Source organism: Manacus candei, unplaced genomic scaffold (genome assembly GCF_025592945.1).
Source record: "Manacus candei isolate 608988 ecotype Guabito, Panama unplaced genomic scaffold, ASM2559294v1 h1tg000014l, whole genome shotgun sequence".
Classification (NCBI taxonomy): Eukaryota; Metazoa; Chordata; class Aves; order Passeriformes; family Pipridae; genus Manacus; species Manacus candei.
The window spans coordinates 9,162,471-9,234,559 of NW_026138062.1; the positions used below are offsets into that span (position 1 = coordinate 9,162,471).

The 72,089-nt window shown below is 38.7% G+C and overlaps 1 protein-coding gene and 1 long non-coding RNA gene across 5 annotated transcripts; one reads left to right on the plus strand and one right to left on the minus strand.

Moving 5' to 3' along the window:
* The first annotated feature begins 12,538 nt into the window (after positions 1–12,538).
* LOC127467598 (dolichyl-phosphate beta-glucosyltransferase) lies at positions 12,539–37,775 on the plus strand. Of its 3 annotated transcripts, XM_051779739.1 has the most exons (11): positions 12,539–12,715; positions 12,969–13,065; positions 18,167–18,338; positions 19,170–19,216; positions 19,889–19,957; positions 21,171–21,263; positions 22,766–22,879; positions 24,159–24,218; positions 27,106–27,257; positions 35,212–35,297; positions 36,499–37,775. In XM_051779739.1, exons 3-11 carry the CDS (start codon positions 18,200–18,202, stop codon positions 36,609–36,611), a joined length of 873 nt encoding a protein of 290 aa, XP_051635699.1. In that variant the 5' UTR covers positions 12,539–12,715; positions 12,969–13,065; positions 18,167–18,199; the 3' UTR covers positions 36,612–37,775. The 3 variants fall into 3 exon arrangements, with proteins under 3 accessions (XP_051635699.1, XP_051635698.1, XP_051635697.1); XM_051779738.1 differs by lacking the exons at positions 12,539–12,715; positions 12,969–13,065 and adding an exon at positions 16,344–16,467; XM_051779737.1 differs by lacking the exons at positions 12,539–12,715; positions 12,969–13,065 and adding an exon at positions 16,967–17,106.
* Positions 13,892–16,852, minus strand: LOC127467603 (uncharacterized). Of its 2 annotated transcripts, none has more exons than XR_007903204.1 (3): positions 16,793–16,852; positions 14,636–14,740; positions 13,892–14,210 (listed from the first exon to the last, which is right to left on the minus strand). It is a non-coding gene; the product is annotated as an uncharacterized LOC127467603 (long non-coding RNA). The 2 variants fall into 2 exon arrangements; XR_007903205.1 differs by lacking the exon at positions 16,793–16,852 and adding an exon at positions 16,472–16,782.
* Positions 37,776–72,089: the final 34,314 nt, after the last annotated feature.

Consider the following 72,089-nt stretch of genomic DNA (forward strand, 5'->3'; position numbering starts at 1 on the left):
GCAACATAGACTCATTAAAAACAGTGAAAATTTACACAGGCTGAGGATCTGTCCCTTATATATTTAATCTAGTTTCCCAAATAATTTTTCTAATTGTTCTCTATATGTAGCTTTACAACTATCTGGCAGTTACAGTGGGATGGTTATCAAATATTTAATTAAATTGTGAAGTCACAGCCATATTTTATTTCAAACTATTCCCTAATGTTTTAAATCAATTTGTTCAATACTGAAATTTTAAACACAAAGAGGCCAGCTTCTTGTCATATATTAGCATCGTTCCATAAAAGTCAGTGAATTATGTCATTTTCAAGTCAACTCCTGTCTTGAATAAAGATAACAAATAAATTATTTCCTGCATTTTTACCTGATTCTTTCTAAATGTTTCTATTCTTTCCAGATGAATTCACAGGCAAAATCTGTCTTTTGTGAGAGTTTTCAAAATCTCTTTTTTTTTAAATGGTGATACTTTGTGTATTTTTTTTCACCAGGGTAAAAAGTTAGAGATATTTATGCTCATTTAATTGGGCTTGAGAATAGAATTGAAGAGTCTAAATCTTTTAAGCAAAACTCTGGAGTCAAAACTGTTCTAATACTAAAGAATAGCAAACTAATCAAAGCTTCTTTCAACACGTTACTTCATAACCAGAAGTTTTTGTGTTTTCAGATACAGAATTGGTCAAAGTGTTCAAGATGGTGCTTCAATGTTACCACAGACCTTCATTATGTGCACTGAGTGCTTTTGTCTCTGTAGTGGGCTCTCATTTATCAATAATGACATAAAAGTAAGTTTGACCTAAAGGATATCTGAATTTTCTTTTTTTCTACTGGAAGAAAAACTTAGATAAAAATCGGGTCTCTAAGAATAGTTAGAAAGTCTCTAAGAAACTAATTAATTGCAAAGAAACATAAATGGTAATTAATAGTTAAACTCTCAGTACACAGTCTGGCATTCTTGGATCAAGTTTAAACAGATTATATTTAGACTTAGTGATGATGAAGTTCAATAAAATGACAGATTAAAGTCGATGGAAATAAAATTAAGTGATGCACTGCTATGGATTGAGATATGAGCTAAGCCCTCACTCACTGCCACAGACCAGGATGGGGAAGATAAAAACAATTTAATAAATTAAAGAGAAAGAAGAAAAAGAAGAAATATATATAAAAAAAGGAATCAAAAAAAGAAACTAATGCAAATGTAGTAGTTCACCACCAGCAAATTCCTGAGCAATTGTAACTATGGGAAAACTGTAGCCCAGATTTTACTGCTGAGCATATGGTACGGAATATCCCTTTGGTTGGCTGGGGTCAGTCCTGACTGTGTCCCCTCCCACCCTGTTGTGCAACCCAAGTCTACTTTCCTTTGGTGGAAGGGAGAGCAGCATGAGAAACAGAAAAGTCCTTGATGTTGTATGAACACTGTTCAGCAAGTTCTAAAACATTACTGTCCCATCAACACTGTTTTTGTTGAGGGCAAAACAGACTCAACTTGGGGAAAATAGTTTAATTTATTTCAAATTAATTCAGAGCAGGATAATGAGAAATGAAACTAAATCTTAGAACACCTTTCTACCCTTTCCTTCCTCCTGGGTTCAATTTCACTCTCAGTTTTCTCTGTCTCCTTCCCCCCAGTGGTACAGTGGGGCAGACAATGGGGGTTGTGGTCAGTTTGTCACTCATCTGTTCTGCTCCTTCCATCTCCGGGAGAGGACTGATTCCTCATGCTCTTCCCCTGCTCCAGCATCGGCTTCCTCCCGTGGAACACAGTCCTCCATTAACTTCTCCACTGGGAATCCTTCCCATGAGCTACAGTTCTTCATGAACTGCTCCATTGCGGGTACTTTTCAAGGGGTCACTAGTCCTGCCAGAAGTTTGCTCCAGTGCAGACATTCCACAGCCCCTTTTGGGCATCCACCTGCTCTTGGGTGAGGTGGGCTGTAGGTGGCTCTCTGCTCAACTGTGCACCTCCCCAGGCTGCAGGACAGGCTGCCTCACTGTGGTCTTTTCCACAAGCTACTGGGGAATGTCTGCTCTGGTGCCTGGAGCACCACCTCCCCCTCCTCCTTCCCTGATCTGGGTGTCTGCAGAGCTGTTTCTCCCACATATTTTCACTCCTCTCTTTGGCTGCAGTTGCATGTTTTTTCCCCCTTCTTAAATCTGTGACCCCAGAGGCACTACCACCCTCTCTAATTCACTAGCCTTGGCAGGTCCATTTGGGAGCTGTCTGGCATTGGCTCTGTTGGACATAGGGGAGGCTTCTGGCACCTCTGTGGCCCCTTCCCCACTACCAAAACCTTGCCACACAAACCCAGATACAATACTGAGTTCAAAAGAAACTGGTAGTTTAGAGTTCAATACATAAATGCAATTTCTTCTTTAGGTATTTTTCAGACATGACATTTTTGGATGCTGGGAGAGTATTCAGGAGGATTTCCTAATGACTTTATTCTAGTTACATTGGCCTAGGTATATGCTTTTTTATATTAATAAAAGTGACTTAATAAACTCAATAAAATATCAGAAATGCATTCAGTTACATAGTTTCCAAGAAAGCTAGTTTTCAGACAAGGTCAAATTCAAGTTAACTGGTTAAGTAGAAATGGTTTGCACTTCTGTAGAATTTTTAGGTGATTTCTTTCCCTCACAGGGAACCGCTCAAGTCCTGTTTGGCAGCCAATAGTGAGTCTGCAGTACTTTTGAAAACTTTTTTATGACACAGAGGTGGTAAAGCCCGTGCAGCTGCTTGCCATTCAAACAGCTCCTTCCCCTCAGCACAGCACTGCTAAATAAACACAGTATGACAGCACTTGTAGCACACACAGAAATTTTATTTCTACTACCGAAGAGAACTAGGTATGAAAAAAAGTGGTTTTTTAAAGTTTTTTCTAGAAAACAAAACAATATTTAATTATGTTTGATATATCCTGTATAGGATATCAATAACTCTTCTCACAAAAATACTTTGCAAGCAAACAAAAAAAACAGGAAAGAAGGAATGAGAATGATATGATTCAAATGTGTTTTGATCAATTTCTTTTTTATTGCCATTAATTTAGCATCTTTCAGCAAGACTACATATTTTATTTGGAGATAACATCCATCATGCACAAAAGGTGAAAAAGAGTGAAAAGCCTGGAAGAATATATCCTTTTTTGTTTTTCCCCAGATGAAAGCATGAACTCAGACCACACCACTCAGCACTTTTAATATTTAAAACAGGTCTTGGCAATTAGTCTTACTGTTTTAAAGAACGAAAATGAAAACAGGGCTTTCAGTTGCTGGGGGGGGGGGTTGGTTTTTTTTTTTTCACTATTTCTTTAAGTTTTAATTTAAACATGAAAGCAATAGTTACCAACTACCCAGGACAAAAGAGATAAAGATTATGTAATGGTGGTTTTATTATTTAAGAGAAGGCTGGCAGAACAACAATAGCAACTCATTATATGCCTTCCACTATTAGGTTTCTCTTCAATTTAATAACCAGTTTCAAAATTTCTGTGTAAGTCTGCATGATATGATTTTAAAGAAATATGCTTTCTTTCTATATAATTCACTGCTACTTTCCTTAAAAAGCTGTTGTGTATTTCAAATACATCTCTGGTACTTTTGAGTACTTCAGAAGATCTTATTGTTAATGGAATGGATTACTTACACACACCTAACCATACTTCACAATATACTTTCAAATGAAGCAATATGGCATTCAGAGGCTAGAATACCTGTTTGTAAATAAAACACATCTCCTTAATTTGCAGAGTTCATAAGATGCTAATATAGAATTGTGGAATGATTCTGGTTGGAAGGGACCTTAAAGATCACCTAGCGCCAACCCCTCTGCCATGGGCAGGGAACCTTCCACTACACCAGATTACTCAGAGCCACATCCAGCCTGGTCTTGAACACCTCCAGGGATGGATGGGGCATTCACAACTTTTCTGGGAAACCTGTTCCAGTGCCTCATCACCCTCACAGGAAAGGATTTCTTCCTAATTTCTAATCTAAACCTACTCTCCTTCATCTTAAGGCCATTACCCCTTGTCCTATTACTGCAAGCCCTTCTCCAGACTTTTTGTAGGCCCTTTATGTACTGGAAGGCTGCTCTAAGGTCTCCATGAAGCCTTCTCTTCTCCAGGATGAGCAGCTCCAACTCTCTCAGCCTGTCTTCATAGGAGAGGTGCTCCAGCTTGTGATCAGCTTAGTGGCTCTCCTCTGGACTCAATCCAAGAGGTCCACACTTTCTTGTGTTGGGGACCCCAGAGCTGGATGCAGTACTCCAGGGAGGGTCACTGCCTCTTTTGAGGCAGTCCAGGATGGGGTTGGCCTTCTGAGCTGCACACACACATTGCTGAGTCTTGTTGAGCTTTTGGTCCCAAAACCCTCCCAAGCCTTTCTTCCCACGGCTAACCTCAGTCTATTCTCTACCCAGCCTCCATGTGCTTGGGATGCCCCAATCCAGGTGCAGGACCATGCACTTGGCCTTCTTGAACTTGCACAGGCCCATGTCTCCAGTATATCAAGGCTCCTCTGGATGCCATTCCTTCCCTCCAGTGTGTTGACTGCATCAAGAGCTTGGTGTTGTCAGCAAACTCACTGAGGGTGCACATAATTCCATCGTCCATGTTTCTGACAAAAGTGTTAAAAAGTGCTGGTCCCAATACCAACCCTTGAGGAATGCCATTTGTCACTGCTTTCCACTTGGATATTGAGCAATTGACCAGAACACTTTGAGTGCAACCATCCAGCCAACTCTTTATCCACCAGGTGGATAAATTATGAAATGCACCTCTCCCTGCTGGAATGACCTTTTACCCAGACAGAGCTGATTTCTGCACAATTGCTGAGTTGGCTTTCCTTGTGACCCATACATTCTACATTGTTTGTGTCCATAACAGTGTGGCCAGTAGGACCAGGGAAGTGATTCTTCCCCTGTACTCAGCACTGGTGAGGCCACACCTCGAGTACTGTGTCCAGTTCTGGGTCCCTCAGTTCAGGAAGGATATTGAGGTCCTGGAGCAGGTCCAGAGAAGAGCAACAAGGCTGGTGAAGGGACTCGAACACAAGTCCTGTGAGGAGAGGCTGAGGGAGCTGGGGTTGTTTAGCCTGGAGAAGACAAGGCTCAGGAGAGACCTCATCACTCTCCACAACTACGTGAAAAGAGGTTGTAGCCAGGTGGGGCTTGGTCTCTTCTTCCAGGTAACTATCAGTAAGACAAGAGGGCATGGTCTTAAGCTCTGTCAGGGGAGATTCAGGTTGGATATTAGGAAGAAATTCTTTACAGAGAGGGTGGTCAGACATTGGAATGAGCTGCCCAGGGAAGTGGTGGATTCTCCACCCTTGGAAGATTTTAAGATGAGACTGGATGTGGCACTTAGTGCCATGGTCTAATAACCACGGTGGTAGTGGATCAAGGGTTGGACTTGATGATCTCGGAGGTCCTTTCCAACCCGGCTGATTCTATGATTCTATGACTCTATGATTATCAACGATACATTCTTCTCTCCAAACTGTTTTAACCTCCCCCTAGTTCTGAGACAACACCTGTACAATAGTACCACCTTTTATCTTATCTCAATTTTCTTGCTGTAGTGGCTTAACTTACAGTCCAAATTTGAGGTCATAATCAGTGGTCATTGGCTGTTGCAGATGCCACCTGCTCCATAACTTTTGGTGATCTTTGTTTGACAGGTGACATGTGTACGAGCAGTTACTTCTTTACACAGTTTGCCACAGTTATTATTGTCTAATCATCTCAAGTCTGAGGAGAAGAAAACAAGGTTCAGGAAAGAAGAATGTATCTGTGCTAAAAATAAGCAGTAGCTGGGCTCAGGGGGTGGGGAGGGAGAAGAGTTTTGGGGATGTGATGGTGAAATCTCTCCACACCTGAAGGAGCAAACCACTCCCCCTTCTCTGGGAAGACCAAGTACACACAGGATATTCATGTGAGATGCAGCTGAGAAGGGGTCACCAAAGACCCGCAAAGCGCCTTCCCCCACCCCACTCATTCCTAAGGCCTTCTGCCACTGAAGGACTGCATGCGATCCAAGTGAGGCAACAAACCTGTTACAAGAGACTGCAAAGTTTCCCCCTCCCAAGGGGAAGTGCCAGGTATCTTCTCAACATATATTAATCCATTGGACTCTATGTTTTTTGGGAAACCCTCACCATTAGGAAGACCAGAAGAACCAGACCGAAGGGATGCTGCCAGGTTACATGGAGTGGTGATACTTCTTCTATATGAATCTCTCTCTGTCACTTTCTTTCTTCTACCTCCCCAGCCCCCTTTTCCCTAATTCTTTCTTTCTCTCTCTCTGTCTCACATTTACCATAAAATAAAACTCATAATATTGACTTTGGCATTTGGTCTCCTTTGTACCTTAATTCACGCAGAGGTATTTCTAATAATTTTAATGACCGGATCATAAAAGTTGTCTTGAGGTTTTTTTGTAAGGAAGGAAGGAATGTAGTAGCTTGAAGTGCCTCCCTCATCACTGAGAAAGCTGGGGCAAGCATTAAGCATCAATATGAAGTTAAGTACATTTCGGGTATAAATATGGGGTCTGTAACCCCATAAACAGAGTTACTTTATTCTCTGAAATAACTCTTGTCTCTAGAAATAAAAAGACCCTATGAATCTGCCTTCTACACACACTTCTATGCTTGCCAGAGAAAGTAAAGTAGCAGAGGGTAATGAGGGGAGGCAGCAGAGAAAAGCATTAGCACTAATGTGTAACCTTGCAAGATGCAAGGAGGAAGAAAACAAAATTATTCTGTCAACACTATTCTGCAGGACCCACGGCTTTGTGAGCAGCCTTGTGGACACTCTCCCAGCACCTGCCTGCAAGGTGAACATGGTTTGTGAACATGGTAAAAACACCAAGGCAGATAGAACCCCACATATTTTAGGAATGACCTTCATCTGTACCTGCAGGCTTGCTGACTGGACAAGCACTGAATCTGCTCTCAAGGGCAGTCAAACACAGCACAGTCCGATAAAATGTCTCTCACAGTATTTCTACAGCTGAGTGAGTTTACAAAGCATGTCCTTGCTCAGGGCCATATCTACTTGAATAATAGATCTACAGGAGATCTACAGAATCTACAAGGAATAATTTACAGTATCTTAGAGAAGAGTTCAAGTGATTAGACAGGCTGGTCTCTAATGAAAGGATTAACGTGCCATCTTTCAGAGTATTTAATACTGGAACATTTTATCATAGCTTCCTACTACACCTTGACAACAGTAAAGTAGATTGAAATCCTAGTTACAAATTTTCCAGGAAAAGAAAGGCTTGAAGCTTTGATCAAGAACTGAAAAAGTACAGACAGATGGGAATATTGCATTACTTCCAAAATCTGAATAACATACTATTTTTCACTGCTTGTGAAACTTTGAAAGAAGATCTTCCACTTCCTATTCTCTGTTGTACTTACTGGAGCCATTCTAGGCCTTAACGTATTTTGTAAAGCTTTGAGCAAATATTGTGGTTTCAAATGGAAAGAGTGTGACTAGAGGAATAACTGGTGCTAGATCACAGATTGGCAGAAAGATATTAAAAGACACAAAAGTTAAAACTTGCAAGAAAAAAGGTATAAAGAATAACACTGATTTTGAGTTTGGGTAATGAAAAAAGATCCTTAATGGGAAATAGGCTGCAGAGAAACAAAGTTAATTCCAAGGTTATTTTCTTTGTGTTCTAATACCATAAATTACTTTTTTTTTTTTAATAGGACCTTATTTTTTTTTAATCAGTCCTTTTCATCCTAGGTTAATTTGCAATGTGTACTCATTTAATTTTAAATTAGCAACAAACAAATTCTATTGATTTATATTTGGAAGGTCATGTGAGTAATATTCTGTAGAAGGACAAGTAAGAGCCATGAAACCATGAAGCTGCTGCACCTCTGAAGGATAAAGATTTGGAAATCACTTTGAAACGCAGTGTAATTGGCAAGATGCAAGTACGTTGAGTCCGTGTGCAGGGGTTTGACCCCCACAAAAGTCTAATCTCCAAGCTCCCCCCACAATTTGCCTCAACACTGAAGAGAAATTTTCAGACAGGTACACCTCAGTATGGGGGAAGGGAATTATATACAATTTATTACTATACATAATAAATACTCTTACCATAGAAACTAAAAAGCAATTATATACACAATATTAACACAATTCCTGCTACCCTTGACCCCTCTCACATCAGTTCAGGAGAAGTCTTTAGGGTAATAGTGAAAAAGTCTATTTCTCATTAGGGTATCAGGGAAGGGGATTCTTGTGCACCCCCACCAGCCCTCAGCTCCATGCCAAGGTCTCATCCTGAGCTGCAAGGGAAATAACTTGTGTCATCAGGATCTTCATCACAAAAGGTCCAGGGAGTCTGGTCTGAGTCCTTCCTCCCTGGTTTCGTGAAAGTTTCCTCCCAGAAAAACCTGCTGGTTTGGCTGTCTCACTCTTCCTTAGCTGCTGCAGCTTTCAATTTTGGTAGCCCACGTCCAAACCCAATGTATGGCACCTCCGAGCCCGCTTGGCCCGTCTCCCGCTTCTGCCTGGAGTTCTTCTTCTCCCGGCAACCAAGCCTCCTGGCCCATCTCTTGGCTCAGTTCCAATGCCTCGCCTGCCTTGAATCCACACCACCCAGGCAGTGGGGGAAGAAAAAGAAAGCCCCCTTGCCTTGGTGACAGGGTACTCAGTCCAGTTATAAACTGTCCCAAGCCCTGTAGTCTAGCTGGGGTGGGGGGGAAAGAGGGCCCAGCTGGGGGCCTCTTCCCTCTCACCTCATGGTTGTGAGTTTCTCTCCCACACAACACACACACACTCCTACATGCTGCCTCCAGCCCTGGCCGAGCCAGGGGTGGGGGGGCACAGGGTCCCCCCAGGTTATGGGGGGTCCTTGTCCACCCCTCCATCTTCACTCTCACACACACGATCTCACACAACTGCCAACAACTTCCGGCTGTTGTGAATATCTAATTTCACAGGAGCGGAAAAGAACAGCTATGGTTAGTCTCTCAGCAGGAAACTCTCCAGGGACCAAGTATCCTAGCTCCCTCGGAGGGGGGGGAGGGCTTAAACCATGACACCACGTCATACAGAACTCCTGTCTATTCTTTTATAGCCCATAGAGTGCTATTCCACGAGTGTTGATGGCAATACACAGTCACATCATTTTCACTCAGTCACAGAATAGAATAATTTTAGTATTTGTAGGAGCTATTTAGAACTTATGCTGATAATTTCTTCTGAAAATCCATGATTACACAGCAGTTTAGAGGCAAAGACATCATTCGATGTGATGATGCATGGCACAATCTGGCTTGTAGTATTATAACATAATCTGATGTTTGTAGCATCTCCTGGATATTAATTCAGGACATCCTTCAAAAATCCCCTCACTTTCTTGAAATCTCTTTGAAGTGTCATCTCCAACCTTTATATCTACCTGGGACCTGCAACAGAGCTTCATAACCTCCAGTCTCAGCCATTGCCTCTTTCAGGCTAAACACAATAGCAAAGTGATAGGATCTTATGCCATTGAAATTGTGTCTCTTTGTGATGGCATCAGTTAATTTAAACTGCCTTTAGCCATGATACATATGAGTACCTATGAGCCCATCCACAACTAAAAAGCTAACCCAGAGATTTAAAAAAAAAAATCTGATTTCAATCTACACATCAAAAAGCAATTGAAAATAATATCCTGATGGAGGACAGAGAGAAAGGGAAGATCTGCCAAATACAGCTATTTGGAGAAACATGATGAAAGAGAATTTTAATAAAAAATGTTGCTTCACAGAGAGTACAGTATCTTGATGAACTACTTTCCCAGAAGTCATTAGGAAACTGAAAGCAGTGTTCAGAAAATCTCTGACTGGGTGTAGCGTGCTGCCGTGCATCCCAATGCTTCTGCAATACACAGATTCAAGACAGAAAACCCTGCCACAGGTCCTGCACTGCCTACTACAGAAAACTACAGACTGCACAGCTTGTGGCTCTCTGGGCTTCTTCATAGTGAGACCATAGAAACCATGTTCCTACTATAATTTTAGGTTACGTGCTGCAGAGTCATGACTGTCAGTCTGGAAGCATAAGGATCCAGAGAGGTTATGAAGTACTAGTCCAAGAGGACATATCATTAAGAAAATGTTATTAGCATAATCATCAAAACATTTTACAAGATATACTCTTCCTAGAATGAGGTGGAGTCTGAGGTAAAACTTTGATTAATAAAACTGCCTCCATTTATTCTGTCTCTCACACCATCTTTTAATGTCAGTTTTCAAAGCTGTGAACTAAAGCAGGCCATCACATTTGGATGTGCATGGCTTGTCTCCACCTTACAGCGAATGGAAGTAGAAGTTCAGCTATTTGCTGTCCATTCTATAAGGTCAATTTGGATAGAAGGAGCATTTTAAAAATTAATGGCACAATGTAATTTCTCTGTTTAATTGGTATTAAAATACTCAGGCCTTACTCAGGCTGATATTCAGACTATAGGGAGGGAGGAGTGCTTGTTTTGTTGCTTCTTAGATGATTCCTAATGCAACAGTTTGTTGTTATTGAATTCATTTAACAGATTTGTCATGGTGAATATTAAGCACTTGAATTTACTTGGGAGCAATATGTTACAAGATGTATAAAAGCTACAATAAATCATTCATATGTATGAAGCTACTGAAATCAGCAAAGTTAAATTGATAGGAACAGCTTTGTTCTTATTTATTGTAAGCATAATGGGTTCAGAATACAAAAACAATTGCTCAAAATATTCTAAGTGTTTGTATCTGGCAGCTGGCCCTGGATGCTTGGTTTCCCCCACTGCTGGCACTTGGGAAATGAGTATTTGGGGTCCACAGCCCTTCTGCTGCTGCAGCTGTTTAGATGTTGGAAGTATCCAAGATGAAGAAGAAAGGGTTCCTCGAATGGAAACAAAGACTGCAAGACAGCTTAACCGAGGCTCATGAAGAAGAAAATATGCTGTGAATGGACTCAGTACAATATTACTTGAACAGAGACTGTTTTGGCTGAAAGAGTCAACTAAGAGTTGGCATCACAGTCACCAAGCTAGACCATGGCAACAAGAATATGTTAATGTGTAGGTCCCTTAAAGGGAGTGAGGATGTTGCCGGGCAGAGAGAGGTAGCCTGTCTAATCCAAGTGAAACATGACAGAATTTAGACACACAAGAACTTTCTGCAGATCGCCACTCTTGTGGCAAGCCAGTGCTCCACAATGTTTTTCTGAGCATCAGATGAAGCTGAGATGAAATGAGATTTAATTTATGGCCTGTATTTTACCATGTTCAACTCTTTAATCCCATTAAAATACAGAAAGTTACAGATTTAGACAGAAATTAAAAATTATAATTAACACTTTCGAAACAAAGCCCAGCTAACAGCCTGTTGAGTGAGGAGATTGTCCTGCTCTGCTCTGCACTGGTGCAGCCTCACTTAGAGTCCTGCATGCAGTCTTGGGTGCTACAACATTAAGAAAGACATTAAGCTTTTAGAGAGCATCTAAAGGAGGGACAAGAAGATGGTAAAGGGCCTTGAGAGGAAGCCGTATGAGGAGCAGCTGAGGTCACTTGGTCTATTCAGCCTGGAGGAGACTTAGAGGAGACCTCATTGCAGTCTACAAGTTCCTCGTAAGGGGAAATGAAGGGACTTCTCTCAGGTGACTAGCAGCAGGACCGAAAGAAATGGCATGAAGTTGTGTCTTAGGAGGTTTAGGTTGGATTTTATGGTAAGGTTCTTCACCCAGAGGGTGGCCAAGCACTGGAACAGGCTCCCCAGGGAAATGGTCAAGACACCAAGCTGACAGAGTTCAATAAGTGCCTGGACAATGTTCTCAGACACATGGTGTGGTTTTTGGGGTTGTCCTGTGCAGGGCCAGGAACTTGACTTGATGATCCCAGTGGGTTCCTTCCAGTTCAGGATACTCTGAGTCCTCTCTGCTCTCAAGAGAAACCAATTTTCCCAACGTGCTGCTGGCCGGGAGTCATACACCAAAAACCTTCAAATATCTTTACAGCACCCTTGAGACACATGGAGACCCATCCTGACGTTCACAACGGCATTAAATCTTTGCCTTGAAGAACTCTCCTGGCTCTTTTTTTACCACTGAACCCTCCAGACATCCACCTCACCAAACAACGCCGCCAATCTCTCCCCGTCCACCGCCCTGCCCGCCCGCTCTCCATGGCGCCGCTCCCGCCCCTTCCGGAGCGGCTGGGAAGCGGCGGGGTGGATGGTGGGGCGGGCAGCGGGGCCGCTGTGCCGGGGGCTCCGCGGGACAGGCCGACAGGTAGCGGCGCTCGGCGGGGCGCGGGGGTCCCCCGGGCATGGCCCTCCCCCGACCGCGCCGGGGAGGGGGCGGTGGGAGGGGGCGGGACGGGGCCTGTCCTGCGCCCTCGGCTTGTGCCGGCCCGGCCCTTCCTGGCCGGCCGCTGCCCTCGGTGGCTCCGGCGGTCACTCTCCGCCCCGGCAGACGCTTGCTGTGAGTCCGTGTTGAACTAACATCGCAGAACAGTGCTGGAAGACACCGCTAGTGGAGGTGTTGGCTGGGAATAACACCTGCTCGAAAGCAAAACAGAAGAACTGATGGGGTGTGCTAAACGCTCTGACTGATTGTCATTAAATGTTTTAGCCTTCTGTGCGTCTGAGGATGTGATATTTGGGATGTCTCGGCAGGCTGCTGCAATAGAGAAGAGTACTTGGCTATGTAAGATCACTTATATGCTTATTACTTTACTATTTAATATAACTGGTGTAAAATGATTATGAAGAGTAGTAGTAGTCATTAGAATGAGAACCTCTGCACTAGCAGTGAATGCAACTCTTTTGTTTCTACTTTTGGAGGAAAGGATACTATGCAGATGAGTTTTAAGTACAATTGGCTGCCAAAAATGTTGCATTTAAATAAATACCCATTTAGTTTCTTAGTGATATTTTTTCTTCTTGATTTTTTTTTTCAGTATCCCAAGTGTGATCATAAAATATGATTCTTTGCCTGCTGCACCAAACTCCTGAGTACTTCTTTTGCCATTTGGTCACGTGGTTTCAACTACAGTGGTAAGTTATGATTCGGATAATATATTTTCAGATTCTTTTGCTCCTCATCAGCATCCTGGCTGATGAGGAGAATACCATCACATTTCACATTGAAAAGCGTTTCGCATTTTCTTTAAAAAAATTATTTTGTATGTCACTTCTGAGCTCTGACATTCCTTTTTCCAGGGATGTGTTCCTTCATAGCCTGTGAATGCTTCTAAACACTTAGACACTGGCCAGTGCATCATAGGAATTGTTATATAAAGCTAATGGTGGGATTTCAGTCACAACTGATGGTAGACAGTTGGGTGCATATAAATCCTGCTTCCACGTAGTATTCTGTTGACTGATGCTAATATTGATTTGGATTGTTACCTAATGTTAAGTAGTCAGTGAACTGAATATCTGAAATCATGCAGTTATCCACTAGACTTAAATAGAAAGCACGAGTGTTAGACATTTTCATAAAAACACCTAGACACTTGAAAATTTACATATTCTGTAGTGATGGATTCTAACAAGTAATAGCACTTAAAGTAGGTGTTTTTTTCAGGAACAGGTAAGAAATTTTGTGTTAGGTACATTGTACATTAATGGTGAAAAGCCTGAGTAGTTTTGTTGTATGTTTCTTTGTTGTTACTTTGTTGTTGTGTAATATTTTTCTTCCTTGAATTCTATTATAATGAAATATGAAATATTCACTATCAGTGAAATAACTGATGCTACCTTGAAGTGGATGTGGCTCATGTGCCTTCTGTTCCTTGACATTCAAGTAAAGGTATTTGCTTTCATGAACAGCTGATAGGGATGGTTTAAACTGAGGAAATAACACAAATGTGTCTATGTTTCTAAGCTTTACTGAATATTAGAGCTTGTTACAATACATTCCTAGGGGCTTTATCCACCTGCCCCTGAAATTAATGCATTGCTTCCCCGGACTTCCTTTGTAAAGGTAGTATTGGTAATTGTTTATTTAGTATAAAAGGTTTGTGAACACTGTAACAAATACAATTTTTACAAATCCATTTTTGAAAAGATCTCTCATTTTGTTCACTTGGGCACTGTACTTTTTATTACTTTGTCAATCAGCTTCTTTACTTCTTTGTGTCTTGTAATTGCTCTGGTGATATAGTCCTGAAGCTTGGCTTCTGTAAGAGGACTTCCACCTAAAAATTAAAGGAAACAATTTGATTTTCTACTTATACTTCAGTTATGTATCTCTAAATGTGATTTCTGAATAAGAGTATTAATACAGTAATTTTTATGACTAACACCTTTCACCTGGGGAACATGCAGCTTTCCCAGCTCCAGCCTCAGGCAAAGATAATGGAAACAAACTAGAGCTGTAACAGGAAACATGCTGAAAATCTGTCCTCTGCTGTATGAGGTCAAGCTGTGACTTATTCTTGAATTTCAGTCATGCCACCATCTTAAAAACTAATTTCAAGAGAAAGTAATTTAATGAGTATTTGAGCAGATGCTCTGTTACTATAAAGCACCCCAATCTTACAAAACAAAGGAGGTACACAGTCTTTTCTTGATCTAAACGTTATCATCTCCATAGGTTTCTTTGTAATAAATTTGGAAGTACCTGGTTTATGGACAGAACAGAGTCTGCCTTCTTCATCAGACAATGGTTACTGTTCCAGTTGCTAAATCAGCATCTTCAGCAGTTGGATCAACAATGAGTAATGTGCTTGTGAAAGGAAAAGGCATGCAGACATGTTTGTATGCTCCATTACCATTACTGCAAAATACAGGTAACATTAATTTTTACTGTAGTCTTACAAAATACTTGTAGATGGATTTAGTACCCAGGCTTACCTGTTTTCTTACCAAAGTGCACCAATTTTAAAAAAATTAAAAAGTCAAAAAATACAGGAGATTCCACATAATCAAGTGTTTATGTCTATTGAAAATGCAGCTTTATGCCTGAAGTTTCCTAGATTTGTGACATCCATGTATTGCAGGAAAATGCCACTAAACTGCCATTTGAAGGATGCAGTCACTTATTTTGTAGTTACACAAAAACTGGCACAGGATGTAGGCTGCACTAATCTCTACCAGACACCTTAACGCAAAACTCATTTCCAATGGTAAGTTCACCAAAGTAGTTCTCAGTTTCTTGTCAGAGAACTCTAATATCACCCAGTCTGGGAATAGTTGAAAAAATGGATTTATGGGGTGTTTGACATCCAGTATAAACTGTTATACATCACAATGCATATCTCTGAGAGATTAAATACTGTTATTTTTGAACCATTTAAGTTAAAAATAGAGCAAAATCAATGGGAAATCTATAGGATCTAAACTATAAGCCAACTTTGCTCAACAAGAAAAACTAGAACTTAAAGCTGAATTTTAAAACCTCGGATTGCCATTTAATAGCAATAGTAACAAAAACATAAGTCCTTAGCTACTCTGTTCAAAAATGCTGCTTTTTAAAGTCTAACCCCATGCACTGTGACACATCAGCTCTTTGTGTGATGTAGGGACACATGAAGAGGTCAATGTATCAATTGAACCTGCAGAGGAAAAGTACCGTTCAATAAAATCTATTTTTCATTCAAAGAGCATTAATTAACACCTACCTTCACAAAGTGTTAACTTTCCATTATTTTATACTAAACAGAGCCTAAGCAATGTCTCAAATCCAGAGTGGGATGGAATCTCTGTATTAAACAGTTAATCACACAGAATGGCTGAGGCTGGGACAGCTGAAGCTCTTCCGGTTCAACACCCCTAACTCAAGGAGGACCACCTAGAGCTGGTTGCCCAGAACTGTACCCAGATGGCTTTTGATTATCTCCAAGGAAGGAAACTTCACAACTTCTCTGGCCAACCTGTGCCAGTGCTCCATCACTCTCACAGTAAAAAAGTGTTTCATCATGTTCAGAGGGAACCTCCTGTGTTTCAGCTTGTGCCCATTGACTCATGTTCTGTCAATGGTTATTAATGAATAGAACCTGGCTTTGTCTTTCCCACACCCTCCCTTCAGGAATTTCTATACACTGCCTGGCATTGGACACAATACTCCAGGTGTGGAAGGTGTCCCTGCCCACGGCAGTGGGGTTGGAATGAGACAACCTGTGAAGACCCCCTCTGACCCAATTCATTTTATTATTCTAAAACGATAGACGTTACAAATGAGAAGCCAGTGAATTCCCTAGTTTTAACCTCCTTGTAATGCTATCAGCTGTGTGTGGATATCAGGAAAAGGTTCTTCACCCTTTGGCGGTTGGGGGCTGGAAAAGGCTCCCCACGGAAGTTGTCACAGCACCAAGCCTGACAGAGTCCAAGAAGGTTTGGACAAGGCTCTCAGGCACGTGGTGTGACTCTTGGGTGTCCTGCGCAGGGCCAGGACTTGGACTCTGTGATCCCTGTGGATCCAACTCGCGATACTCTGCGATTCTGTAACACCAGGTACCTTCAGGCCACACCGAGCTCCGCGCTTTGCCGAGCCTTTTCCCGGGTGGACAACCCGTGCTCGCTCAGTACCCCCCCGCACACATCGGGGCTCCGCAGCCTCCTCAGTACCGACCCCATCCCGGAGGCCGCGCCGAGCCCGCTCCCCCCGCGCGCGCGGTGGCGCGGGGAGCCCGGGCGGCCCCGCGGGGCCCGGGCGGCGCTGCCGCAATCGAGCGGAACGCCCGGAGCGGGAGGAGCGGGACCGCAGCCGCCAGGCCCGATCGAGCGGAACGCCCGGAGCGGGAGGAGCGGGACCGCAGCCTCCAGGCCCGGCACCTACTTGCAGGCGGCCGCCATGGCGGCACCGCCGCCGCCCCGGCTGTAGCGCCCCCTGGCGGCGGGCCCGCCCGGCGGGCTCTGCGGGCGGACCGGCGCTGGCGGCGGCGGTCGGGGCGGCGGCGCTGGCGGGGCCCGGCCGCGAGGGGGCGCCAGCGCCTCCCGGCGAGGCGGCCGCTTCCGCCTCGCTGCCGCCGCGCGACCGGGTCCCGCGCGCCGCCGCGCGCGATGGCGCTGCCGTTGCCGCCGTCCCTGCCCCTGTCCCTGCCCGCGGCCGCGGCGGCGCTGGCGGCCCTCGCCGCCCTCCTCCTCGTCCTGGTGAGAGCCGCGCAGCGCGGGCACGGCGGGCCCGGGGGCCTCCGTGGCGGGGGCGGTGCGCGGGGCCGCCTCCGCGGTGCAGAGCCGGGGCGCTGTCCGCGGATCATGTCCGTGCCGGGGGTCCCGGGGGGGCTGCGGCGGGCCCAGGCAGGGCTGGACCAGGTTGGGGGCAGCGCGGGTGGCACCGGGAGCCGTCCGGGCAGCAGCCGGCGGGGCTGCGCCGGTGCGGGGGTTGGGGCGAGCAAGGCGTCCGGGGACCTGCGGAGGGGGTAAAGACGCCTTGGGAAGTGTCCTGGTAACGCCCGTTCGCGGTAACCATTTGGGATGTCGCTGTGTCTCTGCGTGGCTGAAATACCCGGCAAGTTGCAGAAGTTGTACACCCTAGAAGGCGGAATTCTGCTGCCTGTCCGCAGTGCCACGTATGCCTCCCGCCCGGGGAGATGGTGGAGCCACCGTCCCTGGAGGTGTTTAAGGAAAGACTGGACGTGGCACTCAGTGCCGTGGTCTAATTAACATCATGGTGTTCGGTCTCGATGTTGGACTCGATGATCTCAGAGGTCTTTTCCAACCTAATTGATTCTGTGATTCTGTTCGTGGTGTCACCAAATTAAGTGCTCCAAACCTCAAGTTCTATGGCTTCATTTTCGCCATTCATAAGGCCTTCAGAGCCTCTGTTTTGCAAGCACCTGTGGCTGGCTGGTCACGAGTCATGCCATTGATTTCAGTGGGGCAGGGTGGGATCAGAGGCAGCACCAGCATGTGTGCTCTGGATTACTTGGGAACAGGCAGTGGGGGCTTGGACCACGACTTTGGAGGCATCTGCATGCTTTGCAGTCGAAAATAGCAACAAGCCAGTGATGCTGACAGTGGTCAGACTAGGAGTAACCAAATGGCATGAGACGATTTTGGTCCTCTGTGATTCAGTCAGTGGATGAAGTTCCACACCATTGACCCACCGCATTATGGAAAAACAGTTGGTTGCCCTTTGTAGCACATTCAGCAGCTCGGTCAACTTCTAAGAGAATGCTCAACAATTTTTTTTATTTCTTTTTCATCACAGATTTGTGCAATTGCTCATGTAACTGCCAAAAAAATGCCAACCCTTCACCGACACGAAGAAGAGAAATTCTTCGTAAACGCTGAAGGCAGGAAAGAACCTCTACCAAGTGTACATGATCCCCCTACAAGGGAACTCTCTGTTGTTGTGCCTTCATACAATGAGGAAGACCGGTGTAAGATTTTTCTTGTTTTGAGGAAAAGAAGAAAATCTATCTGTTGTTACTGTAATAATGCAGAGGTCAGTTATGTTTGGGGTAGATTCTGGCAGGCCAGATTATGGATCAGATTTTGGACACAGTTTCCAGAAAACAGTCCAAGTACATTGAATTTCAAAATTAAGGCATTGTGTAACTTGATTTCTGCTGCTAAAAATAGCATGGGTCACTTATAAGAATCCTCTCTATTTTAGTGAACCCCAGAAGAATGGTTGTTTATTGCCTCTGTAAACGCTGCAAGGCAAGAAGTAAAAAAAGACTTTTAAAACTGATTTGAGAGCTTCCCACTCTTTAAACAACAGATGAGCAGAGAAAGGATGATCTCACACGTTTGCGTTTGACTTGGCGATAGATATGAGTCCCTGATACTGAGGAAGGGCTTTCAGATGTGATAGAAATAATCAAACATGGTAGTACAGAAGCTGTCAGCTTGCTTAAATAGATAAAGTCAGTGCTGGTTTTCAGGGTCGATCATGAAGAATGATTTCTTTTTCTTTTAATCTTGTGTAGAGAATTACAAATTTCAAAATGAAAAGTTGGTTCCTCAGAAGAAATGTTTTTATCCTGTCTTTTATCATGTATGTGATTTTCTTCAGTGTTCTTTTTGCATTCAGAAAGGACAGCACTTAGAGTTGCAGCTGCTAAGCTTGTTTGCTGAAGGTAGTGTTGTATGAAAGAGTCGATTTGCTCAGCTTTGCTTTGTGGTTGTTCTCAGCTTGCTTGTGCAATTGCTTTTGGTGCTTTGCCTGTTGTAATCTACTAACCTGACCTCCTCCGCCTTTTCTCTAGTACCTCTTATGATGGATGAAGCTTTGGATTATCTAGAAAAAAGACAGGTATTTTCTTTTTGCATTCAATATTTTTTTGGTGTGCGTATTATGTATAATAAGTTAGTGATATAGTCACTTTGTTATGTTGGTGTACATTAAACAGTAATACTTGGCCGCTTAGAAGTATCACTTAGGTCTCTTAGTTATTTTTAGATCAAGTGCCAAAAAGTATTTTTAAATTAAGTAAACATTTAATATACTGCTATGGGATGAAGAAATCTTCATGTGAATGTTACCCTTCCAAGACAAAGCTAAGGATTAGCCATACATTTAACTTTCTAAACTAAATCCTAGTTTGTTCCAACAAGTTTCTTAAGTATCTGTTCTTCATTTTGGTTTGTTCTCTGGGTAAGAAGCCCATTGTGAAAGTTTGTGGATGTTGTTCTGTTTGGGTTTTCTTAACAGTGATGATGTTCTGAGTGTTCTGTCTTTTACAACTGAATTGATTTTTGATTTCTGGATGGTAGCATGGCAACCCAATGTAATGGTATGTTCATCAAATATGGCAAAATTCTTTAATTATGCCATGTGAACAAATTTACTATATCATGTTAGTGTCCATTGGCAACCATAAATAATTTAAAACCTGCTAGAGTGAAAAGAATAATGATGTTTGAAAGACCTACTGCCTACTTAAGAAATTGGATTAAATGTATTATTTCTGTTTTTATTTTCAAGAAACGAGATCCTTCATTCACTTATGAAGTGATAGTGGTTAATGATGGTAGTAAAGATCAAACTACAAAGGTAAGAAAAATGAAGTGCCTTCCCAAGCATCGGGGGTGTTGTTTTTTTTGCTACATTTGTGGAATATAACAATTTTTCGCATTTATATTTTGGTACTTGAATAGTTGACAAGTGAATTTCATATTTCTGAGTACTTTCTGTCATTCTGTATGCATCACGGATGTCACATATGCATATGAATACACATAATTCTTTTGCAAATTCTGGTTTTCTTGATTGGTGACTGTGACAGCCATTTTCCTGCAGCTGCGATTCTCAGAATTCTAATCCTAACGTCAAGAAATTTCTTATGAAATACTCTATATATGCATAGTGATGATGTGAATATGAACTTTAGAAAGCTAAAAAGTCTTTTAAAATACTGAATTCATACTGTGATTGGCAGAACATCTGACATAGTTCTTCCTCACACCCTTCGTGGTATTGTTTATTTAAAAATCCCTGTGCCAGTAGTAGTATTTACAAAATAGTTTTGTATTCTTCTGGTTTGACTTTGATGTACGTCACTGGAAAGGAAGGCTTACTAACTTGAGGGCTTTTCTTACTATTACTGCTTGGAAGATGTTTGAGGTAGCTACTAAAATCCGTACTGCTTTTTGATTTACTTTCCTTAAGCTCGTCCGTTAAGGATTGCTCGTAAATATTTTTTACTACTGCGCGTTCCTTCTGGCATCTCCTTTAACTGAGCATACAATGGCTGCAGGTCTCTGGACTTACAAGGACTCAAGACAACCTTTAGAAAAAATTAGGAGGAGAAAACTCATGCTTTGTCTTCCTCACAGCATGGAATAAAATCTGCAGATCCTTGCAGTGTGAGTGGGATTTTAGATCAATGTGAATTTTTGTTTAAAACCACAAATAGCAGCAAGACAAGTGATAAATAATATTTCTTTTATTGACTATTGGTATTAATATGAAAGGTCTGTAATGGTATAAGTTAAATTAGGATTGAGTTTTTTAGAGATGGGAGGATGGGGTTTGGAGTATCTTGTTCTTTTGAACATGACTGGTTTCTTCAGTCTTCTTGTTTTGACTTTGAATTGGTTTTTATTTTCCCGAACAGACTCCAGCGAACACTGGCAATGTATTTGTGCCGACTGAAGTGGTTATAGCTCTGTGCTGTTAACTTATTTTCTTTTAAAGGGTGAGCAAATGTAAACTTCTACCTTGATTCCTCGGTTTGTTTTATGCTGGTTTTTTGTGTGTCTATCAGGTTGCAATGCAGTACTGCAAGAAATATGGAAGCGACAAAGTGCGAGTGCTTTCTTTGGTAAAAAATCGAGGGAAAGGAGGAGCAGTCAGGATGGTAATTGATACTTTTATCTCCTTCTCTGTTTGAACTACCAAATATGCAGAAGACAGAGCTGTGCTGATTGACATTTTGAATTCAATGCATTAACAAAATGATCATGAGAAAATTGAGTACAGATTCTATAAATTAAAGCAAAACCTGTTTTTCAAAATAAGCTTATTTGAGATCTTGGAAACAGTATTGTCTTGTATATGAGATTTCAAAGAGAAAAAAATACTTGAATTTCGTATTTATGTTAGTTCCACTTAGGAGTAGGCTTGTGTTTATAAAAGCCAACCAAATAAAAAACACCCAACCAGACTGTTACAGATAAAAGCTAAGGTTTTGTAGACAAAATAGAGCCAAATTTGCAAACTTTGCTTTCCAGGTCATAGATGTGTTTTTTAAAATGGCTAATAAAGAAGCATTCTCATCCAGCAGAGTTTGTGTGTACTGAAGCCCACTGTTATCACCCACACTCGATAGCAGAAACAGCACAATTGATGCTTTCACACAGACATTATCCTGAAATCATCATGTCCTAAAAATAAAATAGCTGTTACACATTTAGAAGGAATATTTTTTCCTAAGATTACTTTTATGAAAAAGGGAGGTATCATCTGTGGGTTATCAGTGACTTGTCTTTTTCTGTGTTTTAAGCTCTGTTGTTAATACGTCAGTTTTATTTTTTTATGAAAAATGAGTAAATATAGGAAAAGGAGAGAACATTATATTAGAACATCTGGAACTTTTGTAAGCTATATACTTATTTCAAGAGAAGGAGAAAATTCTCTGTGTGATACACTCTTGCAATGCAGAGTGTAGAGTGGATTTGTATACAATACTTCCTTGACAGGGTTTTCCAAACTCGCACCTCCTTGGTTGCATACTTTGGTCAAACCCGCTGCTAATTGTTTTCCTGTCTGGACCCCTTCAAAAATTTTGAAATTTGTCTGACAAATTTCAAAATGGCAAAACTGTCTGTGAGACCTGTGCATCACAAATGTTTTGTAGTGATACTGTGACTTAAAACTGAATCTTAAATTAGTTTTGAGAGATAGCTCATGAATTCTCTTGAAACAATGTTGGGAAAAACTAGCACTGCATCCTCCTTTCCATAGCTCAAATGACAAAGAAAAGCCATCCAGTGTAGTGGCAGCTGCTAATCACTGCTTCTTGTGCTCCCCTCTACAGCTGACTGTAGGAACTTGTTGACTTTCAGATTTTGGGTTGTAAAGCTTTTAGTTTGCAACCTTCTCTTCAGGGGGATTGTTAGCCTTTTGTGTTCATGCATTGTCTGTCACTGGACACTGTGCAGTGTGTGAATTCTCTAGATGTTATTATAATATAAATTGGTAAATTGTTAGTAGCAGAATATTAAGACTCACCTGTTGTGTTGAATCTGTAAGATATCAGTGTTCTTCTTACTACATTAGGTTTTTTGAGTCTTTTGCACCTAGCTTGTGACAAATACTGGTTTCAAAAGTGTTGATTTTTATTGACTGTTTTCTTTGCAGGGTGTCTTTAGTTCTCGGGGGAAAAAAATTCTTATGGCTGATGCAGATGGAGCTACAAAATTTGCAGATATTGAAAAAGTAGAAGAAGGTCTAAAAAATCTCCAACCATGGCCTGTGAGTATAAATTCTCATGGCTTTAGTTTAATACACATGCACAGAGATTGACCTTTGTAATTCTCTTCAACTTGAGTTTTTTGAGGTCTAGTTGAAGATGTAGATGTAAGTCTGAAGACCTACGTGTAAACTTAGAAGCATCAAGAATGGGCTGTATGAAGGAGCTTCCACAGAGTTCTTAACTCCTTTGCATCCTCTGCAGTACAGAATGTTTTATTTATCCTTCTTTTAAGTTCTTTGAAGCTGTTCTGTTCTGTATAAATACCATGTGTTACCTACTTAGTTTTCTTTGTTATCTGTTTTGTAGTTCCATTTTGTCTGATGTCATCCTGTATACCTTTAAGGATACATCTTAATTTCACCCTCTTTTAAAGAGGTTTTGTGTTCTCAGGGTCCTTAGTTAAATGACAGTATTTGGAAGAGCTTTTATTGTAAGTAAAAATTCAAAAACCTGTGGAACAAGAACACCTTCCTGCATAGTCATTCTCTTTTGGGAGCTTAATTTGAAAGAACTGAGGTTTATTTTTTGCTTAAACACAGGTGAGTGAGGTACTTGTAGCTAGTTTCCCAAAGGCCAGAAGTGATATGCAGCCTTCCAGCCAGAGCTGCAAGGGATGTGCCTGTGGAAAGGATCATGGTCTGTGACTGCAGAAGCACAACTGCAGGAGCCAACAGGCAGCAGTGTGACTCTGATGGTCTTTGCTGCCAGGGCAGCAGCAGCTGCTGCTTCTCCAGCATCAGTCCCACACTCTCAAATAGTATATTTGAGAGATTTCATGTGAGAAATAGTAGCATGAGAATAATGCTAAACCTTTTGTTTTCATCGCCTTGATTTAATTTGAGGTTATATTTTTGCCTAACACTATGTCATTTTATTTGTTTGAAGATACATCAGTGCAACAAGTACTTTATTCTGTTACCCTTTCATTGCACAATATTTAAAGAAAACATTCAGTTCCTAGGAATGCTGCATGCTTATCTGTGCTGTTAAGCACGTACACTGTATACATACAATAAACAATGTAAGCTAAACCAAACCTGAATAAATTGAAGCAATTTGTACACACCATATGCAAATTGTAATAAACTTTAGATTATCTGTTAACTGTAGAGAAGACTGATTTAGGCTCAGAATTCAGGAGTAAAAGAGGTGCAGCTAGAGGAAGCCTAAAAGTATACTGTTTTGAAGTTTTTTATTATATGGTTCTCAACACAAGATTCCACTGATTCCAAAAATACTAGTTTAAGTAATAACTCTTTATTTTATATTCTTGTACAGAACCAGATGGCTATTTCCTGTGGTTCTAGAGCTCATCTGGAGAAGGACTCGGTAGCAAAGGTTTGTTTCCATTTCCTGCTGTGTACTATTACACAAATACTTCCATTGTTTGTTTCTGCTCTACAGATTTTGCAATTAAGTAATCAATATTTGTAAAAGAATGGAAGCTGAAAATAAGGAAAAGATTGTCATAAGTGTAGGATGTGCTCTGTCATATACATAAGATGTGTTCTAGATTTCAGGCACTTTTTACTGGTTTAAGTTAGTGTTCCAATTTATAGATTTAATTTTTTGAGTTGAGAGCATGTCACGAGCAGAGCTTCTAAACCCTGACAAAGTTTGTAACTAGTAACCAGTACTGGGACTAGAGTGGAGGAAACTGATGAGTTCATTATTACTGATTCCCTTCCAGTGCAAGAGCTTGACCTGCAGATCTTGAAACTTGTTTAAAGTGAGTTAGGGATAATTAGCAGCCGACTGTTTGAAGAGTATCTCAATTCGTGGGAAACTGGTGTAATTTTTCTGTATTACTCATTGTAAAATTTTTGAGTTTTGAACACACAGACCGTACTGTTCTGTGTGTGGCTCTTGTGGAATAAACAGTGATGCATAGGCACACGACCTTATCTTGCATCTGGTTTTCTGATGTCTTGGCAGAGAGTAGTTGGCAAAGTACAGATATGGGACTTGTATTGCAACAGACGCATTGTTGGGCTCATGTTTTCAGCATCATTGGATGTGCTCATCATGTTGAATGTTTTCAAGAGTAAGCTTTGTTTATACTAATCTTTAATACTTGAAATAATTCTAAAATGTATACACAACTACTAAAATAGTTACAAAAGTTCCAAACAGGTTACACTGATAATGTTCAGAAATTTGAGCCCAGAAAAAATGCTTCATTTTATGGTCAGGTTCTGAATGTAGATAAACTTTCTTTACTGCATTTGTATTTCTTTTCATCTTTGAAGGTTTTGCTACATAGGGGAAAGGAATTGGAACAGGACTTTTATCTTTTAATACAAAAGTACAGTTTTTAGGATGTTTTCATCCTTTGTTTCCTGTTTCTCCCCATATTTCTGGCTTCAATAAAGGAATCACCAAGTGGTTACGTAGTACTGATTTGTTTAAAATATGTAGTCCATTTTGTTTTGTCATGCAGCTATCCCTAGTCTGACACAGAAAGACTACTAAAGTGGGAAGAAAATACCTATTGTATAGTGCAATAGGTATAAAAAAGTTGCAGAACAATCTTTTAGATGTTGGGATTTCCCTCTGGACTTAGTGGCATCTAAAACAGTAGAATGAAGCTGTGATAAGCAGCTGTATGGGATTTATTGAGACCAGAATTTCACCTTAAATTCAGTCTGAAGACATCAAGAATTCTGTTCTGCCTCCAGAATTGTTAATGTACTTTAGTTAATCCAACATATTACATGCATAAATAGTCTTAGGAGTGATAATCATAATCCAGGAACTCCTCTTTGTGAAGTCTTTTGTCACTGTCTGACAATCATGCAGCCTCTTAGCGCTTCCCTTCTGACATTAGTGGCAACCTTGTGTTCTTGGCTGCAGAGCCAAAAGAGCCAAAGAAGCCACACCAGATTCACCATTAACCTGGGACTGGAGCACTTTTTGAAAGGCACAAGCTATGGATTTTAATTTAAGTCAAAGGCTGCTACATAATAAGCTGAACATCTTCTCATTTTTCAAATGAGGTTCTAAACTGTTAGGTTTGAAGGCATCTCTTTTCACCCAGAGATGCTTACCAGTTAAATTGATGGCTCCTAAAGATTTTATATGATATTTGGCTTGCAGTCTTAGATACAATCGCTTAAATTGAGCTTAAGGCCAGCAGTGAGTTCAGAAGTGATTTGTAGATCAGAGTTCTGGTTGTTTAGGAACTGTCTTGAATAAAAGACTGAGAGCGACCTCTGCAAATCCAGACTCCAACCTCTGGAGTCCATGGACAAACTTATCCATATGATTATTGCGTCAAGAACAAAAGTGTAACCAAAGAGCAGGCTGGGAGAACATTTACCAGGAACATAAAATATATCTGTGAAAGCAAAAGAACAAAAGAGATGACTGTGTAACATTGCTGAAAATATAAAATGAAATATTATCTTGCACAGTACCCTTTACTGTAGGCTTCATTTTTACTTGTGTACTGCAAAAAGTTGCATTCTTCAGTTGTGTTCTCTTAAGTGCGTTAACATGGTGTGTGCAAACTGTGGCGATCATTCAGTCTTGAATGAAAGAAGTGGATGGCAAATAACAAGAGATGCTCACATTTGGGTTTTTTAATAATAAAAAACTTTTTCAGTTTTTTTGTTGGATTAGCAGCTGGAACCTGTTTAGTTTAAATATGTATTCTTAAGGGTAGCACTTTATGGAGTCCTGCCGGCTTATTGTCCATTGTCTGTCCTGGTAACTTTTGAATTTGTTGCATCTGTGCAGCCAATTTTTAGAAAAACAAGAGGACTAGACAGAGGGAAAAAATAGCTTAAAAGTGTCCAGTGAAGTAGAGCATGTAACATACCATCCTCTTCCTCCTTCACTCTACTTTTCCTTGGGGAATTCCCAAAGAATCATGCAGAAGATGCTGTGACTGACCCACTCATTATTTGAAATCCAGGTGCAGGTTCCTGCTTTACTTAATAAAGCATTATTCCAAGTGAAAAGCTGCTGTGAATTGGGGGAAGAAGAAAAAAGAACTTGGACTTTCCTATCCTAGAGGGCACTTGGCTGGCAAGTCTTTCAGCTGTAGTTTTGTTTCACTGTAACAATTGATAGGTTCTGTTTTTGTTCCAGTGCAAACCAAAAACAGTTTACAAACTTTGAAAGCTGTCACAAAACAGAATTATTGTCCTGTAAGACAGCTCTGTTCAAGCACTTCAGTCATCACTTAAATGAAACCATCTAACTTACTGTGTTTTGTCCACAGCGCTCTTACTTTCGAACTCTCCTTATGTACGGCTTCCACTTCCTTGTTTGGTTTCTCTGTGTCAAAGAGATCAGGGACACACAGTGCGGATTTAAACTTCTAACCAGAGAAGCTGCCTTGCGGACTTTCTCAACTCTTCATATAGAACGCTGGTAAATTGTTCCTTTTTTTTGTTGTTGGGGTTTTTTTTATAATTGAATGTGGTTTTGAAAAAATAATTTTAGTATTGCAGCTACTATGAAACATGTTATGTCTGTGTATAAATCCTAGCTGCTCAGTTTAACCAGTTGTGGTACTGCTTGCATGGCAGCTTAGATTTCTTGTTATGTTCAAATATCCTGGTAATTGCTAGAAATTCTATATTCTTTACAATCCAGTACTGCTTAAGCAGAACATTTTACCTAGAATCAATATCTTATGTTTGTAATTGCTCAAGACTCAAGTGAAAGCAAATGCATATTCTTTACTTATTTTCTTGCTAAAATATTTGATAAGAGGACTACTGATAGATATCATGTCTAAGACAACAGAAGATGATTCATAGTCTTTGAATTACTTTAGAACTTTTGTTGTAATTTAGCTAGAACAGTTCCCTTATGAGAGTGATACAGTCATGATACTGTTATGGGACTAAAGCACTGTTTCCATACAATTACTACAGTTTCTGTAAATTTCCTGCACCCCAACTGTTGCTTAAAAGGATAGTTTAATTATGTATAATCAAATATTTTCAAACTGTTGTCTTCATTCAAGAAGATCTCTCGTGGGCTACTGCTTGCTGGCAGGGAACAGAATTACTGAACAGTGTTCCTGTACAAAAATGTGTGCAATCCTACAGTAGCTAGTCAATTCCAATACATCTAGTTTTAGGCTGAGGTTTGGCAGAGATAGTTGAGCTACACTGCTCCTCCAGAATGAAATTGCAAAGGTAGTGTTTGGGCACACAAGTGTGGAACATAGACCTTCTGTTGTATGGAATCTGTAAATGTGAGCAGTCAATGTTCAGAAAATCACTTTTCTACTGGAGTGGTTTGCTTATCACTCTAAAGGAAACCGTAACTGAGCCAGAAGTATGGTTTGTGCTGCTACCTCCAAACCCAAACTTGATCTGTAAAGTTCTGTAAATTTCACATACAGGGATTTTCTAAATACATGGTTAAACACATATGTGAGGTCCAGAAGTGCACATCCCAAAATTGCCCTATTTAACTTCACTTTAATAAATTAAGCTCTTCAAGAAGAAAACTGAAAGAAATAAATGAGGATAATCAGTTTAAGCTGTAAAAATGCAATCTTAAATTTTATTCTTTTTTAAACTGAAGATTCTGATTGTAATTGCACTTACTGGTTATATAAAGTGTTTTCTACAGAAAAAATCTTAATAAGCTTTCTTCTGCCACTTCAATTCTCTAGCACTGAAGGAATGAAAGAATAAAAATAATTGTGCTATACCCCATTATCTGGGAATAGAGGCAATGAAAAAGGATATTGCTAACTTATTTTATAGTAATTATATTACTGATGTTTAACAAACCAGATCTTCATATCTTAATTCATTGTGCCTTGTATGTACTGCTATAAAATTGGCCTTCTGTTCTAGCTTTGTTATTTACGGTAATGCAAAAACTAATCCTCTGTGCATTTTCTTATTTATCAAAAATGTACTACTTAATGATGAAGTATGTTTGTTTTGTTTGTCAAGGAAAGAATTTGTCAAATTTGTCAAATTCTTCTAGTAAAGAAGCTATTCAGATAATTCCAAGTCACAAATTTGCAACAATAGTTGGTTTGGGTTTTTTTAGTTTGGTTTAATTTTCCACTAAAACAGGAAATATATTGTCTGTTTTTATCTTCATCTGTCTGTCAACAGTTTCTGTGTTTCCCTGCCTTCATTTTCATATTTATTGGCTGATTTTAACCAAATCTGGCAGAACAGTAGAGGTTTCAAGATCAAAAGCTTTGGTGAGTTTTGTGGAAACTTAAACCCTCTTAGAGGAGAGAAACCCACTGCTGAAGAAAAAAAAAACTACAGTAAGGACTCAAAAGTTACTTACCAGCTTCACAGCTAGTCATTTCGCGTGTGTAACTTGTCAGTGCACAAAACAGAGTACTGTCTCTTTCCCGGTTAATATTTATAAGATCTGGAAATAAACTGGGACACGGGGAAGTATAAGTATATGGAAAGAGTGGGTAAATTGAAGGAAATGATAGTCCTAAGTGAAATGTCAGTGTTGTACAAACAAGTGGGATAATTGTAGGTGGAAATTATGTAGGGATATCAAATAGTCATCCCATAGAACTTCCATTAGATTCTTTTTTATGTAATTATGTAAGAACCAGAAATAGCCCAATAATGGAAAGCTTTTATTTTAAACAAATCTGGCCCCTGATACGTTTCCATTGCATAACATGTTTGTAAAAAGGAAAATAAAAAGTGATTAGATAGTGTACCATAATGGTTCTGTATATACCACAAGTGTGCAAACATAAAAGTAAGAAATAGTTGTCGGTATTGTATTTCTGCTGGAACCTGGAACAGCATGGGGTCCCCAGCTGTGTCACAGAGCAGCTCATTGATACTGAGACCATCAGCAAGGGATTGCAGAGAAACCACTGTCTTGATACTGGATAAGAGGCTCTGAAATCTGGGTTTGTTACAGCCTCTGCATCTCTGCACTGGGGCTATTCAACATGTGAAGAAATTGTTTGATTCTCTTTGAGTCTTAAAATCCCACAAATGAAGTGCAGCTCTCTTAGGTATTGAAAGAAGAGTTCAGATCAGGATGGTCAGTGCATAATGGAGGACAGTGCTAGAGAATATTCAACAAACAAGCAGCATTTAATTGAATAAAAACCATCTGGAGCATCCTGGTCCTTGAATCTGTCAAGGACTCCCCATCTGCTGCACTGGAGCAATGTGGTGAGCTTTGAAGGGAATGAACATGAGACTTCTGCAAAAACCAGGTCATCTGTCCTGTCTGCTCAAGTTTTGTCAGGCTTGTACTTTTTGGAGTACTTCTGTGCTAGGTGAATTCTTGTGTGAGCGCATAACAATTATTTAGACTAAAATTCATGCAAAACATGTTTACTCATGATGTTAACATAAAATCACTATAAAATTGGCTATTTAGTAATTCCTACCTGTTTAGACCTTCACCTTTTTATGCTTTCTTCATGCTTTTTCCATTCCAGTGGACATTGATGGGAAAATCATCTCTTTAGTGTTAAAAGTACTAGAAAACAGACCACATTTTTCTTCTTGGTGAATTTTCTTCTGTGATGAATTTGATTTACAGCTGCTTCTGTTTAGGAAATTTTGAAAGCAACTGAAGTATACAAGGAAAAATACACTTTGATCATTATGGCAATAAGGATCCTGTAACACTTTTTAAAAAGAGACCAACATATTTCCTAGTGTATTAAAGTTTAGAAAGCATTTGAAAATTAATAGATACTGCAAACTGTTTATATATTCAATATTAAAAAGTAATGCTTAAATCCTAAACTATCTTTTTTTTGTGAGTGTTCTCATTGTCTTTTTGTTTAACTGTCCTTTGGAGAGCTGGCTGTGTATAAATGAATACAAACCAAACATTCTTGAAATTTACTTTTCTAAATAGCAATGTTTTGGTATTAGTTTGAAATGAGAACAACCTTTTGAGCAGAGAGCATATGCTTTGTGGTTTAGGTTCTGAATCTGATTACACTATTAATCTGTTTTTCAGAAATGAATGGAGCACATTTTTTAATTTAAAACTTAAAATTAAAAGAAATATTATAAAAACATAACAGAGACAGTTGTATTTACTCAGTTCAGGCTACAAAAGAAAGTCTAGTTCTGCATCTACAGTCTTGACCTGAGAAATGTAACTGTGTTAAATTTTGATGCACAGGAGAAATACTAGAAAATTAAATGGTCTCACTGGCAGAATTTTCCTATCCTAAATTTGATCATTGCTTTCTTCTGACAACAACAACAACAAAAAAAATTTCCTTCCAGACAGAAAATGTCCATCCTTAGGAGAACTAGACATAGCAGCGATTACTGTCCTACCTGGAATAATGATAAAAGGAGGGGAAATTCAAAACATAGTTCTAGTCCTAATTTGATCAACAAACTTTTGTGAAGTGGCAATTTATGATATTACCCAAGCCAGCAGATCACTGATTAGATCCAATTGTTGCTATTACTTTTGTCTGTAAAAGTTGCCTTGTGTGCTGAACAAGCCATGCTGTTTCACTTTTAAAACTGGAAAGATCAATATAAAAAATTAGCATTTGTTTCTCCAGTTTGTCGCTTATCTGTAGATGTGAGTCACTATATAAAAATTACAGAAAAATTAGCGTTCATATTGCCACGAGGTTTTTTTCCCTACTTCTTTGGCATTGTAGACTAACACAAGCAGTGGAATGAATTTTTTTCCTGGCTTTGTGCATGGCAAGTAGATTTGTTTATTAATGTATAATCAACACAAAAGCATTTTGCTATTTTGACTTTGTCTCTTTTGTCTTGTAAAAAGTCCTGCTCCTGGCAGACATATGTGGACTTTCAAAAGCCACAGTTTTAACTAGAGCAGTGCTGGCAGACTAACCCACTTGACATCCAGTTTCGTTCTTAGAGCTCTTTGACCACTGGAAGTTTTCTCTACCCAGTAAGAATTTACTGGAAAAACATATCTTGGGTGTACAAAAGTCCTGAATTCCAGTTAAAACTTTATAACTGAAGGTCTGAATTTGTTTTTTGAAACACATAATATAGGACCAGGAAAAAAAAAAAAGAGTCCTAGTGCAATTTTAAAATACAGAATAATTTTTCAGGATAGTTATTTTGTAAGCTCAAGCATTTTAAGGGTTCAGTTTCAAAGGACTAAATTAATTAAACACCTACCAACTTGATGTTCAAATTAATTTTAGCCAGCATCGTCTTAAATGGTAACTTAACCAAAACACAACTACCTGGAGAAATTTTTCTTTATTTTACATTACATATTAGTGTTAACTAACACATAATGGAACCACTGTTAGAAATAGATGGGGAAATTGTTCACACCATGTATTTTTATGTGTCTAAATTTTTTGGATCTAAACTTAGATTGGAGCCTGAATTCATTCAAGCTGGACCCAAACTTAGGTATTCTGAACTGTATGTCCCCCTTCCAAGAGGCACCTACTTTGAGTCTCTGCAGCAGGATGAAGTACATGGTGTGAGTAATACCTTGCTGTTTCAAAGAGTGGTTTTGTCACATGTTAACTAGTCACAAATGGCTTCCTGGCTAATCACACTGACCAACTCATCCACTGATGTGGCTGTGATCTCCTCTAGGAGAGGCTTCATGTAACATATTCACCCTTAAATCTTGGCTGTGGAAGCTTCTCTATGGTTCTTCTATACCATCTGGATCTGGTGGTCAGCAGCGTGTGTGTAATGCTGTATTGAACACACTGTGGTCTGTATTCCCTGATTAACTATTCTGGTATACTGAAAGGTGGTGGGGGAAAGGGAAGAAAGAAGATACTCAGTAATATTCTATTAAAGTCATTCTCCCTTCAGCTTTGATTAGGTGTTTTTTTTTTAATTTCAGGATATGTTCACTGTTATGCAAAGGGCAAGCACATGTAACAATATCAGTGTTCAACCTGATTAATTTCTGTGCTTTTAATCTTTTACTTTGAACACTGTAGTTCACAGAGCTATTTAATGTTGGTTTTTTGTGATGTATATACTGACATTCCAGTAATCAGTTGTCCACAGGAATCGTTGCAAATAACTACTAGTTCACTAGGCTAATACTTTATGTAGTAATACTTTTAGAGGAACTCATATAGTCTAATTCAGCAGACAATTATTCTGTGTCTTCTAAGATTTTTAATCATTTAAGTAGTAAGTGTTACAAAATTAGATTTAGTCTTAATACACGATTCATAAGCATTCCAAGGTGAATACATAGGGTTTTTGGCTTACAAATGTAAAATGTCAGCAAAAAAATTAAATAATATAACTTCAATAAAAGAGACTGTGGTGTAATTAATAAAATAATATTCAACCCCCATTTAAAGAAAGCAGTGAAATGGCAAGGCTGCTTGGAGCAGATTCAGGTCACTGAGGAAGAAAAAACTCTATTCCTGTAACTGTTTTGGTGACAATTAAAAGACCTGTGTCATGATCAAAATCAGATTTAGAAAGTAGCTCTAAACTCTCCATACACAGTAAGTGTAGTCTCTGTAGATAACATCTGTTATCTTTGCATATTTTAATGCTGTCCAGTGATATCAGTAGTTCTCCTGTAATGTGCATGGAGAGCACAAGTTCAGGTCGATGCCTGTTTGCCCGTGATTTCACCAGCAAGCCAGCGTGCCATGGTCTGCACTTCAATGGGAACCTACATGTGTATGTCATACCTAAGGGCATATTTAAAGTTGACTGCTGTTGTTGCATTCATTAATAGTTTTACAGAAATACACTGCTAAAAAGGAAAGAGTGGCTTGAAGTAGAAGGGAATAACTTCTGAACTTGGCTACCAACCTGCTAAAGTATGTCTTTTTGCCTGCTCTTGATCACCTGTCTGTCTCTTTCTACCCTTTCTGTAATGTTAAATGGAATTACCAATGACTTGAATTCAAGCAACCCTTGCAGCATGAATGAATAATGTGGGGGTTTTATTGCATACATTTTCTCCAGTAGCAAAAGATTTTTTTCATTTCAAAAGAAAACTGTCTTGGACTTAGCAATGAGAATTTAAGGAGAATCTAAACTTATGAAGTTACTGAGAGAAAATGTGGACTAATATTGAATTGAACTTGACTGCCTCACAGGCGTGTTTTCAAGACCCCTCTGTAAGCTGGCCTTGAACATCTGCTCCACTGACTTCAAACTGGGAATCTTACCAACAGCTTGGCTAAAATGTTTCCAGTTCCTTAACCTTAGTCTTATGGGGGAAAAAAACAAAACCTCTGTATTTGGATATGTTTTGAATCTAGTAGAAATTACATGTGAAAGGCCATTGACAGGTTTCTTCCAATACAGACTAGTATTTTTAAAAAACTGCTTATTGGGGGGAAATAGGGGCCTGTTTAGCCTAAATTCCAGTTATTAAAACTCATTTAAGGAAGAAGAACATCCCTAGTGGCATTTGAAGACTACAAAAAAAAAGACCTAGCAATCAATAAATCTAAGAAATTTAACAGAAATCACCAGAATCTTCATAATTGTGATTTGCATTCACCCTTGTCAGTAGTAACTACTAGCAGTTTCATATGCTGATTTTTACACGAGCATTACAAACTGCCAAACTACTTGTCTAGCATCAAAAGCTTCAGTGCTTCAGGTCCACAAGGTCCATTTGAGCATGTGGCTTCAAGGATGAAACACACAAACAATCCTCTGCAGAGAACTGAGAGGATTGAGGTATATTTTGGACAAAGCGAGCAGAAAAGGGCAGCTGACTTAGAGCAGGATCACTTCTCCAGTTCATTTTGCTGCACAACCTGCAAAAAATTGTGCCAGCAAAAAACATAAGTGTCTCAAGAGGGTTTCCGTGTTGTGCTTTAAATGGTCACTGGATAAAGTAAAACTTGTTCAGGTTCTGTTATGCACAGTAACTTAGATCATTTCTCGCTTCTGTGCTGCTGCCTTGAGTTTCTTGACTTAGAAAGTACCAGGAGAAACCATCAAATCCATGTAAAGCCACAGCACATTGTTGTCCCCTTGGATGAAACCCTTAGAGATGTGGAGTGATGTTGTACGTTTGACTGCTTGGTTTTCATGGTCTTTAAAAATGTTTAAATCATGATAGTGACCAGAATGAAAAGCAAGCAGTGGTCTGGACACAGCATGACCTTATACTTCAAAAACAGGATGCAGTGAAGCATTGTTGTTACTGTTGTATTGTATACTGGCTGTGTTCTGAGATGTGCAGTCAGGGAAATAAATTTCCCTTCCTTTTGCATCTGACCTCTAGAGCACTGGTATCAACTGCATAACTGAACAATTAGTTCAGTTATGTGCTTGATACCAATTAAATCAGGCAAGGGATTTAATTAACATTGCCACTGTCTTTCTTCTGGAAATAAGTGTGACTGTATTTTCTATTTCCTGTTCTTCTTCAGGGCATTTGATGTGGAACTTCTTTATATAGCCCAGCGCTTGAAAATACCTATAGCAGAAGTTGCCGTCAACTGGACTGAAATAGAAGGTAGGCAAATTCTTTATATTCTTGTAAGATTCCTTACATGTCAATCCAAAATAAAGTAGTCAAGGGTGTGCCCATTTTTTACGCAGTTTTGATAACTCACAGCCTCTTTCCATACAAATTTTGAATTTCATGTCCTTGCCAGCCTTCTTCCATGGCTTTTTACAGGAATAGTAGGTGAAGGGGTAACAAGAGAGAGAAACTCTGCACTCCCACTGGAGGCAAAAGTAGGTAGTTATACTGCAAGGACAAAACACTACTTTGGCATGTCTTCTTGCTCTAATGTGTTAATAAAAATAGAGCCATTGTAAAATGCTGTGCAGGAGGTCTGACCATCATGGCTTATTGATTCAACTTCATTTCACTGTGTCTTGCCTTCCAAATTTCTCAGGTATTAAGGCCTCCTCTAAGGCACCATCTCCCCTTAAGATGTGATGTTCTTTCAGACCCATAGGGAGGTCTCTGACACTGGGTTACTGAAAAGTATAGCTCCATGCATATTTCGTCATAGCAGAGCCAACTTAAGAGGTACTGCTTGCTTCTACTCACTTCCTTCCCATCAAATGCAGTTCCTCCATTTTTTTTACCTTTTCAAGTTTTTATCTTTTCTTAACCTCAATCTCTTCCCCTCAACACAACTCCTGAACAACAAATAGTACAATGAACTGCAGTGATGATGAAGGGTGCAAGTAGAGAACATCCTGAACCAGCTTTGCTAGAAAAGAAATGCTTCCTTTCAGTGCAGTTCCACACGTGCATTGCACCTATCACAAACGTTAGCAAAGATGGAAGAAGGCTTGGTTTCGTGGCGTGGGGTCCTTACTTGCCTGAAGATTGGCACATTCATATTACTGCTGTAAGACAAGGTGGTGATGTTCTTCTCCAAAGTCAATAAAAAGATCATTTGCCTAATTATTGGTGTTCAGGTTCCTATTTATTTGAACAAAACCTTGTTATGGAGAAGACTGTGCATCTTATCACATACATGGAATTACTGTGCTGCTTGCAAACTAGTCTCCCACCTATGGTGTAGTGTAATTATTATAAAGCAATAACTTTCAAAATATAAATTTTTATTAAGATCTAAGTTGTGGGACTGAACATGCTGAGAATGCAGAGTTTCAAGACTGCTTAAGTGTGTGTCTTGCCAATGCTCATTTTTTTCTAACAATGTCCTTCTGATTTTCTTCTTCATTAATCACAGGTTCTAAGTTAGTTCCCTTTTGGAGCTGGCTGCAGATGGGCAGGGATCTTCTTTTTATACGACTACGATATATGACTGGTGCCTGGCAGCTTGAAAGAAGAAAATGTAATTAGGTTATTTACATTTTCCAAATATATTATTATACTTAATGGAACATTAGAACAGTTTCAATCAAGTGAAGTGGTGATGAAAACTGAGGTAATTCTTCATTGCTGCTCTTGTATGTTTCATTTTTGCAGCATATATGTGTTTTGTAAGATTTCCAGCAGGGAATTTGTACATTTTGAAAAGAGAAAGCATTTAAAAAAAGATTTTCTTACCTGGTAATCAGGTTTTTATTTTATTAAATAGTAGCTTTAACATGTCTTATAAATTAATTCAAATAAATATATCTGCTTTTGTCTCATCACACTTCTGGAATTTTCATATACATATTAAAAAGAGGCACTCTATTCTACATTGTGCAGTGTTGTGTTGTGAATGACCACAAACATTTGTTTCTGTGATATCTGGAAATTTTAGGCCATATTGCAGTTTGGAATTATTATTCATGGTTTGCACTAATGCATGTTTAGATTCAATGTTATGGGAAACATTAATGGATTTTACTGAGTTATAACAGTAATGTTCCTAAGGTTGTTCTCAGGACTTTCGGTAGTCTCTTGACATTCCAAATGTTTTTGTCTGAAGCTGAAATAGTTTTCTGAGATCAAACTGCAGATCATGTCCAGACTGTTGAAGGTCCAAGAGCAAGCACATTTAGTTTTAAAATGTTGTCTTTTATAAATGTGTTTTGTTCGTGTGTACTAATTATTCCTGCCTACTCAAGGCTAGGAGTCCTTAACATACACAGGTCTGAAGTGAAGAGGGTATGGAAAGCTAGTTCAGAGCATGCAAAAATGGGACCCACTATACACTGGGGGGGGGGCTGTGCATTAGCAGTGCCAATCTGATGATGTCACTTCAGATGAGATCAGAGAGGGAGGGAGGGGTCTTGAGTCTTTCATAGTAATGTAATACTGTGTTACAGTACAGTAACATAGTTTCATTTGTGCTTTTAAAATAGTTGTGGATTGCCAACAAACAAAGCCAATCTGTCTTTCAGAAACATGTACAAATTTGAACAGATGTAAAGAATGAATGGTATATGGTTGTACTTTCACATGTAAATTCACTGGTGATTTTTCTTATTCTTTTTGTAATATGGACTTCAGTTTTGCTCCTGTTAGGGTTACCTCAGTTTTCTATGAAGTGCTGGAATAAATTCTCAACAAATACATGATCAGTTTGATTTTGCAGGCTTTATTCTCTTGCCTAGTCCAGATACATCTGCGTCACTTCTGCAGAATCAGTAATGGCACTCCTCAGTACCACCTCTATAATAAAGTACCAGCTTCTCAGTTTTTGTAAGGTGTTTCTGTGGTCAAACCTGAACAGTAGTAGCTCTGCTCATAATTGAAGTTGCCAACCAGTTTTCAAAAGCAGATTCCCAAAATTTTCCTTACGTCTTACCTTAGAATTGAGCATGTTTAAAAATTTAATGAAAGAAAGCCTCTTTCAAATTATGAGGCTTAGACCATGTATTATTTTTTGCATGATAAGTAAACGTCTGGTGATGTCTTTAAAGAAATTCTGCTTTTGAAATGTATGCCAAAGGTTGGAAGGAGGGTGCTAAATTTATTATATTTTTTTAAATTAATTTCACAAAATCACAGGATAGGGACCTCTGGAAGGGACCTCTGGAGATCATCTAGTCCAATCCCCCTGCCAGCGCAGGGTTGCCTACAGCATATTACACAGAAATGTATCCGGGTGTTTTTTGAATATCTCCAGAGACTCTCTCTGACCTCCTTGGGCAACCTGTTCAGTGCTCTGCCACACTCAGTGTAAAGAAGTTCTTCCTCATGTTGAGGTAGAACTTCTTGTGTTTATTTTATGGCCATTTGTGCATATTCTATGAACTTTTTTCAAAACTTTGCAGATAAACTCTCCAGTAACTCTTCTCATTGAGCAGTCTCAACTGACTGATGGAAAACTCTAAAAGAATCAAGTACAAGTCAAGAATTTCTGTGCCATGGGAGATTTTCCCCATTACAATTTTAATGTACCTTCCTTTAAAATTTTTGTAACAGAATGGGATCAAAGATCTCAGTTATTGTGATATAGCACATGTGTGAAAACATGAGAAAAAACTAAAAGAAAAAAAATCTGCATATATTCACAGAGTCATAAAACAGCCCAGGTTGGACAGGACCTCAAAGGTATGACTGGTCCAAACTTTCCCAGTAGATACGAGATGAAAAAAACCTAGATGAGACTATCTAAAACTCTGTCCAGTTGTTTGGAAAACCTCAAGACTCTACTATGTTCTTGAGAAGGTTATTCCAGTGACTGTTTTCAGTTGATGTTACTCCTCAATTGCCATTATAATTCACAGATTGCCTACAATTACTAATGCAGCAGCAATCAACCTGTCCATTCGTTTGATTCTATTTTATAGCAACACTTATGTCAGCAGCTACAAACACTTAGCACCAATGTGGTTAGCTGACAGGTAGGATCATAGTACATCCTACAATGCCTTCTTTATGAAGAGAAAAAATATCCCAATGTATATGAAAATCCAATTTTTAATATTTGTTTTTAATCAGTGTACAGAATAGTAGAGAAGATTCTCAGCCAGGCACAAGAAATAGGACACAATGTGGATGATATCATAATCTACTGATCTATAGCAGCTAAATATTGCTGATGCAGTACCTAAATAACAACTTTGTCAGCTATTACAATGGATTATAGTGTCACCAGGTCTTTGTCCCTCCCACTGAGTCATGAGCTTCAGTGAGAACCCCTTGCCTTCTTAACTTCTAAGAGGGCTCTCGGTGTGGCTTGATCAACTTAATCTCAGATTTGGTCAACAGTCTAGATGGTTATAACATAATCAGGTTCAACTAGAAATGTACAGATTTACAGCCTTTGACCTTGAAGAACTCACAAATACAAAGAAACAAAGCACCCATTCAGCTATTTTCATATTTGACTGTATCTTAGTGCTTTTACTCACCCATTAAAATGGAGATGTGGGGTGCATGTGAGTGTGTGGGAGCACAAGTGCAAAGACCTGACTATCTTTCATGGCCATCACAATCAGCCACAAAAACCCAAGGCTAATATTATACCTAAACTATACATTTCCCCTTCAAAACACATTTCTGAAATTTAGCTGCTCAGTGACCAAAAAAGAAAAAAAAAGCAGAAGCAATAGAAATTAACTCAATTATCTGACAGACAAACGTGAACTCTAACTGTAGCTCTATGTATTCTTAGACACTTCCGAATTTGCCTTAAATTTATATCTACTTTTGGACCTACTTTTTGGAAGTTATACTAAAATCCAATCTCCACTGAAGAAAAAATCTTTGTAAAGAGCAGAAGTGGCTCAACTGGCTCACACTAGGATCTTTTTGTTATTTTTGCATGGTATCTGTTAGAATAGGTTTATGATCAAGGGAGATTTCTAAATATAGGAATAATATAAATAGCATATATAAGAAATGGTGGCACCTATGACACAAGACATTTAATCAGTTGATAACCTCAGTGCTGCATTTTCAGTTTCTCACTTCAAGTCAAATCCTACCTATTTTACTGCTTGAAACTCCATAGATGTGGAACTCCATCCTACATATGATATCTACTTATTTGACTCAGAAAAACACATTAAATTCATTCAATTGATACTTTAGGATGCATATTTTATTATTATCTAAATATTTTTATAATTTTATTAATAAAATGTATGACAGTTTCCCATCGGTGTGATGTAGTAAGGTGTACGCTGGAAAACTCTGCTGTTCACTGGATATTTGCTGCCATCTGCCGACAAAACGTGAGAAATGCTTTTCTAGAAACAAAATTCTGACATTTAATATTCAGGTTTTTCCATCCCCGAGAAAACTTGTTTGTTATGATTATATAATGCTTAACTGAAAGGTACAAGTGGCTACAACTATTAACTAGAATAAATTCCTGGGAAATCAGTTGAACATTTAATATTCATTTTGAGTTGGGGTTTTTTTTCTATTGGATTTTTTTTAAAGTTAATGTTGCATAGATTCTTAAGGTTTTTAATTTGATTTGCTTTAATAATTGCAGAGGGATTTTTTTATTTAACATAACAAAATTTCATACAAGGTTTCTGTAACAGAAATTAGGACCCTTTGAAACGTAAACCTTGAATTTGGCTGGATCAACAAATTTTAGTAATACAGATATCTTACAGTTTCCCATAGCAAAGGACAAATCTTGCTGTCTTTGTATAGTTTTCATGGGCAAAGACTACTGACTTTTTTTTTTTCTCCTATGGTTCTTATCTTTGGAGAGCTGGTCTCAACTAATTTATTGATAGCCTAATTCTCATCAAGAATTGGTTAGTTGTTGTGCCCTTTATCTCAAATTCTCTTTTAAAAGATATTATCATCTATAAGGTCCTAGAAATTATTTCCTTTTAAAGAATGAGATGGAAATTTATGTAATTTATTTATCCATGATGCTTAAAGTAAGCCACAGAAGTTCATAAGAAAATCACACGATCAGGGGGCTGATGTGGATCAAAGCTGAGCAGAGGATCTACAGACAAACATTACAGAGGGACGTAACTGTAGGTAAATGATTGACTACAGCATCAATGTGCTTCCATTCAAACATGTTTACATAATTATACAAAGCTTTTCTTTTTCCTGGGCTGTTCTGAAAAGCTCATAACTTTGCAGAAGTATGTCACTGTAGAGCATCCTAGCATGGGCAGCATTAAAGAATATAGCTTCTTAATAGTTTTGGTCAATTTTGTTTGCAAATGACTAGTAAGGCATTCAATTTTGTGTAAAAAAGAAAAAAAATCCAAACAGCATGAGGCAAATATTTAATGAAAACATATATCAAAGAAACTTTTAGTTATTCACTGTCATTGTTACAGAATTTCATAGATTGTTTTATATTTTCTTCAATATAATTTTCACAAATAGTCATTATTTGTGAAGACAAGTTTTTAGGTCATATTGATTGAAATTCTTAATTTTGTGTTGAGCCTTTCACAGTAATAAAATAAATGATTTTTACAAATACAATAAATCATACAGGTCACAATTATCGTAGATGTTATTTTATTCTTTTTTTCTTCTTCTATTTTTCAATGAGGCAATGACAATCATAGAATCACAAGGTGTCTTGTTTTGGAAAGTACCTTTAAAATTCATCTACTTCCAAGCCCCCACTGTAGGCAGGGACACCTTCCACTAGACCAGGTTGCTCAAAGCCACATCCAACCTGGTCTTGAACACCTCCAGGGATGGGCAGCCACAGCTTCTCTGGGAAATCTCTTGCAATGCCTCACCATCCTCATTGTAAAAAAATTCTTCCTTATGTTCCCCTTATAGTCTCTTTTAATGATTGAAAGGGTGGAGATGGAAGCAAGAGTGTGCTTTTTGTATGTCAGTGCACAAGTTTTTATGAGTTTAGATTGAAGAACAGAATCAAAATTTTGAGAGGGTAATGAGTTTTGATGATTGTGATATGGTTTTTAATTCTCACAGTGATGAATAAGCTGATGAAAATAAAGAATAATTCCTCTGAAGTCAGTAAACTTATTTTTCATAAAGTTCATACTTAATAATTCAGTTGGGTGAGGATATCTCAGAAATACATAATGCTAATTATAATGTCAAGATTTATTTTTAAAGTTTAAATTATGTTTTGGTGTGCAGTTGGTTTCTTGCAATTAATTCAGCTGCAGTGTGTGCTTTGTTTTCTGTCATCTGCATTACAATAGTAGGGACTTCCTTGCCTCTGTGGGCAACCAGCCAGAAAGACAGAGTAACTCCAGTGTCTCCCTGTGCTTTCACTGCCACTTCAATGGACTGTTGCTGTCAGCAGTAAAAATACAATACATTGAGGCTCTTTCTTCTGTAGAAATCCTAAGATAGAATTAAGGCATACTTAAATATTTTACAAGAGGCTGAGACCATCTGTTAAGATCCAGCTGCATGGCTCTTGGTCTAGTAGAGTGGAAAGGCATCTTGTGACTATCTATTTGGGTGGTTTCTTCAGCTGTCTTTCCCATTGTTAATCTTTCAGTAATCACATTCCGTGTCACTGAGCGGCCAGAGCAATTTCCGCTCTCAGGTCAAACCTCAGGGGTTATGCTTTTAATTTATTTAATTAATTACCAACTTGCTGAGTTCAAGTCCTGTTGAGCTTTACCCAGGGGGAAGGAAAAGAGGAGATATATTAGAATGGAGAAAGCATTTCTGTTTTACGGGGCAAATGGAGTAGGCGGATACCATACAGCTGAGTAAAGAGCAACAGAAAGGTCAGGAGATACTGAAAGTCAATCAGTTAATCTTTCCAGGATATTTTGTGATGAATGTTTTCTGCCACTGCCAAAGGGCAGACTGTCTATTGACTAAGCTGCAAAAGAAGTATTTGGCAGTATCCATCAGTCTTGGATATACAATTCATGAGACTTATCCCACATCTTTGTTTTACGTGTCAGAAGCACTGAGAAAGGTGGTATGAAAGACCTGTCCACATTCAGGTCAATAGAGTTGATATCCTGTTGGGCATTTATCTTCTCATGAATTAGCTGAGGGAATTAATAACTGCAGCTTCCAAGTCATCTTCTGACTTTTGATCCAGTTTTCACTTTAAAAAATCCCAGCAATTGTTGTTGTATACTTTTATTGGAGTCTGTTGGATATGAAGACAGGCTGAGAGAGTAGAGTTTTTTCAGCGTGGAGAAGGCGGCTCTGGGGAAACCTGATTGTGACCTTTTAATATACAGAGGAGGCAGTTTGAAACTGAAAGAGAGTAGATTTAGATTGGACATACGGAAGACATTATTTAGGATAAGAGTGGTGAGACACTGCAACGGGTTGTCCAGAGAGGTGGTAGATGCCCCATCCCTGAAAGTGTCCAAGGCCAAGTTAGATGGGGTCCCAAACAACCTTGTCTAGTGCAAGACATCTCTGTCCATGAACTAATTGATCTTTAAGGCCCCTTTCAAATCAAACTATTCCATGATTCTACCACATAGAAAATAAGTGAATTGTGTCACCTTCAAGTCCATTTCTGTCTTGAATAAAGAGAACAAATAAATTATTTCCTGCATTTCTTCCTACAGTCCCTGATTCTTTGTAAATGTTTCTATTCTTTCCAGATGAATTCACAGGCAAAATCTGTCTTTTGTGAGAATTTTCAAAATCTCTTTTTTTTAAATGGTGATACTTTGTTGATTTTTTTTTTCACCAGGGTAAAAAGTTAGAGACATTTATGTTTATTTAATTGGGCTTGAGAATAGAATTGAAGAGTCTATATCTTTTAAGCAAAACTCTGGAGTCAAAACTGTTCTAATACTAAAGAATAGCAAACTAATCAAAACTTCTATCAACACGTTACTTCATAACCAGAAGTTTTTGTGTATTCAGGCACAGAATTGGTCAAAGTGTTAAAGACAGTGCTTCAGTGTTACCACAGACCTTCATTATGTGCACTGAGTGCTTTTGTCTCTGTAGTGGGCTCTCATTTATCAATAATGACATAAAAGTAGATTTGACCTGAAAAAGGATACCTGAAATTTTATTTTTTTTCTACTGGAAGAAAAGCTTAGATAAAAATCAGGTCTTTGAGAATAGTTAGAAAGCCTCTTAGAAACTAATTAATTGCAAAGAAGCATAAATGGTAATTAATAGTTAAACTCTCAGTACACAGTCTGGCATTCTTGGATCAGGTTTAGACAGATTATATTTAGACTTAGTGATGACGAAGTTCAATAAAATGACAGATTAAAGTCAATGGAAATAAAATTAAGTGATGCACTGCTATGGATTGAGATATGAGCTAAGCCCTCACTCACTGCCACACACCAGGATGGGGAAGATAAAAAAAATTGAATAAATAAAAGAGAAAGAAGAAATACAAAAAAAAAAAGGAATCAAAAAAAGAAACTAATGCAAATGCAGTAGTTCACCACCAGCAAACTCATGTCTAGTTACTTCCTGAACAATTGTAACTATGGGAAAACTGTAGCCCAGATTTTACTGCTGAGTAGATGGTATGGAATATCCCTTTGGTTGGCTGGGGTCAGTCCTGACTGTGTCCCCTCCCACCCTGTTGTGCAACCCAAGTCTACTTTCCTTTGGTGGGAGGGAGAGCAGCATGAGAAACAGAAAAGTCCTTGATGTTGTATGAACACTGTTCAGCAAGTTCTAAAACACTACTGCCCCATCAACACTGTTTTTGTCGAGGGCAAAACAGCCTCAACTTGGGGAAAACAGTTTAATTTATTTCAAATTAATTCAGAGCAGGATAATAAGAAATGAAACTAAATCTTAGAACACCTTTCTACCCTTTCCTTCCTCCTGGGTTCATTTTCACTCTCAGTTTTCTCTGTCTCCTTCCCCCCAGTGGCACAGTGGGGCAGACAATGGGGGTTGTGGTCAGTTTGTCATCTGTTCTGCTCCTTCCATCTCCGGGAGAGGACTGATTCCTCATGCTCTTCCCCTGCTCCAGCATCGGCTTCCTCCCGTGGAACACAGTCCTCCATTAACTTCTCCACTGGGAATCCTTCCCATGAGCTACAGTTCTTCATGAACTGCTCCATTGCGGGTACTTTCCAAGGGGTCACCAGTCCTGCCAGAAGTTTGCTCCAGTGCAGACATTCCACAGCCCTTTTTGGGCATCCACCTGCTCTTGGGTGAGGTGGGTTGTAGGTGGCTCTCTGCTCAACTGTGCACCTCCCCAGGCTGCAGGACAGGCTACCTCACTGTGATCTTCTCCACAGGCTACTGGGGAATGTCTGCTCTGGTGCCTGGAGCACCACCTCCCCCTCCTCCTTCCCTGATCTGGGTGTCTGCAGAGCTGTTTCTCCCATGTATTCTCACTCCTCTCTTTGGCTGCAGTTGCATGTTTCTTCCTCCTTCTTAAATCTGTGACCCCAGAGGCATTACCACCCTCTCTAATTCACTAGCCTTGGCCAGTGGCAGGTCCATTTGGGAGCTGTCTGGCATTGGCTCTGTTGGACATAGGGGAGGCTTCTGGCACCTCTGTGGTCCCTTCCCCACTACCAAAACCTTACCACACAAACCCAAATACAATACTGAGTTCAAAAGAAACTGGTAGTTTAGAGTTCAATACATAAATGAAATTTCTTCTTTAGGTATTTTTAAGACATGACATTTTTGGATGCTGGGAGAGTATTCAGGAGGATTTCCTGATGACTTTATTCTAGTTACATTGGCCTAGGTATATGCCTTCTTATATTAATAAAAGTGACTTAATAAACTCAATAAAATATCAAAAATGCATTCAGTTACATAGTTTCCAAGAAAGCTAGTTTTCAGACAAGGTCAAATTCAAATTAACTGGCTGAGTGGAAATGGAAATGGCTTGCACTTCTGTAGAATTTATAGGTGATTTCTTTCCCTCACAGGGAACCGCTCAAGTCCTGTTTGGCAGCCGATAGTGAATTTGCAATATTTTTGAAAACTTTTTTATGACACAGAGGTGATAAAGCCTGTTCAGCTGCTTGCCATTCAAGCAGCTCCTTTCCCTCAGAAAGGGAGCATCCTGAAACAGACTTTCAACATTATGTGTTAATAAAAAGTTGAGTTTGAAGGGCTGAAACAAGTTTTGTATATCCTAGATCTCACAGACAGAAAGTAGACTCTTGACTTCTCCCCCTCCCCATTTTACCAACATGAAAGGAATACTTGAAAAAGGTCACTGACACAAAATGCTTTCTTCCTGCTTGCTAATATATTTACAAACTTCTAATCCCACAGTAGTGATAATCCTAAGAACAGGTAATGCTATTGAAGCTGTAGGTTTTAAATTTAGCATGTATTTTTGACAGCACTGCCACTTCATTAAGTGAAAGTAGATACTAAGGACTTATTTCTTTGTCTTCTTGGGAAAGCTGATGATTTTCAGAATAATATCCCCTAAAATTCTTTGTTTATGAACCTATCTAGTCAGACATCTTATTTCATGGCAAAGCATTATTATTCCTTCACTAAGAAGTAGTTCCACATGTTCTGATTAACTCTGGAAGTTCAACTCTCCAGTTTTGCACCTAAGTTTAACATCACTGCTAAATGAACACTGTACAACAGTTCTTGCAGCACACACAGAAATTTTATTTCTACTTCTGAAGGAAAGTAGGTATGAAAAAAATGGTTGTTTAAAGTCTTTTACTAGAAAACAAAACAATGTTTAATTATCTTTTATATATCCTGTATAGGATATCAATAACTCTTCTCACAAAAATACTTTGCAAGCAAACAAAATAGGAAGGAAAGAATGCGAAAGAGTTATATGATTCAAGTGTGTTTTGATCAATTTCTGTTTTATTGCCATTAATTTAGCATCTTTCAGGAAGACTACATATTTTATTTGGAGATAACATCCATCATGCAGAAAAAGGTGAAAAGGAGTGAAAAGCCTGGAAGAATATAACCTTTTTTTTTCCCCAGATGAAAGCATGAACTCAGACCACACCACTCAGCACTTTTAATATTTAAAACAGGTCTTGGCAATTAGTCTTACTGTTTTAAAGAATGAAAATGAAAACAGGACTTTCAGTTGCTTGGGGGGGGTTGGGTTTTTTGTCATTATTTCTTTAAGTTTTAATTTAAACATGAAAGCAATAGTTACCAATTACCCAGGACAAAAGAGATAAAGATTATGTAATGGTGGTTTTATTATTTAAGAGAAGGCTGGTAGAACAACAATAGCAACTCATTATATGCCTTTCACTATTAAGTTTCTCTTTTCTTCAATTTAATAACCAGTTTCAAAATTTCTGTGTAAGTGTGCATGATTTAATTTTAAAGAAATATGCTTTCTTTCTATATAATTCACTGCTACTTTCCTTTAAATGCTGCTGTGTATTTCAAATACATCGCTTGCACTTTTGAGTATGTGCTGGTTTAAAAGTTAACCAGCAGGGGGAATGAACCCAACTCAAAGGAGAGATTATAAATCAGAATAACAATTTATTAAAATAATACAGTAAGTACAATAATACAAACGAACAAGAGGTCTCAACCCACAAAACCCCAAATGTATAACCCAGTGCCCTGGGGCCTGAACAAAGTGGTGTTCCTTGGGCCCTGTTTGAGTCCAAAGTAAAGGGAGAGGGGAAGAACCTGCTGGTGGGAGAGCTGCTGCAGTCTGGCCAGAACTGGTGATCGCAGTCCAGTGGTGGTCTAAGTCTGGTTGAGAGCGATGAGATGCAGCCGTCCTCTGGATCCCACGAGTGGGTTGAAAAATGTTCCAAAACTCCAAGATTATATATCCTCCAGTTCAGGCAGGAATGTTCAGTGCTCCCCTCAGGGCGGGGAGTTCCACAAAGGGTGTGAGGACAGAAACATCCTCCTATCTCACAGGCCTCTTAACACCTAGTTTATAGCCTGAGGAGTCAGGCTCTATGGGCAGAGGGTGCGAATAGTCTATTGACAACAATAGTCTAGTTTCTAGGAAATGACATGGAAGGCTATAGAATACAGTTTTGGGTTACACCCACCATGATGAACTGATCTCAACTGTCCTAACTAGGACAGAGTACTTCAGAAGATCTTATTGTTAATGGAATGGATTACTTATACACATCTAACCATACTTCACAATATACTTTCAAATGAAGCAATATGGCATTCAGAGGCTAGAATACCTATTTGTAAATAAAGCACATCTCCTGTAATTTGCAGAGTTCATAAGATGCTAATATAGAATTGTGGAATGATTATGGTTGGAAGGGACCTTAAAGATCACCTAGCGCCAACTCCTCTGCTATGGGCAGGGAACCCTCTACTACACCAGGTTACTCAGAGCCACATCCAGCCTGGTCTTGAACACCTCCAGGGATGGGGCATTCACAGTTTTTCTGGGAAACCTGTTTCAGTGCCTCATCACCCTCACAGGAAAGGATTTCTTCCTAATTTCTAATCTAAACCTACTCTCCTTCATCTTAAGGCCATTACCCCTTGTCCTATTACTACAAGCCCTTCTCCAGTCTTTTTGTAGGCCCTTTATGTACTGGAAGGCTGCTCTAAGGTCTCCATGAAGCCTTCTCTTCTCCAGGATGAGCAGCTCCAACTCTCTCAGCCTGTCTTCATAGGAGAGGTGCTCCAGCTTGTGATCAGCTTAGTGGCTCTCCTCTGGACTCAATCCAAGAGGTCCACACTTTCTTGTGTTGGGGACCCCAGAGCTGAATGCAGTACTCCAGGGAGGGTCACTGTCTCTTTTGAGGCAGTCCAGGATGGGGTTGGCCTTCTGAGCTGCACACGCACATTGCTGAGTCTTGTTGAGCTTTTGGTCCCAAAACTCTCCCAAGCCTTTCTTCCCACGGCTAGCCTCAGTCTATTCTCTACCCAACCTCCATGTGCTTGGGATGCCCCAATCCAGGTGCAGGACTTGGCCTTCTTGAACTTGCACAGGCCCATGTCTCCAGTATGTTAAGGCTCCTCTGGATGCCATTCCTTCCCTCCAGTGTGTTGACCGCATCAAGAGCTTGGTGTTGTCAGCAAACTCACTGAGGGTGCACATAATTCCATCGTCCATGTTTCTGACAAAAGTGTTAAAAAGTGCTGGTCCCAATACCAACCCTTGAGGAATGCCATTTGTCACTGCTTTTCACTTGGATATTGAGCAATTGATCACAACTCTTTGAGTGCAACCATCCAGCCAACTCTTTATCCACCAGGTGGATAAATTATGAAATGCACCTCTCCCTGCTGGAATGACCTTTTACCCAGACAGAGCTGATTTCTGCACAATTGCTGAGTTGGCTTTCCTTGTGGCCCATTCATTCTGCATTCTTTGTGTCCATTATCAGTAATACATCTTCTCCACAAGCTGTGTTAACCTCCCACTAGGTCTGAGATAACACCTGTATAATAGTACCACCTTTTATCTTATCTCAAGTTCTTGCTGTGGTGGCTTAACTTACAGTCCAAGTTTGAGGTCATAATCGGAGGGGGGGCTTCAGTGGTCATTGACTGTTGCAGATGCCACCTGCCCCATAACTTGGGATGATCTTTGTTTGACAGGTGACATGTGTACGAGCAGTTGCTTCTTTACACAGTTTGCCCTAGTGGGAATTTTTGTCTGGACGTGCTAACTCCACCAGACCTGGAGTTAGTGCCACCCTGTGCTTGTCTCATGGCATTCTGTACTTTTCTCATGGCAAAGTCCCTCTGTGACCCTAACAATGTTTGAGACACGCTCTTTAAATCCTTACAGGGGTCAAATTAGGGAAGACTACAACGGACTTTTTCTTTTTCTTCCTGTTTTCTTCTTTTCTTTCTTTCTTTCTTTCTTAGAAATAAATAATTGTTAAACTCAAACTTTTAACAGATGAACTTGAAGATACATCATTGGGTCAGTTGAAATGTTCATTTGCTCAAACCTTTATGCTGTAGTGAGTGTGCTGAATCCTCATTAAATGATAACATTGCAATGTATTATTATTAGAATAATAGTAATTAGAATTAAAATGTTATTAGAATTATTATAATTTATTGAAATAAATAGCTATGAAATTGATACGATTTTGAGATTAAGTGTTTTTGGGAAAGAAAATGAAAATTTGTCTAACTTACTCAGGATAAATTAATGATCTATGAACATCTGGCCAGATTTCCTCTCCTTTTTCCTAGCATACATAATTTCGAATAGCTGTGCTCCCCAAGGGTTTTCTGAAGGTAGTTTCACACCTGCTTTTCTAATTCTATGAAAGATTGTTTTAATCTATGAGCCCATATCTATTATTTTTAAATACCAAAGAAAATATGAGTCACCTTATTGTTTCATGAATACAAAATTATCTGGTAGTCATAATATCTAATAGTCTAAATTATCTATTATCCATACAAATGAGAGATTGAAAGTCCTACTTCAAAGCTTTCTGAAGCAAATGGAAAAGCTTGTTTCAACTTTCTGAGTGTACTGCAGTTACTAAATACCTAAATGAAATACTAAGTGAGCAAATAAGCATTTCCTAGTCAATCCTTAATTTGAGAGGTGGTAGTAGGTAGCTGTGCAATAAGGCATCATTCAGAACCTAAATAATTTCGGCTAACCAAGGCATTCATTACATTTCTAATAAGCACAGATTTAAAAATTGTATGTTTGCATTCTAAAGTACTTTTTGAAAATGCATTTTTTTGCTTTACCTCTGTATTAGTAATTAGTACAGCAAACACCTATTTTTTCATTGTATCTTAATGTTTACAAAAAGTATGTACTGAAGAATCAGGAAAAGATAAATTGGTTTTGTGCCACAATATAGTTTACAAGCATAAACATCTGTCTGCAGGAACTTAATACATATAGAAAAACAGTGAAATAGCTATTAATGTGTGCATCACATACATAGGTAGTATTAATCTGTTTCCTCTCATCTGCCTCTTTTTTCTTTTATTTTATTTTTTTGTTGTGATGGACTGAAATGACAGTAATGTCTTAAATGTTGTCAAAATCATAGAAAAACTTTTTGTCAAACCCCAAGGAAGCAACAGTCTGTTTGTGGCCACCAAAGCACCCCCCACCTCCCAGTGCCTCTAACTGGAGTTTGGACTGTGGCTGAGGGCTTGAGATAAGATTATTGTCTAATCATCTCAAGTCTGAGGAGAAGTAAACAAGGTTCAGGAAAGAAGAATGTATCCATGCTAAGATTCAGCCCTAGCTGGGCTCAGGGGGTCATGGGGGAGAAGAGTTTTGGGGATGTGATGGTGAAATCTCTCCACACCAAACTGAAGGAGCAAACCACCCCCCTTCTGGGAAGACCAAGTGCACACAGGATATTCATGTGAGATGCAGTTGAGAAGGGACCATAAGCCACTAAAGACCCGCAAAGCATCTTCCCCCCACACTCATTCCTGAGGCCTTTTGCCACTGAAGGACTGCACGTGATCCAAGTGAGACAACAAACCTGTTACAAGAGACTGCAAAGTTTCCCCCTCCCAAGGGGAAGTGCCAGGCATCTTCTCAACATATATTAATCCATTGGACTCTATGTTTTTTTGGGAAACCCTCACCATTAGGAAGACCAGAAGAACCAGACCGAAGGGATGCTGCCAGGTTACATGGAGTGGTGATACTTCTTCTATATGAATCTCTCTCTGTCACTTTCTTTCTTCTACCTCCCCAACCCCCTTTTCCCTAAATCTTTCTTTCTCTCTTTCTCTGTCTCACATTTACCATAAAATAAAACTCATAATATTGACTTTGGCATTTGGTCTCATTTGTACCTTAATTCAGGCAGAGGTATTTCTAATGATTTTAATGACCAGATCATAAAAGTTGTCTTGAGGTTTTTTTGTAAGGAAGGAAGGAATGTAGTAGCTTGAAGTGCCTCCCTCATCACTGAGAAAGCTGGGGCAAGCATTAAGCATCAATATGAAGTTAAGTACATTTCGGGTATAAATATGGGGTCTGTAACCCCATAAACAGAGTTACTTTATTCTCTGAAATAACTCTTGTCTCTAGAAATAAAAAGACCCTATGAATCTGCCTTCTACACACACTTCTATGCTTGCCAGAGAAAGTAAAGTAATAGAGGGTAATGAGGGGAGGCAGCAGAGAAAAGCATTAGCACTAATGTGTAACCTTGCAAGATGCAAGGAGGAAGAAAACAAAATTATTCTGTCAATACTATTCGTAAGGACCCACGGCTTTGTGAGCAGCCTTGTGGACACTCTCCCAGCACCTGCCTGCAAGGTGAACATGGTTTGTGAACATGGTAAAAACACCAAGGCAGATAGAACCCCACATATTTTAGGAATGACCTTCATCTGTACCTGCAGGCTTGCTGACTGGACAAGCACTGAATCTGCTCTCAAGGGCAGTCAAACACAGCACAGTCCGATAAAATGTCTCTCACAGTATTTCTACAGCTGAGTGAGTTTACAAAGCATGTCCTTGCTCAGGGCCATATCTACTTGAATAATAGATCTACAGGAGATCTACAGAATCTACAAGGAATAATTTACAGTATCTTAGAGAAGAGTTCAAGTGATTAGACAGGCTGGTCTCTAATGAAAGGATTAACGTGCCATCTTTCAGAGTATTTAATACTGGAACATTTTATCATAGCTTCCTACTACACCTTGACAATAATAAAGTAGATTGAAATCCTTATTACAAATTTTCCAAGAAAAGAAAGGCTCGAAGCTTTGACTGAGAACTGAAAAAAGTACAGACAGATGTGAATATTGTATTACTTCCAAAATCTGAATAACATACTATTTTTTGCTGCTTGTGAAACTTTGAAAGAAGATCTTCCACTTCCTTTTCTCTGTTGTACTTACTGGAGCCATTCTAGGCCTTAACATATTTTGTAAATCTTTGAGCAAATATTGTGGTTTCAAATGGAAAGAGTGTGACTAGAGGAATAATTGGTGCTAAATCACAGATTGGCAGAAAGACACCAAAGTTAAAACTTGCAAGAAAAAAGGTATAAAGAATAACACTGATTTTGAGTTTGGGTAATGAAAAAAGATCCTTAATGGGAAATAGGCTGCAGAGAAATAAAGTTAACTCTAAGGTTGTTTTCTCTGTGTTCCAATACCATCAATTATTTGAACATCTTCTTTGCTTAAAAGTAATTGCCTTTTTTTTTTTTAATAGGACCTAATTTTTAATGGGGAAAATTTGTTGGTTTTTTTTTTTTTTTAATCAGTCCTTTTCATCCTAGGTTAATTTGCAATGTGTACTCATTTAATTTTAAATTAGCAACAAACAAATTCTATTGATTTATATTTGGAAGGTCATGTGAGTAATGTTCTGCAGAAGGAGAAGTAACAGCCATGAAACCATGAAGCTGCTGCATCTCTGGAAGATAAAAATTTGGAAATCACTTTGAAACGCAGTGTCATTGGAAAGATGCGAGTACGTTGATTCCATGTCATACAGAACTCCTGTCTATTCTTTTATAGTCCATAGAGTGCTATTCCATGAGTGTTGATGGCAATACACAGTCACATCGTTCTCACTCAGTCACAGAATAGAATAATTTTAGTATTTATAAGAGCTATTTAGAACTTATGCTGATAACGTCTTCTGAAAATTCATGATTACACAGCAGTTTAGAGGCAAAGACACCAGGGACTATTACTTGATGTGATCATGCATGGCTGTGAGGGAGTCGTTCTGGGCCCTTCCTTGGTTACAAACTGGTCACAAGGGAAGGCCTAGACCAAACAACCACAATGGCACAATCTGGTTTGTAGAATTATAAATGTAATCTGATGTTTCCAGCATCTCCTGGATATAAATTCAGGGCATCCTTCAAAAACTCCCTCACTTTCTTGAAATCTCTTTGAAGTGTCATCTCCTACCTACCTTTACATCTACCTGGGACCTGTAACAGAGCTTCATAACCTCCAGTCTCAGCCATTGCCTCTTTCAGGCTAAACACAATAGCAAAGTGATAGGATCTTATGCCATTGAAATTGTGTCTCTTTGTGATGGCATCAGTTAATTTAAATAGCCATGATACATATGAGTACCTATGAGCCCATCCATAACTAAAAAGCTAACCCAGAGATTTTAAAAAAAACAAATCTGATTTCAATCTACACATCAAAAAGCAATTGAAAATAATATCCTGATGGAGGACAGAGAGAAAGGGAAGATCTGCCAAATACAGCTATTTGGGGAAACATGATGAAAGAGAATTTTAATAAAAAATGTTGCTTCACAGAGAGTACAGTATCTTGATGAACTACTTTCCCAGAAGTCATTAGGAAACTGAAAGCAGTGTTCAGAAAATCTCTGACTGGGTGCAGTGTGCTGCCGTGCATCCTGATGCTTCTGCAATACACAGATTCAAGACAGAAAACACTGCCACAGGTCCTGGACTGCCTACCACAGAAAACTACAGACTGCACAGCTTGTGGCTCTCTGGGCTTCTTCATAGTGAGACCACAGAAACCATGTTCCTACTATAATTTTAGGTTACGTGCTGCAGAGTCATGACTGTCAGTCTGGAAGCATAAGGATCTAGAGAAGTTATGAAGTACTAGTCCAAGAGGACATATCATTAAGAAAATGTTATTAGCATAATCATCAAAACATTTTAGAAGATATACTCTTCCTAGAATGAGGTGGAGTCTGAGGTAAAACTTTGATTAATAAAACTGCCTCCATTTATTCTGTCTCTCACACCATCTTTTAATGTCAGTTTTCAAAGCTGTGAACTAAAGCAACCCATCACGTTTGGATGTGCACGGCTTGTCTCCACCTTACAGCAAATGGAAGTAGAAGTTCAGCTATTTGTTGTCCATTCTATAAGGTCAATTTGGATAAAAGCAGCATTTTAAAAATTAATGGTACAATGTAATTTCTCTGTTTAATTGGTATTAAAATACTCAGGCCTTACTCAGGTTGATATTCAGACTATAGGGAGGGAGGAGTGTTTGTTTTGTTGCTTCTTAGATGATTCCTAATGCAACGGTTTGTTGTTATTGAATTCATTTAACAAATTTGTCATGGTGAATATTAAGCACTTGAATTTACTTGGGAGCAATATGTTACAAGATGTATAAAAGCTACAAAATGTATAAAATTATTCATATGTATGGGGCTAATGAAATCAACAAAGTTAAATTGATAGGAACAGTTTTGTTCCTATTTATTGTAAGCATAATGGGTTCAGAATAGAAAAAGAATTGCTCAAAATATTCTAAGTGTTTGTATCTGGCAGCTGGCTCTGGATGCTTGGTTTCCTCCATTGCTGGCACTTGGGAGATGAGTATTTGGGGTACACAGCCCTTCTGCTGCTGCAGGTGTTTAGACATTCACCAGAATACAACCCCATACTTAGACATTGAATCCATTCAGCAACTGGCCCTTGGATCCTCTCAACTCTGGCTGCTTTACACACAACAGACAGCACATGTAATGGGTCTCTCAGTCGACCCCCAAGCTCCACAATACTTGGATATTCTGGTCCCTTCAACAGGTGATTTGAAGATGCTCTGGTCACACCAGTATCTGGCACACACTTACAGCCTCCTTGACGCCTGCCTCCCATGCTGTTTGCAGAGAAGTCTGGGTCAATGGTCACTGAGAATCACACACATGTATATCCATATGTACCTGTGCAACATGCACACACCCTGCAACACAGGTTTGCTCTGTTCAACGCCCTCAGTCACAGTGTCTCCCCTGCCCACGCTGGGATACCTGTAGAATCATGGCTTTCTGTGAGACATGAGTTCAGGATTGCCTTGAGAGAGTGAGTCAGTATGTTAGCAGAGGGTGAGAGGAAGAGATGGGAGTGAATGTACACACATGTTGTCAGAAGGTGCACAAACTGACCTTGGAATTCCAAAGCTCTCCTAAGTCCTATTCTCACTTGTGTGTAGAACAAGTACAACAGAATAGAACTAAAAGAATATAACTAGCAGAATAACTAACAGAATAAAATCTAAAAGAAATCAGGTAAGTAAGCACAACTTTTCTGGAAAAGTAGAAAAAGAGCATACAAAGAATCCAAAAAACAGCAGCAATTCAAATGCAATCTACTGTATTACATTGTTTGTAATTCCATTCCAAATATGATTTTAAATAATCACAAGACTATATTATAAAGACAGTCAACCAACTAAGTGACACATAACAATTGTTTTTATAAATGTCACTCATAAGTATTTGGCCTCATTTATTTAAACATTCGATGGTCTTCTAAATAGGACATTCAACTTTCAAATGTAAGTAGAATTCTCTCAATGTAATCAGGGCAATTAAATGTATATTATTAAGGGTTTATTCAGTTCTTTTAATCATTGAACAATTTATAAGTCGGTTTCTTTTATCTGGAACTTGGATCCTTGAACACAGAACACTTGAGGGATCGAGCATCATTTTCATTAACTGTAATTTCTTTGAAGTAAAATCTTCAGTCTATTGCAGTATAATTCCATGTTAATTTGAATCACTGTTCTGCTTTGCCTGCAATGAGCTTTATTTTTACAGCACTTGACTGGAACTGTGAATTACAGACAAAACAGATCCCAAAAACGTGAATTGGCACAGGTGTAATTGGCACAGGGTGCAGCTGACTTTTTTCTTTCTTCAAATTTATCTTGTTTTATGAAAAAGCACTGCTGGTATCTGCACTGGCTATAAAGCAATTCATTCTTTTTCTAGGTTAGAGCTCCACTTGGTGGTTAATTGCAAAACACATAACACTGTAGTTAACTTTATTAAAAAAAATTTCAAGTATACTCAAGGTTATCTTTTTAATTTAAGAAATACTAATTAAAAAACCAAATACAAAAAAACCCCAAAAAGCCCAATGATAGCAAAATGTGTTCTTCGCCTGTACAATAAGCCAAGAAGAGCATTTTTAAAGATGGGAATACATTGTTCCTTGAAGTAGATGCTGATAGAACTTCTGTTTTTCCAAATTATATGACAAAACATTCTTATTTGAGCTTGACAGATGAGCTTATTTGAGCAGATGACACAGGAACCACCAAACTTCTCTCACAGTAATAAGGAGAGGTGATTCTAACTTTCTGCTTATTTGTGAGGAAGATGGGAAAGGAAGAAAAGAAAAAGATAAGTATTTGGATTTAAAATCTTATGTGTCATTAATTCGTTAAACCCCATGTATTCTGTGCAATATAGCTAAAGAGTATATCACTATTTCCCATCTGTCAAAATCTATACTAAGTAAAATTTTCAGATTCTCAGATTTATAATCTAAAACAATAAGGTAATATTTACTTCTCTGTTTTACAAACAAAATTTTGCTCACTGGAAAATTGACAACAGGAAATTATTCTTTTTCATTTAATTCAGTGGTTTTGGTATCAATTAACTGCTTCCACTTCATCACAAGTTTTCATGATGACAACTTGGAACAACGTAATCATGCTCTTAGTATTGTGTCTCCTGACATTCTCCAGTACCCTCCAGTCTGAATATCTTCTAAATGAAGAAGATACATAGACAAATCATGTCCATAGTGCTTTATTCATTATTTTTAAATAGGCAGTGGGCACAAACTGAAACACAGGAGAAAAAACTTTTTTATTCTGTGGGTGACTGAACATTGGTACACGTTACCCAGAGAGGTTGTGGAGTCTCTCTCTTTGGAGATACTCAAAAGCTGTCTGGACACGGTCCTGAGGAATCCAGATCTGAGCACCCTACTTGTGCGGGGCTGTCGGACCAGATGTTATCTAGAGGTGTCTCCCAACCTCAACAATTCTGTGATTCAGTGATTTTGCTTAAAAGAAAATCTCTGAAAACTTGCATTTATGAGAATAAAAGGTATCTTATGAAAATCCCTACGAATCCTTGTTACTTCTACTGCTGGCTTTAGTTTTTCTTCATAATATTTTTCATTGTCAGGCAACATTTGACTGTTGCAGTAGCTGTTTAACTCTCTTTTGGAAACTTATCGGGGGGTTTTATGAGCTTTTCCTTGCAGCTCTTAGAAAACTAGAGTTTGGAGAAATCAGATGAAAACATTTTTCTATAAATTCTCTCTAGTATGCTTATTCTATATAAGATTTTTTTTTTAAAATTCCTGACCTTTGGGTGTGGAGTTTTTATATAAGCTTATAGAGGACTTTAAAATTGATAACTCAGAAAGAAAACAAAGAAAGCTACTTGTTTAATTGCCATCCTCTAGGATAACTGTGGCATTCTTTAATTATTTACTGAAATTCCTATAGCCTCTAAATATACTCTGTATTAGTCTGTGATAAGTTCTGTGATTAGATGCACTGCTATTTTGAAGAATAAAACCTATGATTCATCCAACACATGCATAAACCCTCATATTTTTATAAGGCTTTTTAAAAATATTGCTTTCATTTAGTAATGCATATGATTTTATTCTTTATAGCTGTCTCTTAAGTATAACCTTTGAAGATGAAATACATTCACATAAGTAAAAAATCTACAAGTTCTGTCTGTACAATTGTGGTAGAGAAACAGTCATAGATTAGATGTTAAACTTAATTCTGAAAAACATCCAAAACCTTATACTTCTTTAACATTTTCTTAACACATCATTAATTCTGTATTATGTTATTAATATTGTGTCCTAGTTAGGACAGCTGAAGACCAGTTCATCATGGTGGGTGTAACCCAAAACTGTGTATTCTATAACCTTCCATGCCATTTCCCAGAAACTAGACTATTGTTGTCAATAGACTATTTGCACCCTCTGCCCATAGAGCCTGACTCCTCAGGCTATAAACTAGGTGTTAAGAGGTCTGTGAAATAGGAGGATGCTCTTGTCCTCACACCCTTTGTGGAACTCCCCGCCCTGAGGGGAGCACTGAACATTCCTGCCTGAACTGGAGGATATATAATCTTGGAGTCTTGGAACATTTTTCAACCCACTCGTGGGATCCAGAGGAAGGCTGGAGTTCATCGCTCTCAACCAGACTTAGACCACCACTGGACTGCCAGTGGTGGATCACCAGTTCTGGCCAGACTGCAGCAGCTCTCCCACCAGCAGGTTCTTCCCCTCTCCCTTTACTTTGGACTCAAACAGGGCCCAAGGAAAACCACTTTGTTCATGCCCCAGGGTACTGGGTTATACATTTGGGTTTTGTGGGTTGAGACCAATTGTTTGTTTGTATGATTGTACTTACTGTATTATTTTAATAAATTGTTATTCTGATTTATAATCTCTCCTTTGAGTTGAGTTCATTTCCCCTGCTGGTTAACTCTTAAACCAGCACATATTGACAACAAAACACTTTAGTGTGATGGTTAAAATACTTAAAACTAGGATAAAAATTCTGCATGCAGTGGCTTACATGCAGTGGCTTACAAAGTTAGAATGCTTGGAGTAAAGTACAAAGATAATTTACAAAAATAAGGAAGTTCATTATGCTTAATATCAAGTTTATTGTTTTTCCTTCAGAATTCCAAAAAGGGAAGGAAAAGTCTGAAACTGCTGCAGGTGTTAAAAATCAGATTTGTGAAAGTGTATATTTTTCAAAAATCTGAAGAATTAGAGATCATGTAAGATTTCTTACACCTATTTTTATTCACCTAAAAGTTATATATGTCTGACCTCTCCTATAACTCCCTCACTGTTAATGGGAGAAAGTAGGCTGGATTTGAAGTACATTGGATAAAGCAATCTTGTGGGTCTACCTAAGAAGAAGGTGAACTGTCTTAGGGAGGCATCAAATTTATCTCTGAATGAGGGCCTGAATCTCCATCTAGACCACTCATTTCGGTGAGTCTGTGAGTGTTCTGTGGCCCTGAGGCTGAGTAACAGAGTCACCTCCAAAAAGATTTTAGGGAATGGTGTTTTGCTCACACTGACTCCTCAACTGTTCTCAGATAGTCTTCAGAAAAGGCGAGCTGTCTTAGAATGAAGTCATGCCAGGGACTGTGAAATAAATGATAGTTATTTGTGCCAAGGAAAGTGTTGAAAAACTACTTAATTTACTGAAATAGGTGTAGTTATTAGTTTTTACTTTCAACTCAGATACTTTTTGTACAACTCCAACAATTTATACCTGGAAGTGCTACACATAGCATTTCTGAGTGCCAAATTTTGGTTTTTTTAAATGAGGCTTAGTTATGTATGAACCAGCCTCATGAACTCACCTTGTATGATAAATCCAAAAAGTCAATACAAATATAAAGAGACTGGGTTTTACTAGAAATTCTTTATGGAACTTTTTACCACAGAATTAAAGTGGAGTTTAAATGTCTCAAAGTGGCCTTCATATAAAAACTATTTTTTATAATTCCTGGCTGACTACCATATAATTCTAAAAACTTTTGAAATGAGATGTTAACAAAGATTTGCTCTCTTCTCCAAACATAGTTATTACACAGAGAATTAAAAGGTAAAACAATAAAAGGTTACATCTTAGAGAAACTGGGGTTTAGGTGGAATTAGAAAAATGGTTGAAATTTCAAACTAGTAAAACAACTGGATTATCTTTATATATGCACCAACAGCATTTCAAAAGCTTGCTAATATTTTAGATTTTTTTTAACATACTTTTTATATTCAGTTCACAATAAAGCAGTAGATAAAAGAGAAATGATTAGCATAAGACTTTCAAAAGATTATTGATAGAGTAACTCAAGAAAAAGATCCCTTAAAGCTAAATCATATAGTGAAAGGCAAATAATAGAGATTACAATCTAGCTGAAATATGAGAAAGATGAAAAATAATTAATTTTCTGCCTATCAGAAGAATATTATGATTATTCTTATATTAATTAACAATTAAAAAAAAAAGAAAAAATTTAATCACTATAATAATTTTCATAAGTATTTCTGCCAGCTTTGTGGTTTAAATAGAAAATCAAACATATAGATATTTGAAAAATAGCTATTGCACTTTACCATTAGTATTTTCATGTCGGTTTTTCACCATCATCTCTTCGTTTCTGGTTAATACCAGTTTGTTCATGTGACAATAAGGAAAAGAAAACCAGAGTTACAGGGAGCTTAAATATAATGCTAATAACTAGACTATAAATAAATTTCACCAAAAATTTAAATTATATTTCACTTTATGTGAAAATAAATGAGAAGAAAGATGTACAAAACTATAAATCATATATGGAATACAAATACCTGTTTTATTTCATGGTGTAGAAAAACTAGAAAGGAATACTTACTGATATTACAAAGGAAATTAATTCAGTACTGGCAAAAGGGATATTGTTCAAATACACTGGCACTGCAACATAGAAATCAGAGACATAAACTATAGAGGTTCATATGGAATAGTTGATATTTCATAGATGTTTATTTACTATATTTCTATTTCTAAGTCATGATAATAAAGCTTGGTGTACAATTGTTATTTCTGGACCAAACCAAGATAGTCTCTCATTTTCAAGCAGCAAAAAACCCCTCTGGACATACACTTTATCTTAGCTGTCTCATGAGAGATTTTGTACAAACTTTTACTAGTCACAAGGAGATAATGCTTTTCATAGCACATCTTGAGCTTTTTCTACTTGCCCAGAGAACTTAAGACATATTTATTATTTTCTTTTATTTTTTTTCCCCGGAGATTGGATTAATGCATGTCTCATATATTGTTAACACATGTTCAAATCCATTTGGTGTTTTATTTACAAAGAATATAGTAACTGTCATACTTCAAAATGATACATTTTTTCTCTGAATGGGGCCAAAAGGAACATTATAAACCAAATCCTTCCAGAGGACTTTACTCTTTGCTTCACAATCTTTCCTGCTGACACATTGCCTGAGGTCAGATCTGAAGCAGAATGAACATAACCAGCAACCTGGAAAGCCCAGCAGTTGTCATGTAGTTCAGTCTGTGAGTATGTTCATGTGCATGCCTCAAAAAGAACCACCAGACACAGAGAGATGTGAAGTGCCAGAAAAATATGTTCTACAATTTACGACTTTTTGCAATTTAACAATGAGGGGTTTTGGTGTTTTTTTCCCCTTTTTTGTGTAGAGAAGGTTTAGTGGGATTGCTTATGATTAAGTTCAGGAACTAACCATCAGCTCTCCTTCTCTCCTCTATGACCTCTTTATTTGCAGTCTTGGTTTCTGTCAACGTGGTCTTTTCGGTTTTGCTTTTCGGTTTTGTTTGATTTGGTTTTGGTTTTGTTTGGTGTTTCTCTTGTAGTTGCAGCAATCTGAGGTTTGTTGCCTTCTGTATCTGGGATGTTCCTTCTTACCTTTTTCATGATCAGGCAATTTGTTGCCTCCCCTCTGTCCCCCAGTAATCACACAGTCTCTTCTTGAGGTGCAGACTCTATCCCCTCATAGTAATTCCTCTAGTGTTCCCCTTTTTATACCCTGAAGTCTTATCATCTCCTCTGGAGCATTCTCTCTTGCTTTCCAAGGTAGGGCATAATCCTTCAGATGCCAGAATCATGGAACAGCCCAGGCTGGATGGACCTTGAGAGGTCATCTGGTCCAAATATTTTATGGGAAAACCAACTTAAATGAGGTTACTTAACACCATGTGCAGTCTTGTTTTCAAAAGCTCCAGGGATAGAGACCCCACCATGTCCTTGGGGAGATTGTTCCAGTGACTGATTTTTCTCACTGTGACTTTTTTTTCTTATGTCAAGATGAAACTTCTCCTGGTGTAACTTTCACCCATTGCTTCTTATCCTTGTTGTGTAGAGAGAAACTGTCCTCTCTGTAGCCACCCTTTAAGTACTGGAAAACAGTGATGCCCCACATCCACAGAAAATCCTACTTTGTTGTAGAAAGTGATCAAGTTGGTCAGGCTGCCAGACGTTTCCATATGTCACATTGCTTCTCAACAGGGAGTCACTGGACGCATGCCCAGATGTGTTTGTTGAAATTCTTGAACTTCTCATTGACAGGGTGTACAGTGGCAACCTCCTAGATATCACTAAGGAATGAAAAGTCTAGTCCAAGATCTATTTCCATTGAATAGACTAGAAAATGAGCAAAGTAGAGCAGAGACAAGCTCCACAGAATGGCATTCAAACTGCAATGTGAGTGAACCCAAGAGCAGAAACTAGCCCACGTGCTTTGCTTTAAAATATAGACAATAATGAATTTCCCTTCACAATATTTGCCTTGCAAATTGAGGTCCTTAGTAGCATGAATAGGCACTAAGTTTATAAGCAATAAGTAGGCTATCACCACACATTCCTGCAGAAAGACTTGTGGAAGTGTACCAAACCTGATCATGAACAAATAGAACTTAAAAGTTTGGTGGATTAATTCAGAGGGAAAAAAAAAATGCTGAAGAAGGTTTATATAGTTGAAAATACTTTTTGTTTTGCTTTGTGTTTTGGTTTCAGTTTTGTTAGTTTGGACTTGGGTTTTTTGTTTTGTTTTGGGTTTTTTAGGCATTTATTTGTCTGCTTTTGTTTTGATTTTTACCCCCAGATATTCCTAAAAAAGATTTTTATCTGTACGAATCATTTTATTTTGGTTATTTTGAGTAGAGACTTTGAGGGTTGAAAAGAGGGGCAGCCATGTCAGACACATTTAGATGAAATGAGAAGAGGTAGCAAAGTAAGTACTTCTTAAGGTTTTCAAATTTTTCTGAGAAACAATTAAGTATGGAATTTTAAGTATGAATTTTTATTTTTAAAACCCCCCAGCCAAACAAGCAAACAAAAAAAAAAAAACCAACAAAAAGTCCATATGAAATATAATCACTCCTGCTACAGTTTAGAAAAACTCGGTGACAGGCAAACATCATTTCAACACCAATTCCCCAGGTAATGCTTTATATCTGACGTTTATTAGACCTGCCTTTCCCAACAGACACAGCTCTATTTTCAGACAGCTCCTAAATCCTCCAAAGAAGCTATCACTCAGTCATTGCCTCTCCACTTCTGGGGAGAGCAATGTGCTTTCTGCTGCCAGGCTTTGCCTCGGATTGAACACAAGCACGCACTGCCCTGTGCCGGCCCGTCTCCTTTCCCCTGGGTGGCACTGCTGTACAATGCATTCCCAGCAGAGACACAGGACAGAGCCGTGCAGTGACATTGCTGTGCCGGGCAGAGAGAAGGACACCACACCAGTAACAGAACGTGTGGAGAACAGCACCCCGTCAGACTGAAGATGGGAAGGAAACAGCTCTGCATGCCTAGAGAGGCGATCATGCAGGACCAGTAGGAATAAGTTGGTAGGAATGTGGTTTAAATACACTGCTAAGACGGTAGGACCCAATTCAGCTACAACAGGGATGATACAAACACAACTGGTTCAAGTCCTGTGAAGGTTTTGACTGGGTTAGAGTTAATTCTCCTCGTAGTAGCTGGTATGGGGGTGTTTTGGTTTTCTGCTGGAAACAGTGTTGATAACAAAGGGATGGTTTTGTTATTGTTGAACAGTGCTTACACAGAGTCCAGGCTTGTTTTGCTTGACACCTCACACCACCATCAAGCACGCTGGGAGCACACAGGAAGTTGAAAGGGAACACAAACAGGACAGCTGACCCCGGACGGCCAAAGGGATAGTCCATAGTATATGGCATAATGCTCAGCATATTACAATATTAATATGTAGTCGGTGATGTACAGTCTTAGTGTAAAGGTTGTTAATAAAATCAACTTGTGTTCTTGTATTTTATTAGATTATGTTTCTCTTAACTATTTCATCAGCAAACACCTGAATCATTATCACAATCTCATCCATTTTTTATTCAATTTTTTCCTTTTCTATCATCTTGAAATCTTGGAAAATATTGTAAATAGCACTCATCTAATAACTTTGATGTTAAGCAATGGACAAATCATCAGAGATTACCTTTTGCCTATATAGGAGACAGTATCAGTATCTAGATTTGTTTTTTTTTTTAACTTTTACATGAAAGGTATCAGGGAATTACACTACTGTATGAAATATGAAGAGACTTTGTCCTCTTTGTTGAAAGAGACTTGTCAATCAACTGGTTTAAGTGGAGGGGACTGGGTAGTTCAGTCTCTTCTTCCTGGGCTACTGGAGACAGCAGGAAAATGACCAGCGCTTTAATGAGTAGCCACTGAGACTAGTTTTACTCTGGTTATTAAAGAGCAGAAATCCCATCTGATTCAAACCTTACAGGCAGATTGGTCTCAGAGAAAGCTAGCTGGAGTTGTCACAAATAAACATAGGGACAAGTTAGCTAGCAGTATTGGAGCTCACGGATCTGATTACTCAAATTTTATTCTTTGCCCTTTTTATTTCAGTATATATGTCCTCAGTGTCTTTCCTGGTGCTGAGAGTGAAATTAAGACTAGGACTGAGACCATTTTCATGGCCTTTTCCTGTAGAACTTAGTCTATGACTAGATTTCAAAAAAATATTGTGACACACAGAGTGGCAATATTTAAAGTAGAGGGACTGAGCATCATGGATAGTATTCATAACACAAGAGTTTCTAATGTCCAAGACATTGCTATTTTATGGAAGTGGAATAGACATGTTTGGCATTCAGAAAATCCAACCAATTTAAAGATGTCACACTATATAGCCAACAGAAAATATCATAGGGAAAGTTTAAGTGCCACTCTTTCAGACGTGTGGATTTTCCCTTGTCAGAGGCAGAAACAGTTCTGAGTCCAGCAAAGCATTTAGAATGGTGAAGGCTTTCAAGCATTGACTTCCAAAAGCGCTGAGCATTGGATACTTCTAATAACTTCAATAAAACCTGCTGTTCCTGCATCTCTTATCAGACTAAAGGGACGTATCTGAATATGTGTCCATCTGTGTGTGTGTACAAGGGAAGAAAGGGTTAAGTCTCTATTTCTCATCCTGCTTTGATAAGTATTATTAGACTGTATCTAGAAAATAGCCATTTCTTCTAATGAGCAGTTGAGAATTAAAATTAGCAGGCAAAAAAATTTCTGATGACACATAATGAGAACATTATAAGGAGACAATTCAGGATGAAAATCATTCAGAAACAAACAAACAAAACTCCTCATGAGAAATTATTTTTGGTATTATTTTATGTCATACATCTTTGAGTCTGGGAATTTCTGCATTTTATTTTGTGTGGCAACATACTTTGACCCCAGCTGGCAACTAAGTGCCACACAGCTGCTCACTCACTCCTCCCCACCCCACACATTGGGGGGGTGGAAGGAGAATCAGGAAAGAAAAGCAAAACCAAATTCATGGGTTGAGCTAAGAGCAGTTTAATAATTGAAATAAAGTAAAATATAGTAATAAAAATAATATTAACCATAATAATAACAAAAATAATATTAATAATAATTATGATTGCTAATATTATTTTTATTGGGGCAGTTCAGGTCAGCTGCCCCAACTTTTCCTTCCCAGCTTCTTGTACACCTGCTCGTTGACAGAGCATGGGAAACTGAAAAGTCTTTGACTTAGAGTAAGTTTGACTGAGTAACAACTAAAACATCAGCATTATTCTCATGCTAAATCCCAAACACAGCACTGTACCAGCTACTAGGAAGAAAATTACTCTATTCCAGCTAAACCCCTCTTATTTGTCAGCTTCTGATGCCTGTTCCAGTGTTCAAAACAAAAAATCAAATCCACCGGTCTAGTCAGTGTATTTCCTGAACCAACAATCCAAGGAACAAATCAAGAAAGACACAAGAGCCTAATCATTCTGCAAGTTAGAAATATTCTTTTCCCTTGTCTCTAAAATATAATTTGTAATAAATGTGGGACTTTTGCCTTATAAAAATTGTTCTTGCTTTCCCTTTAAACACTTACAAAATCCTGGAACTGGATGTTTGAAAAGTCTGAAAACTCCCAAGTTTTAACAAAAATTTCTTCATAAGTTCCATGAAACATTTTCATACACTGTTGGTCCAAAAGGCTCAAGAGATATAGTTCATTAACAGGTAATCCAGATCCAAAACCAAGCAAGCAAGCAGCAACACTCCCCACACACACACACTGTAAGGTACACTTAGGATAATCATGAACAATCTCTTTCCTTTGGTGAGGAATAATCAATACTGCATTTCAGACGTGATATGAGAACAGATGTCACTATTAGATATATTTTCTTTCAATGTAATCCTAACATTTTTTGCAGCAACTGTTCTTCTTTGGTACATTATCCTCTTGAAATGCTATTGCACATCATAGTAAAACTGTGAAAGAGGAGTGATCTATGATCTAAAACACAATTTAAAAAAGAGCATGCCATTGTGGCCAAAAGATCAGGTGTTAAAGTATATGCCACTATCAGCTCATCAGGAAATACTCCAGACTGGCAGCTGTGCCCTGCCCTTCTGTTTCAAAATCCCATGTCTTCTGGCAATATATTGCATATCCATTAGATACATCTTCAATAACTCACAACCTGAGCTCATTATAGCTAACAATTGACACGAGAAAGTCTGGATAAAAAAAAAGAAAAAAAAAAGAAAAGTATTAAAGTTCTTAGTACTTAAACTTCTGCTCTCAGCAGTTATTTCTTATGTGATGCCCAGCCTATGGAATATTTTTAGAGGATAAAGAGTACTTGGACTAACATAATTGTAATTTAGGCCATAAAACGTATTATCTTACCACATCTGACAATATTTGTATCATTTACAATGATTTCTCTTGCTGTTCTTAAGCAAGTTGTGACCTAAAATAAAGCCACTAACTAAAAATATATATAAATACAAAAGAATGTCTGCAAGTTATTTGTAAGAAGTGCACTTTTAGCTTATCCATGGTCCGTTTAACCCACTATTACCTAGGGGAAAAATTGTTCTCCTGTTTTTTACTTTTGGTTTATGTTGACTGTTGTGTCATGAGTGTTCTTGATACTCTCCAGCTTCACAACTATAAAATAGCAGATACCTGTATCTGCTTCCATAACAAACATTGTCTTGGCAACAATAAGCATTGTAAGGGACTGACTGTAAGGGCAGACTGAAAATAAATTCTTTTAAAAACCCCCATGTTTTAGGGGAAAAAAAGAGTACCCTTATATTTACAACTGCCTGATTTCCTTAGGAAGAAGCAAAGGATAGATGACACATTGATTTAAAAGAAAGGCTATGAAGAGAGTAAGAAAAAATGCTTTTATCAGGAGCTTAGAATCTCAAAACGAGTAACAGCTGATGCCAAAACCAAACTAATTAATGATGGTCTGATGAGAGTAAATGTCCCCTGGAGAAGAAACAAAATAGAGCAGTGATAGAATTAGAAAGAGAGGAAAAGATAAGGGTTAGAGGAAAAAAATGCTATGATATAAAAGCCCTGTATTTAAGTAAAAGCAAAGCTCTAGTTCATTAAACAGCAATGCTCATGCATCTTGCAAAAACTTCTACTGTTTCCATGGTACTTGTCACAGGAGTGGTAAGTTTTTGGGGAGACAAATTGTACCTTTGGGGAACATGAACTTACATGTGTCTATGCGGCAATAATTAGTGAATTTTGGTTTAGTTTGTTAAAAAAGGAGGAAAAATGCCTCTAGATTTTTTGTACAAGTTGTACCATTCATAGGAAATCAAACTTAGATACAGCAAATAAACTTATTTTCATGCATAGTTGCTGTGTTTACTTGAATTGATCAGACTTTACAGAATCACAGAATCAATTAGGCTGGAAAAGAGCTCTGAGGTCATTGAGTCCAAACTTTGACCAAACACTACCATGTGAACTAGACCGTGGCACTAAGTGCCCCATCCAGTCTTTCCTTAAACACCTTGAGGGACTTGACTCCACCACTTTCCTAGGCAGTCCATTCCAATGTCTAATCACCCTTTCTGTGAAGAAATTCCTCCTAATGTCCAACCTGAACCTCCCCTGGTGCAGCTTGAGACTATGTCCTCTCATCCCATCTCTAGTTCCCTGGGAGAAGAGGCTGAAACCCACCTGGCTAGAACCATTGTCCACATTCATGGAACGTTTACTTACAAGAATAGTCCAGTAGGGTGCTTTTTCAGAAATACTGTAGAGGAATACCATTCTCCCTCCGCATCTCCGGACATGAGCCTTGGCAGCTCAAAGAGATTCCCACTTTTCCTGCCTCATGCTCACCCAGCATTTACTGTAGTCACTGTGCAATTCTGCTACACCATTTTATAAAATGTAGAACCCCATCTTAAAACATTCATGGCATGTCCTATCTACATTTTCAGCATAAGGAAAATTCTCAGATGTGATGTCATTGACTGGACTCAGGTTCAGACCTTTCAGTCTTTTCCTCATCTTTTTCTGAAGTTTGACTCTAGAACACAGAGAAGCAGAGTTGTTAATATTTTTTTTTCTGTCAGGTTATCTGTTGTGAGCTGAAGTGCTCCTGCATAGAGCAGGAACGTGCTCTGTCCTCCTCAGACTGCACAAGCAAGACATGATGGCACGTCCTACAGCCATTTTTCCATCTTTTCCCATGCCTCTATTTGGCCTAGGCACTAAATGTCTGTTCCTTTTGCCAGGGCCATAAAGACTAAAGTGATTATTTTGAAAGGGGAGGGTGGTTTGCCTTTTTTTTCAAGAAACAAAGCACCTGGTCAAATTTGATATGTCTTACTCATGTTTTGAAATCCAACTCTTCATTTTATAATTGTTTTGGTTTGGTTTTTGTTTTGCTTTGCTTTGGTTTGGTTTTTTTTTTTTTTCCAGGAAAGTAAAAGCTAACAGTCATCTTTCAAGGGCCAGAAAAAGAAAACATTCTTTCCTGTGTGGTCCTTTGGATGTTGCTGAAGACACTTACTGGAGAGACCAAGCCTCTTGGTCTAGCTTTCAACACACAGAAAATGGTCACTTGGCAGGGGTCTGGGCCTCCCTTACTTCCCTTGTGTGGACTGCAAGTGGAAGAATTTAGTAGCACATGAATGTAGGAACCCTTTCCACTTTCCAGAAACACTCCAGAGATTAACTGTTGCCTATGCTGACAGCAATTGGCTTTGAGACTGAAAAAAATCAGACTGAAAAAAACCATGAGCATCTACACTTGGCAGTGCAGGTGAGGGCTTTCCTGCCTCTTCCCTCAGGTATCTGGCCTGAACTGAACAACACAGACCAAGTCACTCTTCAAAGGAAAATTAATCCAGATAACATGTTTATACTCTCCATCAATCCTATAAAACTGAAGCCTCAAAAAAATGTTTTTAAAACCCTAGTCCCCAGAAACTGTTTAGACTGACTCTTTTTTTTAGCCTATTAGGGGTCATAATCAGCAGCTCTGCCTCAAAATTCTAACTTGTGGTGGAAAGGAAAATTAGTGTTTTCAATGTAGTTGTATTCATGAAATGGTTATCCAGTCTAACCTTCTAACCTGCTAGATTTGCCACCGAAACCAGTGATGGTAGATATGACAGCAAGGGTCCCTGAGTAAACAAAGTTAACTGTTCTGCAGAAATTTAGCTCAAATGTCTCCACAGCACTTCGCAGTATCAACATATGTCTCATCAAAATTAATAATTATTTTTCAGAAGTCTTACTAAATTTAAGTTTTATTTTTCTGTAAGAATTCCAGATTTTTGAGTCCACTGTGAGAAAATTATCTTTCTTCTTTAATAACAGTATATTGCTAGTCCTTACAATATTAGAAATAATTTGAAGATGTTTAGTTTCTAAATTTCTAAATTTTGAAAACTCATCCTAGGGAATCCAGCTAAAGTTTACTGGGTTTTAGATTATGACATTAGTAAGTATTTTTTCTCTTTAGTCTTCCTCTTTTTTCCTTTTCTCCCCACCCATCACACCCCATCCCACCTGGTAGTTAAGATATAATTTGTAAGGATGGCTAGTAAAACTGATTAACTATTAATTATTCAGTACATGTATATGGTTATGTGTGCACATAGTTATGCGATGTGTACATTGAATGCTTTGTTAGAAGGAAAAGCATGGTTAAGGAAGAAATCTGCCTGGTTGCCTTGCTTTGAGTACCTATTACTGAGTCAGGGTTGGGAGAAATTACACTCCACTATGATCGAAACAACAGGCTCAAGTGGGAGAATTTTTGTGTAAATGGTAAACTGGGGAATTTTTTAGAGATTTTTCAGGTTTCTGGGAGGAAAAAAGAGTATCTTAATACCAGGGTGGTAATCCTGAGTCACCTTCAGAAGTAATAGAGAAGATTTTCCAGGGGAGAAAAGGGATCTTGTCTGGAATTTATTACAATACACGAAGCCAATAAAATTGCTTAAAAAAAAGATGAGCAGGGACAAGGATGTAGACTCTTTAATATCATTTAATATCAAGTCTGTGTCATCCTGCAGGCATGACTTTCTGGTTTTTAAGATTTAATATGGTACAATCTCGTAATTTACAAAAATTTACAAATGGGGATTAAAGATGTGACTAATTCATCAACCTATTTCTGACAAATGTGAAATATTCTCTCATGTTGACTGCATTGATGAATGTAGAAACCAGGGAAAACTATTATAATGATGCACCTTTTTTTTTTAATATATCTATAAACAATCAGAAAAAGTGGTTTGTTAAAAATTAAAAACATTCCTGTGCACATACCTAGTACTAATTTACCTACTTCAGCTTACTTAGAGGGTTACTCTCACTTAGAAATTGCAATTTTCCTGACACACCTTAATCCTAGCTTTCACACCTGTCATGGTTTAGGAATGGTTTCACACATGTCTCAGTTTAGTGCACACACTGAGACTCTCCAAACCATGTACCACTTGCTCATTCCCTTCCCTCCCCCCTGCAGGGGGCTGGAGAGGGGGATAGGAGGCACAAAAAATGAAAATCACAGGTTGAGATAAGGACAATTTACTAGAAACAGCAATGAGATAAGAAAGTGAACAGTAACAGTAAACCATACTAATAACAAAATGTACAAGATAAGCAAACAATTCACATGTGATTGCTCTGAACCAGTAGCTCCCTCTATCTCGGAACCAGTGTTACCCTAATGGAAGGAACTCCTTCTCCCCAGAAGAGACTCCCTTTACCCTGCCCCCCCCCCCCCCCGGCCCCGGCCATGATGTGAGGTGGTATAGAATAACCTCCCTGTCCTGGCCATACCCCCTCTTGGCTACTGAAAAAATTAACCCTGTCCTGGCCAGAACCAAAACATCTCATTCAAATGCTTACCATTCCTGCTTTCTCAGAGCTGCACTGAGAAAACATTTAGTGCCCAAGGCTTCTTTAGAAAAGCAACAAG

Bases quoted from the DNA above. Each gene is read 5' to 3' on its own strand.
- LOC127467598 (XM_051779737.1), top strand. From the start codon at position 17,017: ATGGCGCTGCCGTTGCCGCCGTCCCTGCCCCTGTCCCTGCCCGCGGCC. The intron at 18,339-19,169 runs GTAAGATTTTTC...CCTTTTCTCTAG, and splicing joins ATACAATGAGGAAGACCGGT to TACCTCTTATGATGGATGAA. The intron at 27,258-35,211 runs GTAAATTGTTCC...GTTCTTCTTCAG, and splicing joins ACTCTTCATATAGAACGCTG to GGCATTTGATGTGGAACTTC.